A 72,089-nucleotide genomic window follows, 5' to 3' on the forward strand; every position below is an offset into this window, starting at 1 on the left:
ATAACAACTTAGGTTTTATTTTTGTAGTTTGTGCCATCATTTCTGTCGCCTTGGATAACATTCTACTCAATGAACTCATTTCTGAGATGTGGGAAGTTGGTGGCATTTACTACAACAGTAGTAGTCCCACGGTCTGATGCCCAAAGTGGGTAAAATTGTAAATGTGTAGTAATAATCTCTCATTGCACAAAACTGTGTGCATGCACAACTATGATGTGCTTGGTCAAAGTTGAAATTTCTCTTGCAAAATAAGTTTAGCTAACCTGTGAGTTTATTTAAAAGTCTGAAAATCGGATCAACCAAATTGGGTTTCTTGCACTGCCTGAGTTCTGCATTTCCAAACCTAGAGAACTCGGGGAGTACAAACTTAAACCAACCAAAAATAAGGACAATTGTTAATAAATGGCTGATTAGCCTCTGAAGCTGCCTGGCCATGAAAAAGCTGCCGTAAAGCCACACATTCCCAAAAATATGGGCATGCTTTATGAACTACTGTATTTCCAAAGAAAAAAGAAAATTGGTCAGGTGGACAGGTGTGCGGTAATTTTCTTTTTTCTTTGGAAATGGATCTTTGGGGGAAATAATTCCCTGCACCAAAAAAGAGTAAGTGGTGTGTTGCTTTCTGCTCATTTTGCATAATTTATGAACCACCTGGAAGCCAACTCTGTTCTGATGTAGACATTTAGCTCATGCATGACAGAATGATGAACTGGTGTTATTGGTGTTTCCTCTCTGTATATTTCTATATCTGTTTTGTTTCATTTTTCATCATTAAATATATTTAACCAAAACCAATATGTGTCTGGTGGCATAGAGCCAGGCTCATGTTGCAGGCCATACACCCTATCTCTCTTACACCCCTTTCTGCCTGTTACCTAGCCAATAAAGGAAAACTGCCAAGAAATAAAATTTAAAAGCTATGAAAAAACTTTCTTACCGTCCTTAAATCACATAATGCTTATGTTCTTCAGTATAATAATAATAAAATAATATAAACTGCAGCTTAATGTTACGAAAGTTAGTTGTGCTTAACAAAGCAGAGTTATCAGCCAATAAGAAATAATCTTAATATCACCTGCTTCATCAAAACCGTTATTATGTGTGAATGTTTGTGTCTGTTTGTGCGCATGTGTGTGTGTGTGTTTATATAAAATATTTTGTAGGCATGAAATCAGTGAATGTAAACAAATGGATGGAGGCCAGTGAAGCTCATTAGATGCAGGTTACCTCTGCTGCCATCAGCGTTCATACCTCCTGCATTCTCTGACTTCAATCCTCCTCACAGTCCCTCTCTGACACACACACACACACACACACACACACACACACACACACACACACACACACACACACACACACACACAGAGGGAGAGATATGCTTCATGATAAGGAATAACCCCAGTACCTCTCACTTCTACAGATAAGTCCACTCTGTGTGTCAGGCTGATATGAGGAGGGGCATTTGAAAACTTCCTGCTCTCCCACAACACAGATACACAGATGCACCATATTTACACTCCCTGGCTCTTTATTTTATTTTCTCTTGTCAAAGTCAGGCAGGATCCAACAATTTCTAAAAGATTTATACATACTTAATGTCCCCGGTTTGGTTCCAGTAAGACCTTTATTGCATCTTATACACATCTCTTTCTCTTCTCTCATTTCCAGTCTGTGTCTCTACTGTCACTTTCAAATATAAATATAAAATCATTGTTTCATTTTATTCCAGTTACAGTAATAGGCTAGACTTAAGCCTTAAGCTGAATGAGTCCACAATGGTGAGATTCTAAACAAGCTTGCTTTTCAAAAAAACTATAAATGTAGTTTAAAATTACATAAACACTTAACTGTAATTATGTTGTCCCCTCTTTTACCTATCCCATACATGTTCTCCTTTTCACGCTTTCTCCTTTTATTTGAATCTCTCAGTCTCTGAATTATTAAATCAGCCTTAGATGGAGGTTGTGGAGGCTTGAGGAGGTAATGTCACTGTGCCCTCTGCCCCCTTCCCTCCCTCCCTTTCTCCCCTCCCCTCCTCTCCTCTCCTCTCCTCTCCTCTCCCCTCCTATCCTCTCCTCTCCTCCCCTCCCCTCTGTCTCCCCCTCACTTCTCCTATCACTGTGTGTCCTCTGGCCTTCTATGTGCCCTCTCTCCCATCCTCATTTCTCTTCAAAGACCGGGAGAAGGAGGAGAAGTACAAGACTGGCCTTGAGTGCCCACTCCCAAGCCACAACATCTCTCTCTCATACACACACACACACACACACACACACACACACACACACACACACACACACACACACACACACACACACAATCTTTAAATTCTTTGACGAGCTGCATCAGACACCATTAAAGTCCCTCTTGTCAGCCCAGGTCTTCTTCAACAGCTCAAATTCATAGGGAACATTATTTCATTAGCTTGATACTTAACGGCTTAATAATTGCTATAATTTTGAACTGATGACATGACAAATTATTGTTTTGGAGACTCAAGCTGTAAAACATAGTTAAATGCAATGTATTTTCATTCCTGCACATTTTACAACAGCTTTCATCCAAAGCGATTTACAACTGCATGTCAGAGGTTGCATGCCTCTGGAGCAACTACGGGTTAAGGGTCTTGCTCAGGGACACATTGGCTGATGTATCACAGTGGGAACTGAGGCCAGATCTCCCACACCAAAGGAATGTGTTATATCCACTGCACCATCACCACACGTGTGGGACAACAGGAAGAGAAAACATTTAAATACATTTTTTATAATATTATATTATAATATTACTAAAACAATATTGCTAGACTTTTAATAAGATTGTTAAATGTCAGTTAAGATTACTTTTATTGGAGTTTTATAACAGTTTGATCATAACAGGTCTAACAGGGAGTTTGACTGTAATTTGAATAACTTTTTGGCATACAATATACATATATATATATATATATATATATATATATATATATATATATATATTTGTGTGTGTGTGTTCGAAATTCAAATATATATATACAAAATATGTATAATATTTTCTTAATTGGTGTAATAAGGCTTTATGGTAATTTCTGTATTTTGTCACCTCTATCAAATATGCAAACCCAGTGTGTGGGAATACTTTTCTACATAGGTAGAAGTACTTTTATATCAGGTCAGAAGAAAATACCAAAGCCTATACCATTACGATTTTTACACAAACATCAGTGGGGACTGTGAGCTATGAAGAAATAAGGCCAAGAATAAAAAACATAATACTGTAAGAATTATAAATTAAGAAACATTTTTAGCTTTAAAATGAACTGCCAACTGCACCTTCTTTGCAAACCAGTAACAAAGACACACATATTTATTTTTCCATCTTCATAAATCCCATATATCAGAAACGGAAACAATTTGCCAAAAGTTTAAAATGAAGTTTGTTCAATCATCCCCTATCAGAGTTCAACATGTTGTTTGACCATGCACACACGTACGCACACACACACACACACACACACACACACACACACACACACACACACACACACACACACACACACACACACCTTTCCGTTTCACCCTGCTCTGAACCCGTTTTCTGTCCACTGTGCAGAAAGCTTAATAAACATATGCAGAGAGTCATTCCCAGAGTGTGCCACTACCACCAACCCCTACCACTTATGCTCACCCGCCCGCCCATCTCCCTTCACACCCCCTGCATCCCCTTTCCATGATCTCCCTCCACCCCCACCCTCTCATATCCAGTCCCTCTTCTACACTCAGGTTTCACCTCTCAGCTTCCGGCAGCTCCCAGTCACGCTGAAACACACTCAATCTATTGACTGTCAAAGGAGCAGTCATGGAAGAAGTACTCTTATTCTTTAAGTAAAAGAAACAATACAATAAAAAAAAATATTATTTCAAAATACTCAATTACAAGTAAAATCCTGTATTCAAAATTATACTATAGCCCTTGTGTTGACTTCGGGTCATATTGACCTGTTTTAAATTTTTGTTTTATATCAGAAAATATCGGACATAGAAATAAGCGCTGAAAATGTGTAGAAGAAAAGTTTAACAATTTAAAACGTTGGAAAAAGCAAGAACAAACTGTGAAAAAAAGGCGTCAAAAACTTAAAATAAAGTGTTTTTTCAAGGTTGACGGGAAGAAAACACAAGGGTTAAGCTTACGTTACTGTATTAGTATTGGATGCAAAGTGTTGGCTGCAAAATAAACTTGAAAATCTTCACTATACAGAATTGTGTTTTTCAGAGGTTTTTTCTTATGACATATTATATTTTTGATTATTATTATCATTATTATTATTGATGCATGTAAGTTGCATTTTGATATCGAAGCTAGCTGAGCTGAACAAATTTTAATGACATCATAGTGATGGGCATTTTCATCTATAACTGCATCATATTTTATAAGATGATGATATGCTTTGTATAAAGAATTGTAGCAAAACTATAGTAACTATAGCTGTCAGATGAATGTAGTTTTTTTCTCATATTTGATTTACTTATTCAGCCCTGTTTTAAAGATGCTGAAAAACACGTAAAACTGCAATGTAAATTGGTATTATGTCTGCCACTTGCAGAATCTAGAAAAAAATATAATTTTTCTGTCTGAATATGACACTAAATAAATTGAGTATATAGTAAGACACATTTTTTTATGCAGTGTGTGTGAGCGTGTGTATGCAAAAGCGGCCATGTCCATGTGGAACCACTACATTCCTTCTATTTCAGGGTCAACTCAATCTCAGTTCAGTGGGTGAACGGAAATTCCAATTTAACAGCGAGCATTTCACATTTCATACCTGGGAGATGAAGCTAAGTGCCACTTTAGGATCACTTAGAGTTACACTGAAGGTTCATGCTCCCCCTCCTGCAAAACGTATAGATAGATAGATAGATAGATAGATAGATAGATAGATAGATAGATAGATAGATAGATAAATAGAGAGATAGATAGATAGATAGATTCACCTTTTCTTTTTGGAAACTACTTAGGGTTATTTAAACCTGCACAGGAGATATTCTAATCCTTTCTCTCTCTCTCTCTCTCTCTCTCTCTCTCTCTCTCTCTCTCTCTCTCTGGCAGTGGGCTTGGGTCGCAGGATTACTTTCTGTCAGCAGTGTGACAGCTGTGTACATCTGGTTGTGTAGGGGCCTCTTACAGCTCAATCCACACATCGTTTCGCCAATGTCTGGGCCTCCGGACTCGCTGCCACTGCTCACCTCATTACCGACCAAGCCACACCTCCATCTGTCCGCCTAATATCTAAATCCTACTGCAGATTAGTGGGGGAGTCAGGGCCTGGAGGAGGGAGTAGGCTTGGGGAGAGGGGAAACAAGATCCTAGAGGGAGGGTTTGTGCATGGCACATGAGGTTTTATTAATGATCTCTAGGGTTGTGTGGTGGCGGCTGCTTTTTGGGTTTGTGGATAGTGATGGCATGATGGGGGCTTGTGAATACTACTGTACTTTGTGTGTCAAGGGAGATAGAAAGAGTCAGACAGAACCAGAGAGTAATGTGACCTCAATCTACCTTTGAATACTTGTCTTCATGCACACTTTTTTTTGTCCTTAAAGGATAAGTCTGGTGGTATATATTTTCCTTATTGTCAACAAATCCAATGTAAGGACAAAAAACAACATTGAATTGATCCTACTAACAAGTATCGTCTGTGTAGCCAAAGCCTGATATATTGTATTCCTCTGTGCCATTGTTGTCCAAAAACTTTTAAAAACACATCAGTGAGCCACTCTGTTGCACTGGTGGACCTGTTCCTTCATTATCATCTACACACACACACACACACACACACACACAGTCTCTTCTCACATACACTGCCCTGCTGCGATAAAGACTCACTAGCCCAGCAAATACACTACTTAAAATAGTCAACAGCAAATGTACTCCTGTTACGGAAATGTTTGCTAAAAACTACAGTGCCCAGCACGGAAATAATTTTTTAAAGTATATAATACAGTAAAAATACATTTGATTTAATGGCATGTTTCAGGACACTCAAGGTCACCTTACATCAAGTACAGTAATAAAAACGATCAATAAAACGTTAGTTTAAATACATTGTAAACCACCTTATTTTTACATCCGCAGTGGGAACAAATGTTCTTGGGACAAAGTGCTACAGACAGTTCAGAGAAGTCTGTTGGTTTTAGTCTTTTCAAGGGACTTGTTGACAGTAATATATATTATATTGTATAATAATTGATAATACTCTATAAAAAAATATACAATATTGCCAGAAGTATCCTTTAACTGCTGATTACCATACAGAATATGCAAGGCCAGACAAAAATCCCTTTTACTTTCTAGTAGATTGTTGGTCTCTTCCACTGTGATCATATACAGTTGGTCAGATTAATTGAAGGATATTGTAGTAGTATTTATACTATTGTAAATTTCTGCATCAAAGGGTATTACAGAAGTATTGGTTTAAATTTGAATGAAAAAAATTACTCATTGAAATCATGCAATACCGGAGTGTGTTTAATGTGTTGTCATAAAAGTAATGTGATGATTTCTTTCTTTAATGTTTAAAGCCAGATTTTTTTAAATCAACAATGGTTTGAATTTACAGTTGTTGAAATGCAGTTGAGATGAAAGTGTGAACTCACTGGCGTCTTTAATGAACGCAGCTAAATCTAAGCTAAACACTTCCTGTTGGGGTTAGTCATTCTTAGCATTTCTTACTGTAATATCTTCACAACAGCTTTTGCTGATGGACATCACTTGGTTTTTAGTCAAGGTTGGATGTGCTAACACGTGTTTTATTTGTATGTGTCGATGACTGACTCATTACTGAAGCTTTGAGAGCACAAATGACCCCAAAGCAACACATCCTGGTGTGCAGTATTTCTACTGTTCAGGGACTTTTTGGTCTACCTAAAGCACTGCAGTAAGACAAAGAGATTTGTATCGGTTTTAATTAAATTGCAATATGACAAAATGTCAGACTTTGTGTCAGTTTTTATGTTGAACCAGAGCAAGCAAACACTTCAGAGATGTACAAATGTAGTCAACATAATAAGAATGTATCTTTTGTACATAGATACAAAAATATGTGTCTGTGTGTGTTATTATGCTTTAATATTTGAAAGCATAACTTTTTTATTTTATAATCAATGAAAAATCTATTAATGTGTTTTATCCGAATACAATATGCATTTATCTAGGCCTACAGGTCGCCACGGTCAAGGATTAATAGTAAATATTACGTCATCATTTCGGTGACACTTCACACACTAATAAATCAGTTTTATTTCAAATAAATGAGTGGGAAAATAGAACTGTTTTGATAGAGCGTGTACATTTCTGTGAGTGTTTCTCTTTATAAGTGGAGTGTTAAACTTCTTATCGTCCAGACATATTTTAAAGTTATCAGCCAAGTGAAGAACACACTGTAATGACAAGTTAGGAATGTGTGTAGGCTACACCAAGTTCAGCCACAAAGGAGATAGACAAAAGAGGCAGTGAGACATACAATACGTATAAATGAGCTTTATCTCTAACTGTTCTCATTGGGAGCAAGAGTAAGAGGCTTTACTGGTGATCTTGAGCAGGCATTGCAGGTTTTCAAGATATTTGGGACCATAGTGCCACCTGGTGATCAAAATAACAACCTATTCTTAATGGTTTAGGCTTACTATATTTAAGTCTTTGTATTGTTATACTATATTATTTCATTTTAAGTGAGTACCAAATACCAAGGAACTACAGAAGTTTCACCCAAAACTGAATTATATTCAAACAAATTCATATCTTAGCAGACCTACTTTTTAAAGTTCAAATATTATAATGACCTTTTATTGTTATTTTACAGTTACTATCTGGTGTTTTGTGGTGTTTTACATGTTTGTCTGAACATTTTTTGAATCGTGAAGGCTACTACATAAGAAAATGTTTGCTTGTTAAAGCACCTTTCCTTTGCTTATAGGGCCACAGATAAACAAATACACTGTGGCCCTGAAAACCCAAAGTCTGTTTCTTCTTGTTTTGGTCTGCTTGTTTTGTATATATTACACTGTTGATGAAATGGTCCATAATAGACCGTGGGAAAGAAAAATAAACAATTTAAATGTGTAGTCTATGAATACGTACACAAAAACACACCACCACACTACATATCCCATCGCTAGGCGGTTGAACTGTGAGGTGAAAGGTCAGGCTGCCTTGATGAGGTATAACAAACATGGCGGCGCTCGGTACAGCACGGTGCTTATTTCGGACCTACTCTCGGATGAAAAATGTTCAAAAGAGCAAGCAAATACTGGTCAGATGTAGCGTCAGGACTCTTTGTAGCGGAACACAAGATAACGGTATGTTTAAATGCAATGAATATCATTGCAGTTCTATTGTTTTCTTAACTATAACACTGACCTTGTAGCATGTTTCGTTAGCCTCGTTACTATCAGTGCGGGTGTCAAACTCGCTTAACAAATCGGCCAGTTTAAGATTGCCATTGCCATTTGCAAAGATATAGACCGTGTAAAAAAATGTTAAATATATTGGACAAACAAATAAAGTATTTCTATAAATTCGGCATTACTGTAGTTAATAAAATGGTAGCAGCTTTGTAGCTAGTTCAATATAATATTAATGGTTCATAGCGCTAGCAGACCACAGCGTTAGCATAACTTTCCCAATCACAACGTTAATTTTAACAGATGGCAGAAACTGCGGTCAGAATAATGATGGAAGTTGAGTTTTAATCACAAGAGTTGTAGCTTGCTGTACAAATTCCATGTCGTTTTGAAGAGGGGATACATTTCGAAAGGTCGAAAACCATTAATAGCTAAAACTTATCCTATATGGAAGTCACCTAACTTTACAGTCAAATACGGTAATTTGTTAACAGTCTGGTCTGTTTTCTTTTACTACAAGTTAGAAGAAAAAAACAAACCTGTATTAGATCTTTTGTAAAGCTAACTCGTTAACGTTATGCTTAGCTACATTCCAGTCGTGACCGTACACCTGTGGCTTTAACAGTAACGTTAAACAATGTCAACCAATTTGAAATTGGCTAGATGGGTAACATTTATGGCATATAGTTTGTGCAAGGGATCAACTTACTTAACTAACTTGTGTAACCTTTTCTCCAGCCCTCTTAGACAAAACAAAACCCCAGTTCACAGATCCAGCTGTGCAGGACATCCTCACCAGGATAACAGGCCTGGACCTGCAGAAAGTGTTCCGACCCATTAAACAGGAGCTGAAGCCGCCCACATATAAACTCATGACTGATGAGCAACTGGCGCAGGTGCCCTTTAAATAAACCATAATAGTCCCTGTGCACACATGTCAAATTAACACATGTTTAATCCAATCATTTGTGTGTCTTTCCAGGCAGTTGAGTTAGCCACAGAGCAGGCTAAGAAGTTGCTGCAGATGCCCCCCGTTCTCCCAGAGAGGAAACCCATTAACGATATGCTGTCTGAGGACAAGATCCTCGATGGCATGGACACAGCCAAATACGTCTTCACAGACATCACCTACAACATCCCACACAGGGTAGACCCATGGTGTTTTTTTTGTGTCCATGTGTGTAATAAAGCTGCCTAATGAGGTTGGATGGGTGATTTCTTGAAGCATGCCACAGTACAATTAATGAGTCAATGTAGGTTTTATAGCATGAACATAATAAACCCAGGTCAGGTTGAATGACTTACAAATGTTGCCTGAAGAAGAAAGACTTAGAAAGCTGTGTAGTTGCTCACATAACTGTATAATATATAAGCATGTTGAGTTTCGTAGTCCGTTGGGGGCTAATTTTAGGCTGCTATTACAAAAGAAAACTATTTTAAATTGGAAGATCACTCTAGGTGCAATTTTGGCATTGATGTCAAACGTGTATGTGCTCACAGGACATCAGTGTTTTTTTTTGTTTCATGCAAAATCGAATTGCTCTTTTCTACCTTTTGATATAATACAGATTTAAATTGTGATTGATGAAACTCAATTTTGTTCTTTGATAATGGACTCTGGCATTGATTAAATGTATTTCTATATAAACTTTACACGCTTTGTTTTACCCCAGGAGAGGTTCATTGTTGTACGGGAGCCCAACGGGACCCTTAGAAAGGCGAAATGGGAGGAGAGAGACCGGCTCATTCAGGTCTACTTCCCCAAGGACGGACGCAAACTCTCTGCACCTCTCATCTTCAAGGAGGAGAACCTCAAGGTAGGGAATGTCTAATGATCATCAAAGGCTGTTGTTCTCCCTGCCTGCTGCCTCCTCCAGTTATACTAGGAGGTACTAAGGGTAGATACTAGGATCTGAGATGACTGTCTTCCCTGTGGTGACATGAAGACTTGGATTACAACACATGACTATAAAGCTTTGCCAGTGAAGAAATAGAGCCCAGCAGTTGTGTGCAGTTCATACTGATTCCTATATTTGGGGATACAAAAACAATTTAAATACATCATTTTTAATGACTAAATTAATGTTAGCCTGTCTCCCCAAACAACACCCTCTTTCTTTCCTCTCCCCTTTTAGTTTCCACTTTTTCCTGCTGTTGCAGCCTATTTGACCTGCAAAGCCAATTGGCTTTAAATATGCTAAGACCGGTACACTGGTTTAGGTCTGTATACATGTACATTGTTTCCATTATCCACGTGTTGTATCTGAGGGTTTCAAGTTCTGAATAGCAAACTATTAGCTTTGAATGCTTCTTCTGCCTGTTATGTTGGGCACTTTCTTTTTCTGAATTCTCTACTGTAATTTGAAATATATATACATTATCCTTTTTGTATTTGCATATGAAGCCAGCATCGGCTCATAATCAGTCATCACAAGGCCCTGAACGCTCACAAAGGTGTTTTCTGTTATGCTGGCTGAACCTGTGCACAGGCTGAAGTTGGGTGGAGCCAGTGTTTCCCCTAGGATTTTTTCCAGGGGGGGTGGTGACTCCACCAAAAAGTCGTTGACCGAATAATAATGATATAAAAACTGAATAAATAAATAAAAGCAACATTGATTTACACATCACACAACTATTTACGAGGATGTCCAAGCACTTAAAGGTACAATATGTTACATTTTGTCTAAAAACCACTTTACCTATGTTATATATTTTGTTGTCTACTTACACTATCCCAAATGTTTCCCAACAATGTTCAAACTCAGAGAAATCTGTTATTTTATTTTAATGACACTGGACGTTTCATTTAGTCGCCTGTCAGTGGCGTCATAAAACCCTTGACCCCTCTGGTTCCTCTAACTTCTGTCAAAACACGGCAACCCAGATGACACTTTCGAGAGTTATTGTAAATCATACAATGTCACAGAAAGAATAATACTCAGTAACTGTAATACAACTTGCTTTCTGCCACACAGCATCATTGTGTAATTGATTACATGCCACTTACAACCCAGTAATACAGCAGAGACCTCATTTATCGATACATTTCAATACCGTTATTCTCAGCACTTTTGAGAAAAAAACGCAGCTTTTTACGATGATTTTGAGAGGTGCTGCTTATTACGCCATAAAATGCGGTGTTTTGCCCCACCTCCTTAAAATTGCTGAGAATAACGGTGGTTTTGACGAATTAAACCCCTGTTAATATCGGTGTTTTAATGTTAATCGTGATCAAATTTGTGTCACTTTTGTCTTTCCATAGCCAGTTTCATTTATCCTAGTGAAAGCGTAGTCCTGCATAAAGGGCCAATCAGGCAAATTAAGTGAAAACACCTGTGTGGGTGTCCAGTGAGTGTCGAGAGGCTTTCATTTTCACATTTGTTGACCCAGTTAAACGTCTCTCTCCATTAGATGGTGTTTTCCCAGGACCGTCATGAGGATGTGTTGGACCTGTGTCTGGTCCAATTTGAACCAGACTCCTCAGACTACATCAGGGTAAGATGACATTGCTTTTCCTGTTATTTTGACCTGATCACCAACTGCACTGGAAGCTGTGTAGACTGTATATATAGCCTGATAAACCATGACATTGCCACAGTCGGTACTATATTTTCTTTGGCTCACTTGACACGGCGTGTAAAATGGAAGAGTGGGGATGACAAGTATATGAATTTGATTTGAATGGCATTGGGCTGTCCAGTGAATTTAGGATCTTTTAGTTTCGTTTATTGGTTTACACATACTACAGATTAATATACACATAATCAATACATGTTGTGATGGAGAGATGCAAAAAAAAAACTCAGAGGGGTTTAATCTGGGCACTCTCCAGTGCATACTCCATTTAAAATGGAAAGAAACTAAAATACTGAAAGAGGGGGGGAAAAAAGAAGAAGCCAAAACTAAAATTACACACAATATCAAAACAGAATAAATACAAAAGGTAAAATAATATTAGGAGTTATCATGTTCATTCTATGTGCCTTGTGTCTAGGTACATGCAGCCACCTATGAGGACCTGGACAAGCACGGCAAATATGAGCTGCTGCGCTCTACCAGACATTTTGGAGGCATGGCCTGGTACCTGCTCAGCGCTCGAAGGGTGGACGGGCTTATAGTGGACATGCTGAAGAAAGAGCTGTGAGTTTGTGTGTTTAATGTGTGCATGGTTAATAAGGGTATGAGGGACTGTTCTTTTTACAATTGTACGGTCACTGTACCTGCGGGCAAAGAGCTGTGTGTGTGTGTGTGTGTGTGTGTGTGTGTGTGTGTGTGTGTGTGTGTGTGTGTGTGTGTGTGTGTGTGTGTGTGTGTGTGTGTGTGTGTGTGTGTGTGTGTGTGTGTGTGTGTGTGTGTGTGTGTGTGTGTGTGTGTGTGTGTGTGTGTGTGTCCAGGTTCCACGATGCGGTGAGCCTAGTGTCTCTGTTCCACATGGTCCACCCTCATAGCGAGTCAGCACAGGAAGCTGCCAGCCAGCAGGCCACTGGCGCCGACCTGCTAAAGGTGAGAACAACTCGACATTGACTGGAAATATCTGCTGACTCACAGCTCTATAATACACTTCTATTCACTTTTGCTATGTGTATATTATGTATTGCCATTTGATCCAGTAATTGGCCAGGTCATATAAATTGTGTCCCTTGGGTATTAGAGTAAAATCAGGAGTCAGTGTAGCTCTTGAGAGGTCAAGTGAAGGCTGTCTCATCTAAAGTTTCCTATATGAGATGGTTTGGGAATGTTTCCTGCGTGGGAACTGCGGGGCCAAGCCCAGGACACATCAGGTCTTATTAGTGCTCACAGCCCCATGGCCTTGAAGCAGTGGGGAGGGGCATTGAGAATGACAGCCATTTAATGTGAAAGGTTAGCAGCAGGAGACACGGGTGTGTGTCTGTCTGCTGCAGTCACTATCACACAAGGCCTCTCATTTAGTCATGCTTGATAGTGGAGCACTATCAAGCATAGCTGTGTTTTTATTAGTCTGCCACTAAAATAATTAATTCTGTGATAGTACTTTTTTTTTTTTTTTTTTTTTTTTTTTTTTTTTGCAAAGCCCCAACCTCAAAGTAATTTTGCTGACCTCCTTGTCCTTCTAGATCTATGCCCAAAAGGAGTCCCAGAGGGCGGGCTACATCGAGCTGGCCCTGCAGGCGTATCAACAGATGGCTGCTAAGAGCTCTGCTGCCTCACTGGCCCACTCTTAGATAGAAATATACAAACCTATTCACAATGAGGAATGGTTCCCAAAATCAGAGGAACTAGGACTGAAAACTTCCTCCCATATGTAATGTACTATTCTATTCTTTCACTGCGTGAACCAAAGAGCAATATGTGCTCTTTGACTGAAAGGAGAAGCTCCACACTTTACAGCCATCAATTTGAAGAATTAGCTTTTAAAGTTCATGTAAGATGCACAGTTAGTCATTTATCCATAGAGAAATTGTATAAAACACTCTCATATTGTCTGTGTATTACATTTGGACTTTTGAGTCAAACCTGATGTGTTAAGTCAAATGATGATGTACATAATAAAACAAAGATCTTTGTACTCGTGTGACATGTTGGAGTAAAATAACTTGAGGCCTGGATAACACCGAAGACTTTGACTGAAGCTTGTTTTATTTCACTTTAAGTCCGGTTAGACAGTACCATCTATCTTCTTTCTTTTTTTTTTTTAGAAGAAAAGTGGAGAACAATCTTTCAAAACAAAAACACACGTAAGGCACTTATAAGAGAAAAATTGTTTGTGTGTATGAGTTTAGTGTATCTGATTAAATACAAGCAGCTTAGAGAAGTAAACATGCACCAAACTCAACAAAGAGGTAATAAAGGCTGAATATAACTAAATGGGGATTTCTCCAAATCGTGGGATTGTTCAAAAATTTTTAATTCATACTTTTAAAAGAAAAAATAATCATGACACAGGCAGCCTCATCCCAGATTGAAATTCAAGAATACTGCTCTGATTAACTAAAAGGAATGTCAGAGGAAATTAAGTTACATTTCCTTTTAAGACTAAAAGCAATACTCAAACTGGAAGAATTCCTAAATGGCGTGGATAAGACCCTGACCAACAGTGTTTTATTGGATGAGGAAGAAGAACAGGTACCGAGTAATTCTTCATTACATGCTGGTGGATATACAGTCAGCTGGAAAAGTATACATCACAGAGAGATGGAAAAAAATTCTACCCCTAAAATATGGATTTTTATTGTGAATTGTAATTAGTGATGTGAAAGAGCTAACCCCAGCTGTCATGATGGTTGCAGTATTGTTGAAATAGCAAATGTGTAGTATAAAAAACATTACCAACAACAGTCTGGGCTGGGTATTTTAACTGGCTGTAATATATCCCATATTTCCAAACACACCTTTCTACTTCTAATCCTTATTTCCCCTTTAGTACAGAAGGCCACCACATTGGTTTGGTCTCAAATATCAGTTTAAATACAGCCTGGACATGTCAGAATGGTGAATCAAGGCTCATTGTGGCCTAATTTAAGTTTAAACCTTCTTGGAGTCCTACGGTACCACACATTTACAAAAAGCAGACAAGGTTCTTATTTTATCATGTCAGTCCACAACCAAGAAAGCAAATGCTTTTTTATGTAACCTGAAGGGTATTTTTGTGTTCTTTGGTCACTGGAAAAACAGGTTTGGCTCCCAAAACATTCCACATCCTATTTACTCAAAATCCTCATCCAGGTTGATATCTGTGGTGTCGATATCTTCTAGGTCAAAACTGTCCAGATCCAGATCATCCAGGGTCTACAGGTAGACAAAAAAATGTGTGTAGAAAACAAAAGCCATTGCATTAAAGGACACACAGAGTTCATGGCTACAATTGGATGGATTTAATGTAATAAGCATGCCAATATTAGTACATGTATGAGATAAAAACTGATATTTACCTCATCATTCATATCTGCCTCGAGGTCCTCTGCAATTTCCTCAGCTCCCTCAGGATCTGGCTCCTCCTCCTCCGCTACCTTCCTCTCTGCAGGAGCTGCCAGTGGGGATAACACCTCTGGCTCAGCCTGCAGAGGCACAGCAGGCTCCACGTTGTCCTCAGGCTTTACTGGGAGTGCTTTGGTTTGTTCCTCTTGTTCTGGTTCTTGTGCTGGGACTGGCTTCAATGCTGGCATTGTATCTTCGAGTGGGTCTAGCAGTGGATCAAGGGCCAAATCTGGAAAAGTTTGGACTCGAACAGGCAGACCCAGCACTGGACTGGCTGTGGTTTCAAAGGAGATGAGCTCCTCTACTGCGACGGGTAGTGCTGCTGTTACTGCAACAAGTTCCTCAGTGACAAGAGTCCCTTCTGCTGCTGTATCTAGGATGGTTGGTGCTGAGGAGATGATACCTTCTTCAGGTTCTTCATACACAGGCATTTCTTCATTTGCTATAGATTCTCTTACATCTGTATCACCTATCAGAACAGTGCTGACTTGGACATCCTCTGTTACTATGGGTTTTGTTGCCACAGTCTCACTTGATGTTTTTTCTGTCGCCATGATGGTTTCGGATTTCGTCTTGATTAGATATGTTTCAGAAACACAGGCAGCAGGCACAGCATCAGTTGCTGGAGAAACGTCCTGAACATCTGTCTCAGCTGATGATCTGACATCGTCCACGGGACTGGATTGAACCATCTCTGGCTCTTCGGGGCCAATCTCTGTGGTGGACTCCAAAATGGCTTCCTCTACAGAGACTGACGCCTCCTCTGATTTAGCGATGGGGTCCGCCTCCAAAGACCAAGATTTTGCTTGCTTTGCTTCAACATGCTCTTCTGTTACTGTGACAGGCAGAGAGGATACTGCTGCTGGGATGGATTCTTCTTCTGTTGCTGAAACAGCATTAATATCCTGTTTGACTGGGATGGGTTCCTCCACTACTGCGGTTTCTGCAGGTGCAGCCTCCATCACTGCTGCTACCGTGACGTTTTTATTTATGCTCTTCAGCACTTCCTGTATATAGATTAAGCAGAAATACAATTGTTATACTTATATATTACATTTTACATACTGATGCATCATTGTGTAAGCAGCATTTTGTTGTTGTAGCTGCCGGAAGTGGAGCTAGTTTTAACTACTTAATATAGAGTTATGTAGTTTAGTCCAGTGGTTTCCAACCTACGGGTTGGTCCCCTCCATAGTGTCACAAGATGAATCGGAGGGGTCGTGAGTTTATTATTGAGAGAACAAAGAAAAAAAAACAAAGCACCGCTACACATATTTGTTTTTATCTTTTGTACCGTGACCAATAATTGTTTCAATGTAGATAGGGGCCTTTCAGTATTATACCACTATATAAGAGACACTTGAAAAGATGTGAACCTATCCTTTAAGCGACCAGCCACTATCAAAGGCAGAAAAAAAATCTTCCAATAGCTGTTTGGCGTTGAGATATTCATTCAGTAACGGCATATATTTAAAATTGTGGTCAGAGGTTCAGTAAAAGCACAAACGATGTAGAGGTGCAGGTTCTGGTCCTCACCTCTGGCTTAGTGATCTCTCCTTTGGGCACAAAAGCTGCAGATTCCTTTAGCACATTGCGGTCCTCATTTGGCTGAAGAATAGAGAATCGGACTAAATGTAGTCTCAAACATGATGCTCGAAGCATGGGCAGTTGATTCAGATGATTCAATAATAACAAATTAGCAAAACAGCATTTGAAAGAACAAATCCAAATTCAACAACTGACTAAAAAACTGGAACATTTTACAAGTGGTGCAACAATGAACCTGTCAAAAAGTTCTGTACATCATTTAGGATAAAATCACTCCTCTGTCTAATAAAGTTTTCAAGTTGAGTTTCTCTGACTTCCACTGACCATGATGAGTGGGTATTCTGCAGCGGGCCTGACCCTGACGTGAGTCTCCTTCAGGTACTCCTCAGCCAGCAGGGCTTGCTGGAGGCCAGGGAACAGGTTGCTATACTGGGAGGGGTCAGCCAGAGCATCTGCTGCCTTCTGGTTAACCTTGGACAGACTCTCCTTCCACAGCTTCACCACCCTGGAGGGAGGGAAGCATATACAGCTCACCAATGATGCATAATGTAAATTATTCACACATATAGATATTCCCATTATCAAAAACTTTCAGGAATTGCATAACCTTTCAAAAGATTTTGATATGGAACAGATTGATGTATGCTCACAGACACAGCCAGTACACTGGAGTACAACATTCAGGCATATATGTTGTGCACTCAACAGAAACAGCTTTACCTTGACACATGGCTGGGCAGATATGTTCTTGCCAGAAACGCTGCCTCTGGCAACCGATCTGTTTCGATGAGAAGGTCCAGACATTTGTCCAATCTGGGCAAATACAGAAAGTGGTCATGTGCCTAAATTATTATAACAAACTAATAATGATACAAAAAAAGGTGATTAAAATCCTGATTTGAACACAGATCCCTTTCCCCTCCCCCCCCCTCCTCTTCTCCCTACTCACCTTCCCTGCAGGAAGTAGGTGAGAAAGGCCACGTTGGTCTTCCCATCCTTCTCTGCCCCATCGGCCAATTTTCCCACCATGTTGGCGTTGCCCGAGGCGGTGGCCAACAGCAGTAATCCGCCATAATCCTGAGCTTGGTGCAGACACTCCTGAGCCAAACTAAACTGGCACTTTGTAGTAGCGAGCTCTGCCAGCTGCTTCCATTTCTGCTCTGACTGGAGCCCCCCCCATGCCAAGGTGCCAAAGAGACAGGAGAGAGGATTATCACAGCAGGAAAAGCATAAACAATACACTGTGAAGCAGTTACTAAGTATGGGAGGCCGGGCCAGGGTTGTGACTCACCCTGTAAGACTCATATAGTAAAAATGACATATTACAATTCAATTTTAATTCAAGTTATTCAAGTTATCTCAGGATAGTTTACAGATAGAGTAGGTCTAGACCACACTATAATTTACAGAGAATTATTATGTAGTGAGGATGTGGGACAGCTTTCGTCTTGTTTTGTGTGTATTTGTGCCCTGACCTCTGCCTCTGAGGCCATTTGGTAGGCTATCTTGAGCTCTCCCAGCTGCAGGGCCAGTTCAAACTTGTGTTCTGGGTCAGTGGTCACAGCCAGGGCCTGCTGTCTGAAGCCCTACACAACGCAAGAAAACACAATAAACAGTTAAATTCATATTTTATTCCATATATTCTGCTCTGTCCAACAGTGGAAGATAAGATATGTGAAACTATGTGAATTTGAAAAAGTGTTTCAAAGAGACTACACGAGAAGCAAAACCATTCCCTTGATAAATATATTTTAAAAGAAAAACAAGAATTCTGCCCAGAGGTTCTACTCCATCTGGCTGCCTGATGTTCTGTAAATTATGCACTCCATAGCCACATCCTGAATTTAGCACCATGCTGCACAGAGACTGCAAGTCAAATGTACCTGTTTCTCCAAAAAGTTGGCCACCCTGGCCCTCTGCTCCTTGGGGATTGTGGGTAGAACCTTGTCGGCCGTGCTGAAGTCCCTCCTCATGACAGCTGTCTGGTACTCCAGCACTGACAGCAGCAGGGAGTAGCTGATGACATTCAGCTCCTTGTCTCCGAGGTAGAGACGATCGTCCTTGGGGATGTAGCCCAGCAGATACATGGTCCTACACATGAGAAAGACCCGTTTTAAAGGCACTTCTTTGAGATTTTGTTCAAGGTATCTCTAATTTACTGGATAGAAATGGATAGCAAGAGAAAGGTGGATGGCATGAGACATCAAGTGAGAGATTAAAAGCCGTACAGCAGATTTTCCCAGCATGCCAGGGGCATGGCTGTAACGAGGATGATGGCAGAGTGCAACTAGGGGTAGACCGATTACCAACCCTTGCCAATTATCGGGCCGTTTTTTTGGCATTTTGCAGATTATCTGTATCTGCGTTGTATATGCCTGTTAACCGATAAAAAAGTGCACTACTTTGGCTCGGCTACAGCTCTGCGTCTGTCCCTCTGCTTCGTTTTCACTCACCACTGAGTCTGGCTTAATGTCCCGCCCACAACACTATCTGACTGACTATCTTTTACTTGTGTTTCTAATTTATTAAATAATTGCATAAAGCATTTAAACAGTTTCGTGTGGGAGTTTGGAACAATCTTTTTGACTTAAAGGCTTTAATTAAGTGCAACAACAACAACTTTAACTTTATCATCCCGAAGAACATTTGATCTGCAGCAGGCATCAAATCATAACTGGGTCAACAAACATCTACAACAGCTACAAATACAGACAAATTCCACACCACAAATAAAAGCAAGGGACACCTGGCACACTGAAAACATTAGAAACAGCACAGAAAGAGTTAAATCAGCACAGTAAAAAGTTAAATCAAGTGCTGAGATGAATACACCCAAGATGGGTACATCTCTGTAAACATGCATTGTACCTGTCCAAGTGAGCAATGGTGATGATCTCTCCTCCAACATAGTAATTTAGTCTGTTGAGAGAGCTGGTGTAGATGAAACAGTCTCCCACCCAAACCCCTGTCTTCACTATCTCTGGAACTTCCCCCAGCACCTGGTCAGCAGGAAGAAACAAGAAAGACAAAAATAATCATTGGGAATAATTGTTAAACAATTCTTAAAACTTCAACAACAACAAAATAGACATAATTCCTCAGACTGTACAATGTTACTATAGATTGGATGTAGGATCAATTTAAAGCTATAGTGCGTAGTTTCTGTAGCCCCCATGAGGAATTCTAAGTAATGACAACAAAACTGTCGGCGCGTCCACATGATACAAGCCTTCTGTGATCGCTTAGTAGCCAAGGAGGATACGGAGGATTAAAAAAACATGGAGTCTTCAGAAGAGGTAATTATCTTCACTCGAGTTTCTTTGCGCGAAAGTCGCCGGATGACACAATCTTGTGAACATAGCCGTACTGAGAAATACAGAGAGAGTTGTGTGGAGCTGGTAGTCTTCATTTGCTTTGTAGCAACTTATTTGGCAATGGCTTGAATTAAATGGGCGTTCATTAATATCAAAAAAGTTACACACTAAAGCTTTAACAACAAAAATAAAAGACACCAAAGGCTGAATTCTTTTTTTTTTTATTAACATGCAGTAGCTAATACATTTTTTTGTATTTTCATCATGTGTTTCTGGAGATTATGTTCTGCAAATGACATCCCTGCACATTTGTTTAGGAAATACACTACTATGGGTGACTGACCTCAAAGGCGCCTTCTATCCCATCCTCTGTTATCTCTTCCTTGGACTCCTGGGCCGCTGCCACTTTCTCCGGTAGGTAGCGCAGCACAAAGAAAGACTCATCTGTACCGATACACACAAGCTCCCCAGAGTCGGACCAGAAGATCTAAAGACAGTAAGACAAGATATTATAGACAGACGGCTGGAGGTGTAAGGTGTATCGACCTACACTGGGTTTTTTTAAGATACTGATAACTGATTATTAGTAGTTAATGAAACAAATAACCAATATCTGGAACCAATATGCATTTACAGTGAAAATGTAAATCTCTAAATCAAAATTACAGTTAAAAAAGTTACAAACTCCAGCAAAAAACTTTGTTTAAAAGCTTTAAGCAATAATTTAATAATGTATAAACTTATCAACATAATACACAGTAAAATATAGTCAGATAGTGTTGTGGGCGGGACATTAAGTCAGACTCCGTGGTGAGTGAAAGCGAAGCAGAGGGACGGACACAGAGCTGAAGCGCAGCCAAAGTAGCACACTTTTTAATTAATTAACTTTATCGGTTAATAGGCAAACAAAACACAGATACAGATAATCTGCAAACTGCCAAAATACAGCCCGATAATCGGCCAGGGTTGATAATCGGTCTATCCCTAGTAAGAGCCGTAACAGTATATTACCCACATGTTTAGGTTGGATCTCGATACGGCGGATCAGTTCACCACTCTCCCAGTCGTAGAAAGCCAAGCCACTGTTTGACCTCACGCCCAGTAAGAATCCACCAAAGATACCTGTGGGACAGGATACCAAGCATTAGACTATACACACATATGCATACTGCATCTACAGTCAAATGACAAAATAGGAAATGAAACTCACCTTCAGTCCCAAAGTCAGGTTTAAAAGCCTTCTTCTCTTTGAAGTTCTTAAATATTCTGACCATACTGCTGCCTTCCCTTATGGCATACCTACGAAACGAATGTACACACTTAATTATAATGTGCCTGACCACATCGAAGAGGGAAGTTAATTACTTTTATTACATATATTTGACAGTCATAACTAGTTGAAGGAATAGATCAACATTTTGGGAAACATAATTAAATCAATACCACCCTCATGTCCACACGCCTAATATGAAGCTAAAGCCAAGAGACGTTAGCCTAGCTTAGCATACTATAAAGACAGGAAGCAGGGGCGAAACAGCTACCATGTATCTGTCCAAAATAAAACATAAAAAAAAAAAAAAAACATCTTTATGCAAAGCTAATCGCCTGCTCGCTCTGCCTTCATATTTGGCAAGCAAACATGAGACTGGTATCAATCTTCTCATCTAACTCTTGGCAAGAAAGCAAATAACTGTATTTCCCCAAATGTCGAACTATTCCTTTAAATACTCACTGTGAAGAATCATGGGCCCAGACAAACTCTTGAGCTGAGCCAAAGCTCTTGTTCCTCAGGGCCATGGCAGTGTAGATAATATACTCCCCATCTCCACACACCACTACAAATCTGCAAATACACAGAACATACATATCTGGATATAACATTATATTTTGAAACCCAGACTAAGGCTGATACACACAAGTCTCACCCCAAAAGTATCAGGCAAGCACCACTTTCTTTTAAAACCTGTACCCACCTGTGTCCTGGATAGTTACACTATGGTTAGACACAAGCATACAGTACAGTCCAGAAACTGTGTTGTTACTCCAAATCATATAAAAACTATATCTCAATAGCTAAAACCAGGAGATACATTTAAAAAAATCCAACCCTATGATATGCATTTTGTACAGCAACAACAATTTGCTCTAGAATGCTTGTCAAATAATGGCCTTCACACATGATGGATATGGATATTTCATGTGTAGAAGATGAATGTAACTTCGCCAGAAGAGATGTCATGAGAATCCCAAATATTTATGTGGCAGGAAAATCATTTCCAGACTGAGGGCTGGAAAATAATACTTTATGTAATTGAACTATATCATCCCAATCAAACATTGTTTTCGCGACCATTATTTAGCAACTTCTTAAAATTTCTGTCCCAAATTCACTCATATAATAATGGACAGGTTGATCATCTTCAACTTCCTTTAAAAAAAAAGAAAAAACCTTGCCAGTACTCCCACAGATATCGTGGTATACAGATATGGGACGCCAAAGTACATGTTATCAAGAGCTTGTTATCCTTTCCAATTTTTCTGGTAAGTGTGGGTGTAAATGAATATGAACAGTGTTATAGTGACTTGTACAGTCTCAGAAGTAAATCAACACAGACCAACAATCCGTGTCAGGGGACAAAGTGCACATTTTGGTAAAGGGAAAAGGAAATCTATAATTAAAATATATATTTATATAACACCACTGCTTCCACCCACAGCCCACTGATTTACCTCCCGTTAGGGCTGTGTTGGATGGTCTGAGGGAAGATCTCACAGCTGCCCATGTCTTTGACACCCAGCGGCAGCCTCTCTCCATCTCTGACCTCACCCATGGTCTCCCCCATGGACTTCAGGTTGGCCTGCTGCACTTCAGAGTGGTGCGCCCATATGATCTTCCCACTGGAGTCCATGGACATGGCTGGCTCCTCCCGACCCAGCTGAGAGAGAGAGGGAGAGGAAACAGGAGGATGAGGGGCAGGTTTGGTGGTGAAAAGGAAGGGCAGGTCAACAAATATTCTTTTGGCTTACACAATGCAATCTGCTAAATAATATATTCCAAACAAGGGCGTATTACATGACGCCAGACAGGCTGTGTCCTCTATTTCATGGGAATCATGGATTTTAATAACCTGACATGGTGTTTCCAGTTTAAAATTGAACGTTACATGTTCTGTTAACAGGAGGTTATTGATTTCGTCAGTCAGTGGTAGTGGCTGCTGTCCTCAAGGACCTATCGACAAAATAAGGGTTTCCAAGAGCCCATTGATTGGGCCTCGTTCAGAGGTTGAAAGCGGCAAAATAATAAAAGAAAATATGTTATATATGTTTTCTGAGATGGCTCATACCAGTCTGTTACCTTTGTATTTGTTATTTAAGTCATCTACGTGAGGAATTAGAGAAAACGGTAAAGTATTATAGTGCTTAAGATGAAATATATGAAAATGTAAATCTTTCTGGGAGATAGTGCTATGTATATTAAACAACAACAACACAGTATACCTTGATGATGATGCTGCCTTCATCATAGCCCAAAGCCACACTGTTGGAGCCAGGCTGGCCACATATACACCACACCCTCTCCATGCTATAGTTGAGCGTGTTTTCCAGTCGGTAGGTGTTGGAGTGCCACACTCGAACAGTGCCTACGGAAACAACAAAGAGGTCAAATTCAACCAAGATGCTGTGGTGATTTTGGCTCGATGGTGTTTTAAGCCCCCAACGTCGACTTCAAAGCACCTAACCATAACCCTAACCATTGCCTAACCCTAGGCAGTGCTGCCTGGAAGGCGACGTTGGGGGGCTTAAAACACCAAACACCGTGATTTTGGGCAGGTGTGTTTATGCAGCTTTAAAAATGTTTCATTGAAATACACAACCTACCATCCTCAGAGCCTGTAAGGATGATTGGCAGCTCAGGATGGAAACTGACACAGGTCACATTCTGGGCGTGACCCTCCAGGGTCTGAACACAGGTTTTGTTCTGGGAGATAAAGACACACAGCACATGCACTAGTCACATTATGTCACAGACAATACTGATCTATGCTTTTTATATCAACACTGCTCAGGTGTGGATGTTAATATATAACATTGAATATTCACGTTAAGAATAATATGCACTACAATCTGCTACACAGGAGTGTATGCCATTTAATGCATGCTTGACAAAATCATAACAATTTTAAGTTTTCAGAATACTACATGATGAACCCTTGGTAAATTTGTTTTATTGTTGAAAATTGAAACGTTGCATCGTAGAAATACAGTCCAGTTATTGCTTTCACTACAGACACAACTACACCTACTATTTCTGCTGTCCTTACATTTATATGCGATGAGAACCATGGGAGGCTTGCTGGAAGATATGTACAGTTCAGTTATGGAATAGAGCGGGCTGACAAGAAAGATATTTGTTTGGAATAAACACATTTTTGGCTCTCGGTCAAACAACATTGTTCTACAACTTTGGTGAGGAATTACAATGTAAAGTAAAAATAGATAAGAGTGTACATTTAGGATGATAACATAAGAATACAGTTCTGAAAATTATATTGTATATAATGACATAAAAAGTAAAGAGCTTTACGTGCCCAGTTGAGATCTAGTATTTTACCACTTGATGTTAAAACTGGATGGTTTTTCAGTCTGGAAGAAGAAAAGTGGATTTGCTAAATGTGTGGTCTGAATTAGAGATGTTCCGATACCGATACCGATAACGATACTGGTATCGGTATCGGCTCCGATACTGCCTAAAACGCTAGTATCGTTATCGGGAAGTACTGGAGTTTATGCACCGATCCGATACCATGTAATAAAGCCCTAAAGAAAATCTATATTAAAGCAGTTTATTTATGCTCTTTTTCCGTTATAACTGACTGTCAAACTGGATAATAAGAGAAAGTTCTGTGGCATTCATTGTTTGTGTTTGTTTATGTTTCACAAAAGAGTTTAACCTGAGCCAGACTGACAACAAAAGATAGAAATAACATCACATCCATACAGGGATAGTAGTATACAGTTGTTAAAACATAATAAAATATGTGACACACTGGTATCGGATCGGTTCTCGGTATCGGATGATACGCAAGTTCAGGTATTAGAATCGGTATCGGGAAGCAAAAAATGGTATCGGGCCATCTCTAGTCTGAATAATTAGTTCAATTTTGTTTTCTATTGTCCTTTACACAAGGAACTGTGCAATACTTGTTTAGTAATATAAATACATATTGATGATGCACAAAGATTGAATTGGCAGTTCACATACGAAACAAATAAATCAGACAGTTACTTGGAGCAAGCCTGGGAGATGAGAAAAAAAGCCCATTCTAAGGATTAACTTTAGGCTTGAAGTAATTCTTGTACAGTTCATTTGGTACCTGATAATCCCAGATCTTGACCAGGCGGTCATCGGCCCCTGAAATGAGGTAGGGCTTGTCTCCTCCGCTGTAGTAATCAATGCAGTTCACCCCCTTCTCATGGCCCTCCAGAGTGAAGTTGGGAGTCTTGGAGCCCAGCTGCCACACCTACAGCAGGCAGAGTAGAAACATGCAGTGAGCAACCAAGGAAAAGTTGATACATTTGATGAGTAATAGATATGATTAAATATGATTAAAGGATGCTTTGTGGAGCATTATAAGTATCAGTATATAAATGTTATTTTCTAAATAGTGTAAGCAAATGAGGCCTCAATAGAGATGACTGAAAGCCTCTATCTCACAGAAGTGGTGTTGTTAGTGCTAGTGTTACTTAAGAAATTGAGACAATATTTCCCATGAACCCTGTTACATCTGGCTGTGAAGGAAATGTCCCTGCCTGTTCCTCCTTTCTGTCTCTTTTACCTTCATTTAAACTGGAGGAACACCCACCACCTTCTTCTGTTTGTGCCCTCAAGCGAATTTCTATTGTATGTTCTTACAAGCATTTGCATGTGTGCATGTGTGCATGCGTGTACCTTAACAGTTCTGTCCAGAGAGGCGCTGGCAAACTGGTTGTTGTCTTTGGGGTTAATGACAATCTGCATGACATAGTGAGTGTGTCCCTCAAACACTTGACCACACAACCATTTTCTGTCCCAGTCCCACAGCTTGATCAACATGTCATCTGAAAACACACACACACACACACACACACACACACACACACACACACACACACACACACACACACACACACACACACACACACACACACACACACACACACACACACACACACACACACAGTTACAGTTACAGTTAGGAATGCTGAAGTTTGTATAAAATTAGGTTTAAAAAATAAGTAAGTAGTAGTAGTTTCTATAAGTAGATCTTTCCTACCACTGCTGGTGAGGATGTAGGGCTGTGTAGGGTGGACAACGATACAGCGGATGTAGTCAGAGTGAGCCTCAAACATGTGAACTCGCTCCAGAGTGTTGTAATTAAACACCCGGATCTGCATATCATCCTGGGGACAGACAGAGAGATTGACAAGTGCATTTGGCCCTACACAAAACACAAAACACTCATTTATCTGGCTAACGTCACTGCCTCCAAAGAGGAGTGGCGAGCAGATGCACTGTTACACTCATGGGTAGAAAACCAGTGGGTCACCAATCCAGCCCAAGACAATGGGTTATATTGACCCAGTGTTAGAAAACAACACGCTCAGGTTTGACCTTAAAACTGTCACACATGTATTATTAGTTGTACAAAACGATGTGCAAGACATTCGCAACGGCAAAGAATACACATACAGTATAATTAACAATGAGTAACATAACAATGACAAGTATGTTAAAAAAGAGCTAGAGCAGAAACCTTATGTCTGTATTTTGATTACAGTAACTTGTCTTGGGTTTGATTGATGGCTCAATAGTTTTCTACCTATTTCAGTGTAAACAATAAAGAAATGCAGCTATCTTTGTACATTCGAACATTTAAAAATATTTTACGCATAAAAATTACTCTTTATTCTAGGAGGAAAAACAAAGCTAAATTGAGCTGACTTGAGTTACTGAAAAGATTTTATTATTATTACTCAAGTACTGTAACTAAGTACAAATTTGAGGTACTCGTACTTTACTTTCAATTCAATTTTTCAATTCAATTTTATTTATAGTATCAAATCATAACAAAAGTTATCTCGAGACACTTTACAGATAGAGTAGGTCTAGACCACACTCTATAAATTCCAAAACCCCAACAATTACAGTAATTCCCTCAAGAGCAAGCATTAGCAGTGGCTATTGCGACAGTGGCAAGAAAAAACTCCCTTTTAGGAAGAAACCTCGGCAGACCCAGACTCTTGGTAGGCGGTGTACTTGAGTCTTTTCCTTTCATGCCACTTACTACTTCAACTCCGCTAGAGAGAATTTTCATACTTTTTACTCCACTACATTCATCTGATATCTTTAGTTACTAGAGACTTTACAAGCTATGATTTTTGCACACAAAACACATGTAGTTCATAAAATCTGATCTTTCTTAAAATTAAACTATCAAACAATACAACGGCCTACAAGTACAGCTGAAATGATTTGCCGATTAGACATTTAAAGAACAGTTTGGATTGGTTCCAGTTCCTAAAATGTGAGGATTTTTCTGCATTGAGAACTTTTACTTTTAATACTTTTTTTTTTGGAACATTTTACTGATGATACTTACTGTACATACTTTTACTTAAGTAACATTTTCAGTAAAGGACTTTTAATTAACAGAGTATTTTTTACAGTGTGGTGTTAGTACTTTTACTTAAGTAAATAATCTGAATACTTCTTCCACCACTGCTGAAAAGAAAGGTAACTGACCTGAAATGTAATGTGAATACATACATTAATGCTACAATTGAGTCACAATACTTACTGCACCAGCGATGACCCAGTGTTTCCTGGCTACAAACTTGGCTACTCGGACAGGCAGGTCACACAGTTCAAAGGTTTTCACCATCATCTACACACACAGGAGTCAGAACAGATTAACATTATACAGACTTCATTTCCATCGGATAATCAAAAGCTTGGATGAAGAAATATGAAGTGATTGTGTGTGTGAAGGAATAGCTCAATGAGCGAATGGGTGACTGATCAAAGAAGTGATTGAGTGATTCATTTGTAAGGGACCTGTGTCTCATGGTTCCAGACCACCACAGTGCCGCTGTAGAGGCTAGCCACCATCCAGGGCTCAGTGGGGTGCAGATCCACACTCTTCACCCGGTCAGACCGAGCAGTCAGCCTCCGCTTGATGTCCAACCGCAGAGGCTATGATATAAAATAAGAAAAAACAGAAAGAATGAGGATTAAACAAACAAAAAAAGTATTAATCAGCATCAATCTAATCAGGTAACTAATCAGCTCCTCTCAACAATGGCGGATGTTCTTTGCCAGAAGCTTGTAAAAACACTCAATAAGCAGCCTGTATTTTGAATATTATAGTATATGTATGGCATGTTTTGCATAGTAGGCCCTTTTAATTCAGACTTGACTTACATATTTTAAGGAGGAAACATTTTTAATAGAATGTTGCATGTTATTCTGTTTCAGATTTTGGAGTAATGGAGTGGGTGTGTCTGTTGTTACTTCCCATTGCACAATTTACATACATGATGCCTGCTCCAGAATGACAGGTCCTTTCAAGTCTAATCATGCCAATGAGCATTGGTAGACTTTTTTATTTGTTTTCTTGTAATGGGATAAATGCATGTTAAAAATCCGCCATAAACAAATATACAACTTTTTCATACAACGTAAAAATTTAAAATGTGTTTCTGTGCTGCTGTGCTGGTCTTTGTTGATCATAACATATGTGCAGTTTTTTTTTCGCTTATGTTGTTGCTGCGTGTAGCTACGTATACTGTGTTTTGAATGGAGTTTCCAAATGTAATGTGGTTTATGGATAGTGATAGTACGCACATGGGGCACTTCAACAGAAACCAATTAATAAACAAAGTTATGGTAAAGCATTTTGTTTCTTTTTTCCGCCTACCATGTTTCCACGTCAGCGAGTCTCTGCAGTGCTGTCCAGTAAATTGACCGGCTTCCCTGTTGCCCTCGTCGGGCTTTGAGTCGGGGAACTCGCTGGTGAAGAAAGTTTGGAACCAAGCGAAGAAGAATAAAAACAGAGCAACTTCCGGTATTGATTTTCACAATAAACCTCGAAGCAGTTACTGCTCTCTGAAAAATGAACCAAATTACACAAAACCACTACTAGCCTATATAAAAGAAGGACGGCAAGATTTAGCAAAACCTAAACTTTTAATCTAATGGTCCAAATATGACCTTGTAGTTCACCATTAATCAGCACAATTATGTGAAATTATAACAATAGGCTATTAATATTATTATTATTAGCTGGGAATTAATTGTCAGCATTGTAATAATCAGAATCAGAACCAGTTTTATTACCCAAGTATGCAAACAAGAAATTTGACTCCAGCTTTCACAAGCTCTTATTAATGTACAGAGTTACAAGAACAGTGTTAAGTAATAACTTTATAGTTTGTTTAGTTATATAAACAACAAATGGTCATGAACATGGATCACCTACATAAAGGCCAAACTGATAGTTTAAAGGGGTGCATATTGTGCAAGGGTGCATGGCTGGCTGTGTTATGTAAAAAGATACATATAAAGTAGGTGCTTATTACATTTGATGATATTTGATTAAATGGATGTTGCACAACGTGTATATCAAACTGTAATATACATCTATAAGTCTCTCAAATATGTCATTTTGTGGTGACCACTTGCTAATACGTTTTGACGCTGTTTAATTTAATATTTCAACATTTTAAAATATTTTTTTTATTTATTGTAAGGCCTTTATTTTGAAGACAATACGACCATTTCCGGTTAAAATCTCTCTGTCGCTGTCTGACTTGACAAGCTTCTTTTGGCGACGTGGATCCTCCAGCGCTTCCTGTGGGAGTAGCTCGAGATCCGGCGGCGGAGAAGCAGAACATGTTGTACCCGGTTGTACCTGTAAGATCGTGCTACACTGCAAAAAAAACACATGCTTCCCCGAAACAACCCACCAAGTTTACTTTTGAGTCTTAAACCCTACTATTCAAAGATATAGCCTACCTATGTTTTGTGTTTGTGTAACGTTGCATTATCCCAAATGTTTCCAACAACGTTCAAACCCAGATAAATCGTCATAACAATATAAACTTAATGGTTGCTGTTTTTTACAGCAGGATTTCAACCTGTTATTGATAGCCCTAAAGCGCTTTACGTAAAAATCTATTAAATAACGTTCTATTGAACGTTTCTTACCAGAACTATGATGTATTTCTAAAATACAGCACTTAACTGCTAATCACCGTCCCTATATCGAAAGAAACATTATGATGCAGTTTGCATTGGTAATCAACTTCACCTGAACTGAAGCTGGATCCGTTCTTTTTTTCATCCTTCCCTATCTAAATGGTTATTGAGTGACTTAGCACTGGTATACGTGCAGTTTAGTGTCCCAAATTCTCCATACAATGTCCTGCCTTTGCCTCTTAAGTTTTTATGTATCTCTTCTTGTAGGTAGAGACGGTTCCTTGCAGTGACCATAACCACCACATACATTGAATTCAGATCCATGTTTTGTCATCCGAGAATTGTTGTTTATATAACAAAAATTATCATTTTTATAAAAAATTAATTGTATAAACCAGGTTAATAATGCATATCATTATGCAACCACAGCATATTCAGAACAGTTTGGATATTGGTAAAAACAACTCTGAATAAGAATGTCATGAAATGCAACTTTTGGTTAGTGCCTGTTTTTATGCACATAATATCACTAATATCATATAGGCTAGAACATAAGCGCAAATCCAACCAGGTGGTAGTTATAACGGTGTGTCAGCAAAAACAGCAACATTTTCATAGTTTGCAACAACAGCAGCAGTGCTAGATAGCCTGGATGTTCAAAGTTCAAATGGACTGAGATTTCTGCAGAGTGGTCAGTATAATGTTCATGTCAAGTCAACTTTAGTGTCAATTCTGCAATATATGCCAGACATACAGAGCAATTAAAAATACGTTTCTCTCCGACCCACGGTGCAATAAGGACACCTTAATTATGAACATGCTAACCATCTGTTTAGCTAGTCAGAGTTGATTGTCTAAGCAACACATGCTTATTTTAATTTCTAAGGATGTGTACACTGTATTTTACCAGTGAATTCATGAAGCATAATGATCGTCTTGAAAATGCAAACTTTTTAGTCTGTTTTATTTGTGTTCTGTTTCTGAAAATGCACATAGCCTACAACTTTTTCTGTTTGGATGTTCTGGGCTGGGATGATTTGGCTAACATTTGGCTATCTGTGGGGTTAGCTCAGGGTGTGGGATAATCACACACAAACAGATATTTTGAGACGAGTACCATCCATCCATCCATCCATCCATCTTCGTCCGCTTATCCGGTGTCGGGTCGCGGGGGGAGCAGTTCCAGCAGGGGACCCCAAACTTCCCTTTCCCGAGCAACATTAACCAGCTCCGACTGGGGGATCCCGAGCGTTCCCAGGCCAGGTTGGAGATATAACCTCCACCTAGTCCTGGGTCTTCCCGAGGCCTCCTCCCAGCTGGGCGTGCCTGGAACACCTCCCTAGGGAGGCGCCCAGGGGCATCCTTACCAGATGCCCGAACCACCTCAACTGGCTCCTTTCGGCGCAAAGGAGCAGCGGCTCTCTCCCGAGCTCCTCACGGATGACTGAGCTTCTCACCCTATCTCTAAGGGAGACGCCAGCCACCCTCCTGAGGAAACCCATTTCAGCCGCTTGTACCCTGGATCTCGTTCTTTCGGTCATGACCCAGCCTTCATGACCATAGGTGAGGGTAGGAACAAAAACTGACCCGGTAGATCGAGAGCTTTGCCTTCTGGCTAAGCTCTCTTTTCGTCCTAACAGTGCGATAGATTGAATGCAATACCGCACCCGCTGCGCCCGATTCTCCGACCAATCTCCGCTCCATTGTCCCTCACTCGCGAACACAACCCCAAGGTACTTGAACTCCTTCACTTGGGGTAAGGACTCATTCCCTACCTGGAGAAGGCATTCCATCGGTTTCCTGCTGAGAACCATGGCCTCAGATTTAGAGGTGCTGATCCTCATCCCAACCGCTTCACACTCGGTTGCGAACCGATCCAGTGAGTGCTGAAGGTCGCAGGCCGATGATGCCATCAGGACCACATCATCTGCAAAGAGCAGCGATGAGATCCCCAGCCCACCAAACTGCAACCCCTCCCCACCCCGACTACGCCTCGATATCCTGTCCATAAATACTACAAACAGGATTGGTGACAAAGCGCAGCCCTGGCGGAGGCCAACCCTCACCTGAAACGAGTCCGACTTACTACCGAGAACCCGGACACAGCTCTCGCTTTGGTTGTACAGAGATTGGATGGCCCTGAGAAGAGACCCCTCACCCCATACTCCCGCAGCACCTCCCACAGTATCTCCCGGGGACCCGGTCATACGCCTTCTCCAAATCCACAAAACACATGTAGACCCGGTTGGGCATACTCCCAGGCTCCCTCCAGGATCCTTGCGAGAGTGAAGAGCTGGTCCGTTGTTCCACGACCAGGACGGAATCCGCATTGTTCCTCCTCAACCCGAGGTTCGACTATCGGCCGAACCCTCCTTTCCAACACCTTGGAGTAGACTTTACCAGGGAGGCTGAGAAGTGTGATACCCCTATAATTGGCACACACCCTCTGGTCCCCCTTTTTAAAAGGGGAACCACCACCCCAGTCTGCCACTCCTTTGGCACCGTCCCAGACTTCCACGCAATGTTGAAAAGGCGTGTCAACCAGGACAGCCCCTCCACACCCAGAGCCTTGAGCATTTCTGGACGGATCTCATCAATCCCGGGGCTTTGCCACTGTGTAGTTGTTTGACTACATCAGTGACTTCCGCCTGGGAAATCGGCGACAATCCCCCATTATCCTCCAGCTCTGCCTCTAACATAGAGGGCGTATTAGTCGGATTCAGGAGTTCCTCAAAGTGCTCCTTCCACCGCCCTATTACCTCCTCAGTTGAGGTCAACAGTGTCCCATCCTTACTGTACACAGCTTGGATGGTTCCCCTTCCCCCCCTCCTGAGGTGGCGAACAGTTTTCCAGAAGCACTTTGGTGCCGACCGAAAGTCCTTCTCCATGTCTTCTCAAACTTCTCCCACACCCGCTGCTTTGCCTCTTTCACGGCAGAGGCTGCAGCCCTTCGGCCCCTTCGGTACCCTGCAACTGCCTCCGAGTCCTCCGGGATAACATATCCCGGAAAGACTCCTTCTTCAGTCGGACGGCTTCCCTGACCACCGGTGTCCACCACGGTGTTCGTGGGTTACCGCCCCTTGAGGCACCTAAGACCCTAAGACCACAGCTCCTCGCCGCAGCTTCAGCAATGGAAACTTTGAACATTGTCCACTCGGGTTCAATGCCCCCAGCCTCCACAGGGATGCACGAAAAGCTCCGCCCGGAGGTGTGAGTTGAAAGTCTGTTGGACAGGGGCCTCCTCCAGACGTTCCCAATTTACCCGCACTACACGTTTGGGCTTACCAGGTCTGTCCAGAGTCTTCCCCACCCTCTGACCCAACTCATCACCAGATGGTGATCGGTTGACAGCTCTGCCCCTCTCTTCACCCGAGTGTCCAAAACATACGGCCTCAGATCAGATGAAACGATTATGAAATCGATCATTGACCTTGGCCTAGGGTGCTCTGGTACCAGGTACACTTATGAGCATCCCTATGTTCGAACATGGTGTTCGTTATAGACAATCCATGACTAGCACAGAAGTCCAACAACAAACACCCACTCTGGTTTAGATCAGGGAGGCCGTTCCTCCCAATCACGCCTCTCAGGTGTCTCCATCATTGCCCACGTGTGCGTTGAAGTCCCCCAGCAGAACAATGGAGTCCCCCACTGGAGCCCCATGCAGGACTCCAGTCAAGGTCTCCAAGAAGGCTGAATACTCCGAACTCCTGTTTGGTGCATATGCACAAACAACAGTCAGAGTTTTCCCCCACAACCCGCAGGCGTGGGGAGGCGACCCTCTCGTCCACCGGGTAAACTCCAACACAGCGGCGCTCAGCCGGGGCTTGTGAGTATCCCCACACCCGCCCGGCGCCTCACACCCTGGGCAACTCCGGAGAAGAAAAGAGTCCACCCCTATCCAGGAGTATGGTTCCAGAACCAAGACTGTGCGTGAGGTAAGCCCCACCAGATCTAACCGGTGGCGCTCCACCTCCCGCACCAGTTCCGGCTCCTTCCCCAGAGAGGTGACGTTCCACGTCCCCAGAGCCAGCGTCTGCCGCCCGGGTCTGGTCCGCCGAGGCCCCTGACCTTCACTGCCACCCATGTGGCATCGCACCCGACCCCAACGGTTCCTCCCACAGGTGGTGGGCCCATGGGATGGAGAGGGAGTTGCCACGTAGCTTGTTCGGGCTGTGCCCGGCCGGGCTCCGTGGCAAACCCGCCACCAGGCGCTTCGCCGGCGAGCCCGCCGTCTGGGCCTGGCTCCAGACGGGGGCCCCGGGCTTCCTCCGGGCAGGGTCACTCCATCTCTGCTTAGCTTTTGCATTCGGGTTTTTGAACCATTCTTTGTCTGGCCCCTCACCTGAGACCACTTTGCCTTGGGAGACCCTACCAGGAGCACAAAGCTCCAGACAACACAGCCCTCAGGTTCACAGAGACACACAAACCTCTCCACCACGATAAGGTGATGGTTCACGGAGAGTAAACCAGTAAAATCTATTATAGCCTTTTTCCTAACAAAAATACGTGTAATTGTATGTTGTTTGACTATTTCTATGTATTATCGGCTAAGTCAGTATTCATTTAGGTTAAAAATAGGTTTATTATGTAAATAATACAAACTAAAGAAATCAATCAATTGCAGGATACTGTAAAAGAAAAAGAAAAAAACAGCTATATAATGTATTTTTGTCTGTAGAATACTGTGAAAGTAAAGACAAACCAGTTCATACTGTATTTTGCATTAACAGTACAAAACTGTTCATTTTAGTGACAGTCAATGTTAATTTTACAGTAACATAATGGCAACCCTGCTGCCAGTTTTCAAATCCAAAGTCTGTGTTTACATCAATAGTATTGACTGAGAGTCCCCTTTGCGGAAGACAATTACATACTGTATTGTACGTTTAAGTGAATGGAAAATATGCGCATGGATTTAAATGGCCTTTTGGTCCTTCTTCTCGTGCAAATCTTTCAGAGGATTTTAGGTTGAACATGAAACTTAAACTAGTTATATTTTGACATTGTTTGCAGTGCATCATCAGTGCCTTACTTATTACATAACTTTGTACAAATATCCAAGACATAGTTTTCGTATAAGAGAAAACTTTCCTTGCAAAGGTCAGATTTAAAATCTGAATGCCTAACCATGAAAAATTAAGATTTGATGTGACTGAATGAAGGAAAAGGTTTTTTTGTGCCCCTACATAAATCCATACCTACATAAGTACATATTGTACATACATAGGCTACATAAAAACACAATAAAAAAAACAACAGTGGCATTAAGTCAATTTATTACAGATCTTCACAATTACATTATAAATAGGCAGAAACATGCAAGACATGACAGACAGTTTTTGCAGATAAGATTTGACTTTTTAGGCCTTCTTAAATACTTGGTGGCAGACTTTGTCCAGCACAGTAATTTCCTGAAAGAGAACACAGACCTTTAGACTGCAGTCCAACATGATGCAACAAATTTCTCTCTTAGTTACATAATCAGGCAGAGCTTACATCTATATATGTATATATTTAGATAGCGATTCATTATCTCGTTTATTGTTATTGCGATAGTCTGGTCTAATCAAGGGTTGGAAAATATTTCATCAAGCGTAAAGGGGTAAAGGGTTTTTTCTGTTCTTCATGTGGCCGACTTGAGACAATTTTGACCACACTTCTTCTGATTTCCTGGCAAAAATGGCACAACATTTACAGCTCTACCATGATTTAGCCAATGTGTCGCACTTTCTCTCACCAGGTGTAGCAGGTCTCCCTCGATCCAGTGTTTCCAGCCACGATTTGCTTTCTCCCCCTTCTGAACACACACCAGCTTGTCCCCATCCCAGGTAACCAGTGTCTGATATCACCACAGAAACACACAGGCAAAATGGTATTGGTTATTATTATTCAAAAAATGTGTTTTGTAATGATGGTCCATAAATCTATGGTTGCTTTTAACAATAATTATATATTATTATAAAAGTCATCAATAGCACTTTCCTCGTGCAGTTCGGTGTAAAGTACTAGAAAACGCCTCACCTTGAGTTTTCGGTTGTCCAGGCCCTTTGTGAACTCTTCAAACTCCTCTCCCACGGTGAAATTGACCTCATAGTTTCTGAAGGTGCTCAGGGTCTTTGTTTCAAACTTGTCTCCATTCTGGACGATCACCTTTGTCTGATGCAGGTGGGCAGCTATCTTTCTGGTAGCAAAGTCAATGTCTGCAAGAATGAACAAATGAGATTAAAGTGAGTCAGTGGTAGCAGTATAAATCCGTCATTTTGGTGTGTAGTTGGACCTCTTTACAGACTAAATCCTTATGTTCACAGACACTTCAAAGCACAATCCACAGACACACATGACACCCCAGGCCACTTATTATGATTCCTCTCCTGCTGGTCCTTTTGACAGTCTCATTTACCTTTTAAAAATGACCTTGCTTCGAGTCAAATGAGTTCCTCCGCCCTGTTCAGCATTGGGTCCTGAGAGCCACCCACCCCCGACCGTTTAGATATTCATATCCCATTTGCCTTAACGTAAAAATTCAATTTCTTCCCATCGCTCTTACAGATGAGGTCCCTATATTTACCCATCTAAATAATATTTTTAACTCATTTCCATAAGGATGTCATTTTCCTATCCACTCGATGGAAATGAGGTGGAGGCATTCAGGATTTCCCGGATTTTGTGTCAGCAGAGTGTATCGAGGTTGTTTTATGAATTGCAGATAGAGTCGTGAATAATGAAAGTGTTTCTGGGCCTGATCAATGACGCGCTGTAAGGGGGAGAGACGAGCCATGGGCTCTCTCTCTCTTTCTCTCTCTCTCTTTATTTTAATGATGAGCTGGCCCGCTGCCTGATCCAGGGTCGGGATCTGTCTTCCTTTTCTGCAGATCAGGAGGATGAAAATGCAGAAAGGAAGTGAATCAATATTTATTTGGCGTGGTAACAGACGGCAACCGCTCACAGAGTCGGGGTTAACTTGGCCTGACAGCAGCTCAATGAGGAAATGAAGCAGTGCCACAGCGTTCCTCTTTTTTCCTATCTCTCTCTCTCTCTCTCACTCTCTATCTCCCTCACACTGCTGCTCTCTCACTCTTTCTGTCACACTCCTTCCAAATGTTCTGCTCAGGCCTCCCTCCCTATTGGCTGCATCTTTAAAAAGCAGCCTTCTAATTGACTGCTGATTTTAATGAAGGTAACACGCTACAGTCTCCTGTTCAATGCCATTATGCAGGCTGTAAGAGTCGGCAACTTACCGATGGCCTTCATGGTGTCCTCAAAGTTCTCATTGCTCACCATCTCCCAACGTCCATTGTAGTCAGCAGGCATTTTTGAATTTGTTTGTGAGTGGAGGTAGCAGTTTTGCCCCTTATGCTTGTCACACTGAGAGAGGCAGTTTAAGCCCAGCCCTTTATATACTGTGTGTGTGTGTGTGTGTGTGTGTGTGTGTGTGTGTGTGTGTGTGTGTGTGTGTGTGTGTGTGTCCAAAGGACAGGGTCCGCCTGATAATTCCCTCAGGACAGTGTGTGTATTTGTGTATAAGTTTTTGCCAATTGCATACACACTTGTTGCAGAATGTTGCTCATTGTGTCGAAACTTTTCACACAAGCCAAAGAAGACACAACACTTGATGAGATAAATATCTCACTTCTATGTCAAGGTGAAACTCTGCAATCAAAACATATCAATCCTTTTTCAAAATGGCATTTTTGCAACAAAATGATACACACATGCACCACTTGAATGACTCTTTCAAAGCAGCAACAACACACTGATGTACTTTATACAAAACACTGCTCTATCTACCTTGTATACCTATTTTCTCTTACAGGCTCTTGTGAAAGATTGTTTTAGTACAGAACATCTGCAAAAAATAGAAAGGCTTCAGAAAGAAAGAAATAAAGTTTGTTGTTTCCCATTGCTGGTTTTTACAAAAAAAAAAACTCAAAGAAAAGTAGAATTACACTACAGTAGTCCATACAATATGTTGCTGTAAACAAACAATAACAAAAATAATGTCAGTAAAATTACAGTGACGTTCCACTTCCGGGATTGCTGCGGTGCCGAAGGAAATTCCGCCAGATGCATGTAGTTTCGCCGATGTCCGTTTCCTTCCGCTTTCTTTGTGTTGGAATTTTAAACTCCGGTGGATTTATGAGGACTATGGTTGACTGCTCCTCAGATCTCTGCAGGGTAAATCCAGACAGCTAGCTAGATTATCTGTCCAATCGAGTTTTCTCTTGCACGACTATTTTACAGTGGCTCCATGCGGAGTTTAGCGCCGCCCATTGTAATTGGTTTAAAGAAATACCAAAAAACCAGAGCAAGTTTTTCTCTCATCCCAGAATGCTATGTGGACTAGCCAGACTGTCCTCTGCTCCGCAGCGTGTGGATGGTGCATAGCGAGACTAAGGATGGGATGGATGGTAGTATCAAGCAGTATCATCCCTGGCCAGGCAACGGGGGAATATCGCCTTGCATGCTGTATCCAACCCTGGCCTGACCCCTCCTCAATGTCTCCGGATGACTCTTCTATTACTTGCAGAAAGGGCGTGCGGGCATGTAGTTGGCGGTTGGCCAAGCCGAAAAGAATTCCTCAATCAGATTGAGAAATGGGGAGTCAGGGGTCAAGTAGGGACCTAGAGTGGCATGGTGATGGAGAACTCCTTGCAGACTACGTAATGGCGGCACACAAGGGGATATTTCCCCAATTTCAGATAGTGTTTTGCATTTTGAACAGAAGTGTTTTCCCAATGATTGCAAGAGTTTTCAATCTTGAACAGTGTCTAATGTGAGAAACAGTGTGTAGTGTTTTGCAAGACGTGTGTTGCAGAATTGCAAACAAAGTGCAGAGCAGAACACGTGTTTGTACCTTTGGTTCCTTTTGTTTAAGGAATTGTTACAAAAGTTATGGTTTTGATGCTTTTGTCTAAGCATTCACTTTCAGTGTGTAAGCTATTGGCAAAAACTGTATGTTCTGGTTTATATTGTGCATTGTCAACACACTCCTTCACTGTACGTATATTTTAGGGGTGGCAGTATCTCAGTCCGTAGGGAGTTGGGTTGGGAACCAAAGGGTTGCTGCTTTGAGTCCCCGTACGGAGCCAAGGTGCTCTTGGGCAAGGCACCGTACCCCCCCCAACCGCTCAGGTCACTGGTCTAGCACTGGCAGCCCACTCACTTTGACATCTCTCCATTTGTGCATAAATAGGTCCTGTGTGTATTGATTTCTAATAAAACTTAGAGGGGATCAATAAAACTTAGTCTTTTGCACTTTACTTCAATCCCTATTTCCGACCAGCAAAGCCGGCTTCAGCAATTACTTATTCTAATGTGCCGGGAATGGAGGTAAGATAGTACGGAGCTGAGTGCTGGTTACGTAAGCTGCCTGATCAAGTTCATTCCTTTTCCTGTCTTTTTCTGGGCCTGCAGTTGAAAAATTCCTCTCTGGTTTCATATCAAAGAACAAAGTTCAAGGGAAGACATTCTGTTGACTCAAATGCAACTCCACAGCAGTATTTACCAGCCTTTTTTTTGCAGAAGTGTCTGTCAAGATTCTTGACTTTTAGCTCTCTTTAAGAATTAATTCAAGATAAAACACTTATGTATGCTTGGATCAGCTGAAGCTGCTTTATCAGCAAGAGATTGTGAGCATATGTGCACAGATTGATACTAATGTGTTTGTGTGTGAAACATCTGAGCTGCTTAGTGTTGGTCTATGCAAAGTCACTGGTTGGCTTGTTCATGTCTAGGGCATGTGAAATTGATCTTGAATTGCCCTCCTATACCTTCTATGTTTCTTATCTCAGACTTCGACAAAGGCGGTCACTTAACAGCAGCAATAATCAAGACAGTTTGCTCACAATAAGCATATAGTAAAAAGTGCTGCGTCCATGATATGGTTTTGCAAGTGCAACTACAGTACAGTGATGATGATGATGTTGTATGTGGAGGGTCAAAGGTGTATGTCATATATGTTTATCAGCGCTGATAAGATGCATTGATTTATAGACACATTTTAATCTTACCTGCAAGCATGCTGCTTAATCATTAAATCACTAATATTTAATGTTAGATAAATAGATTGATAAACAGATAGATGACACAAAATCTTGAGACTGTAAAGTCATTTTCATTGTTGGGATTTGTAACATACGATACAATGCTGTATCTCACTTACCACTTCAGAAAACATTAGGCTCTCTAAGTACCACCATTATGGCCCACGTTAAAATAGAGTAGCATAGGCCCATCTTATTTAGCTATGGACAGTTACCGCAGGAGGCAGGTTTATTCCAAAAAACAATAGTTATTGTTGACAGCCACAGCCACGCTGTATCGTCATTTCCTCCGTCCCGCTCTAACTGAATCATAACTCGGGTCATATCTCCTCACCGTTTTGCACCGTTTGCTATGCTAGCAGGTGCTGTAGAGACTTCTCCGCCGCTGCTTAAGTAGCGACTGGCACTTGTGCTCGTCCACTTTAGTTTCAACTAGGGGTGGGATGATACTTATGTCACAATACGATATTAATGCGGTTTTAAACATATTGCAGTATTCTGAGATAAATTGAAATTCATTACCTTTTTTCCAACTTCAAATTATGTCCCCAAACTAAAACTTTGTCAACATCAGTTTCGTCTATAAAAAAAAAAATGTCTCTGTTTTATTCATCTCACATCAATTTTCCATCTAGCGGAAAACACAATTGATCTTATTATTCTAGTACCAAAAGGCGAAATTGTCATGTGTAATTTATATAATAAAATATCGATATTGGCGTCCGGGTATTGATACAATATTGCCACGGAAAATATCGCAATACCATGCTGCATTGATCCCCATCGAAAAAATGACACTTAAACAAACACTTACTTTAAATTACTCTTAACTGATCATAGTTTAAGTGTGATGATTGAAAATGTAGTATTTTATATAGTATTGTTTTTAAATTAATATATATATATGTATATATATATATATATATATATATATATATATATATATATATATATATATATATAAAAGAGATTCCATCCACATACCCCTAGAGGGTGCTTGCATACCACCGGTGGTACTTGTACCGTAGTTTGAGAACCAATGCTGTATCTGGAAACCAAAAATGCACTCGACCCCAGCTATAGTTTGCTCCGTTGGTAGGGCAAGCGCACATACATAGAGGTTTCTTCCGGTAATTCCCAAATAAATAATCTTAAAAAAAGAAGAAAAAAAAAAGAATTATTCTTTAATTAAACCACCAAACACACATTTTGACATGGGGATTGCTTTTCTTCAGGGTTGGATGACTATTTTGTTCCTTTCACCACACAGGGGCAATGTTGCTACATAAGTCAAAGCTCCTCGTAAAAAAAGAGAAAGCAATCACAAGGTTGTGCTTTTTTTCTTTTTCTCTGTGCAAAACAGTACCACATGTTATACTGGGATCAAAGTTAAGATGACACAGAGCCATCTGGTAACCGAGGGACGACTTGGTGGAGAAATGTTGTTGCTTTCGTCAGGTGAATTGGAGGGAATTTGTAAGCTGTAAGAACAGGTTGAAGAGAGGCAAAAACCGCTTTACAGTACACATCAAGACAAAGACAAGAGAATTTGAAACTACACTTAAATTATTTAGAAAATGACACGTAATCCTAGATGGACTGCAGCCACTTGCACATGCACACACATGCTTGCATGCTGGCACACGTACACAGCATCTCATAGACTTATGCAAATGCAATTAGGGTAGCTTTAATAATGCATGACAGCGAATTCATTTTTAATTCTGCCTAATTCACACCTAATGGCACTTCCTGCGCCCCATAACCTTGGAGGCACACACAAACACGCACCCGCACATACACACTCTGCGTTGTTGTTTTGTCTGTGAGTTGATCACACAAATTTCTGCGCGTTAGTGTTGAATACCTTCCAGCGTATCTACCCTGTGTATTACAAGAGCAGATGTGTATGTTGATACCCACGGCATCTTATTTGAAACACGCATCATATACAGTGGGCGGCAAGTAATCCTGTGTGTTCATTTCCCACAACTCTTCATTTCTCCCCCCCCCCCCCTCTCTCTCTCTGAGAGTTGACTTTTTTTTTATCCCTCTGTCTCAGCCTAATCTTTTAACAGTAAGCTGGTGTGCATTGTGCTTGCATGCTGTGTCAGTCTCCGCAATACGGTTTCAATATCCTGTGTGATTCAATTCAATTTGCTTCATTAGCGTGGCATTCGAAGCAGTGCATTATTAAGTCTTTACATCCCCATGCAGCGCCCCCCCGTCATGTCTCCCATCTTTTCCTCCTCCCCGTTGTTTCAAAACATCAAAGGTTAGATTAATCACAATCCTCAGAGGCGACAGTTGATTGAGAGAAGTCTGCTCTTTCTTATGAAACCCTAGTCATGGATTTCAGCAGAAAATAGATATATTTGTAATGTATTTTCATCCCACCCATGGACTCTAATAGTGCAGTGTCTTGCTGTGTGCTTTGATGTCCCAGTGAGAATTGAAAGGGCTCCAGTGTTCCCACACAATTGAATGAATTTTGCTTTTATCCTCCTTATTGAAGCCTTTTAGAAAAAAAAAGAAAGAAAAAGCACAGCAGTGGTGTTACATGCGTCAGTACCAGATGAAAAGTAGCCATGTTAGGTGGGGATTGCACATACAGAAGGAATGCATGCCCACACACACACACACACACACACACACACACACACATACAAATAACCAGAAATTTGCACTTTCATGGTCAATGACATTTACAATTTCAGACAGAGGACACAAGTTAGGTCGGTGCCAGTCCCTTTTTGGCTTCTACACATTCACAAATAGTGTGCAGTCCTTCAGAGAGCAGAAAATAATAAGTCTGCAGGTTGGACAGCCTTGATGTCAATAGACGGGGCCCATTCAAGTGCCACAGACACATTCTCAGAGCAAGGTACCTCTGGGGACGTGTTTTTGTGTCAAGGTCGCCATTTGGTAGATGTGTGCTTTCAGATAAAAAGAAAAGCTCTGAGTGCTGTGCATTTTTATTCTGTCATGAATGTATGCATGTACTGTATGCGCTTGCCTGTGGTTGTTCGTTCATTTATGCATGCTAAATGCCTTGCCGTGCCTGACCATCATCTCTCTCCAGGACGCCTGCATCCGAGCCCATTCTCCCCACCACTTCCATGGAGCATAAATCAAATCCCATGTTCCACCTCTGCGTGTGTCATCCCGTCCCCTGAGGGGAAATCTTGCGATCCTGACCACCACCAATCCACCATGTGGTGCTTCCTGACCCATCCACCCCCGGCAAGGAACATTCAAGGAAAACACATACTGTAAGCTCTCACTATTTATTGTAAAGTTTTTTTTTTTTTCCTCTGGAAAGTTTGAGCTGGAAAATAAAGAGGGGAAGAAGGGGATGACAATGCTAAATATTTCATATTTTCCTCTTGGTAATTGCGTACAGTCGGAATGAGACCTCGTTTTCCACAGAAACATGAGCAACTGTGGGACTGATTGAGGGAGCCCGGGAAGCTCTGTGTTCCTCTCTATTTTTTGCTTCTCTGCTCCAAAATAGGCCTGGATGGTGATGCATAATGCATGGGGCTTCCTATGTGGAGCTGGAAAGGGCTGTGGGTCCTGAGGGATCAGCCAGGGAAAGGGTGTCCAGATTCTGCATTCTGCAGTGTAGGGCCGGGCACATAAAATGGAAAGGAGATGGAGAAAAAGATTACTTTGCCCTGCACGCACACCGTATTTTTGTGTTAGTGGTACAGATTACTGCGATACTCCTGTAAATTGTGATTATTCAGGTTTTCTTATAATCAGAGACATTTACTGAGTCTATCTTTACATCTTCCAATTTAGAAGAATATTTAAAGAGACATATTTTTGGATATATGGCATCTGCGTTTGTGTCATGTGTTAATTTGAGGAAGTCTCCTCATTGCTCCACACAGATCTGATGTTTTCGTCTGTTGCCATTTTTCGTCTCTTCAGTGGACCGGAAGCTTCATGTACAGTATGTTGTGATTTTTTTGCCACGTCGATGTCCTGTGTTCTTTATCGTATTCTGCTTTTCTTGAGACACCAACTGTTCCACCTCAGAAAGGGAAAACACAAGAAAGAAGGAATAACAGGAGGCACAGACATAGCTGTGACAGATGAAATCACATTTATATGCTGTCATTTTTTAGTGGGTGGTTTCAGAGCTAAAGTGTAGTAGTGGCTCACATGACCTTTACAAGCATGCTTTTTTACTTTGTGGCTCCCTTCCACACAATTTCTCAGTTCATGTGAGAAAAATAATATCAGCTCAAAGGTCCACTTACCTTTTGGAGCTTTCAACTACATGTCAAGGTCAGTGTTGGGGATTATCAACACTACATTAAGATCAATGAAAGTTTTGTCTCTGCCCAGTAGTCCCACATTTAGGAAATTCATGGGATGGAATATGTCACTCAAAAAGCAGACATCGGCCATAAAGTGGCCATTCAGCAGTCAAGTCAGGTGTGTTTCTGCTTTTCTGTGCTTGCTGCTGTGGAGGAAACGATTCAGTGCTTTGCCTTTGCTCAGACCTTAAGTCACTGTACAAAAGCAGATTGTGATGCTCAGCCGACATGTCTGAAAGTAGCTGTCGGAATAAGCAATGTTGGAGGCTTGATATGGAGCAATTTCTCTCTGAAGCATTTGCTGTCAAAAAATCAAACATATATGCACAATTGTGCAACATCAGACTCATCAACTGATATAGACATGACATCAGCTTTTTTTTTTTTTACATTATTCTAATGTTTCAAAAGATCTGTAGCTAGAATTTCAACCCTGCAAATAGTTGAAGTGTCAGGGGTACATATTTTAATAGCGGATGTCGCACTTTTTAATTTAGTCATTTATCACCTCATCCACAATGACCAGCATGCATTTTCTGTGAATTGCCTTTTCTTCCTTTCTTCTTTTCCAAAATCCAGAATACATAAAGGGAAGCTGCTGTAGCTCTCTCTTTAGCCTGATGCATCGTTTTGGATACAGCTCGGATTCTTGCACAAAATTCAGTAATGTTTCAGTCATTGAATTGGCAAAAGTAGACATTACTGTTGTGTTTGGCTGTAGAATTGAATTACAACTGCGGGCCATATCTTGCACCCGGCACAGCGCAGCACAAAGCCAGACGCAAGTGTCTTTGCCAGTTTAGGACCGACTCAGTTGTCAATTTCCCGTCCATTGCCCACGTCGTTTAAATAACAAATGCACCTGCGCCCTTCTGTTCGCCCATGGGCGTGCTGGTCTTACAGGGAGGTGTGTTCAGGTGCATTCTTGGCGTATTGCTATCTTGAGGCAGCGGAAAGTGATTGCGCCATTGACCAACAAAAACCTGGTCTAAAGTCAATAATGCAGCATTTCATTGTTATTTTAACAGCGCATTAGTAAAATGCGCCTAGGTTCGTGCACAGTGCGCGCACACTATGCTTGTTACACACACAGGGATGCAGCAGCACACAAACATGCAATAGATTCAAAACAAAAAATACTACAGTGTAAAATAGTATTATGATATGATCTGCTCGCATGCTTTCACTTCATGCACGGGCAGATCAGTTTCTTCTCCTGAAAATCTCTCCTTCCTGTTTAGCAAATCCACCATCATAATAGCAATGCGCCTGGCTTTTAAAGGGAATGGGAGATGACACTCTGATTGGTTTATTGCATGTTACGCCCAAAACACACCTACAAGACACTAAGTACAACCCTTTTGAACCATGGGCCTGGCGCACGGACCCTTTTTTCCGCCGTTAATCTAGCAAAAGTGGATCTATTGCACCCTAATTGCACCTGCGCCAGGCGCTTCACGCCGTGAGGTTAGATAGTTCAAATAGGGCCCTGTAGGTTTGCATGCCCATGTTGGTACATTCATTGAGAACTACTTCTCCCACACTATCCTTTATAAGCTTGTGCTGCATGTCTGGGCCGATTACGTGTTGCATGAGTGCAGAGCATGTTTATCCTGTGCGGTTCAATGTCCTTCTGTGCCATTTCAGCAACAACTCTTCCAGGTGATCCACGATCAAAATGCTGGGGCTTTATTATGTGTCCTTGGAGTGGATCTTGAGTGGGTCTTGTGATATAATATAATCACATGAACTTTCTTTGCCTGTGCATGTTTTGTAGGCTACACATCATTATTACATACAGTATGGATTTAACAGGGATATCTCAGCTTGGAAACAACTAGTAATGTCATGTTATGTATTTCCTAAGAATTCCCAACAAATACGTAATAATACATTGCCGTTATTCTCTTGGTTCCTGCTTTCAAAGCCTTTAGCACACTGGTTGTGAATGTTTAGGCGAGGAGAGGGGAGAAGAGGAGCTGTGGGAATGAAAGTCTGTTCTGTTTAGACAGTTGGCTGCCAGTCCATCTGGGTAGAGATGGAAAGTGCTCCAGTTGTCACAAACATTCTACATTTCTGTCTGCACCTTCTATAACAAACACTGATGGGGAGAAAAGAAGTGATGTAAGGCAGAGTAAGAAAGAGAGAAGGAAGGCAGAAATGAAGGAAACAAATAAGGAGGAAATAAAGGAAAAGGTAGATTGTTACTTCACATTTATTCCTCACTGTAAGGCTTGTGATGTGAGGTGGGTGGAATGAGAAAACTTTGGCCCAGGTTCACGTCTAATTTCTCTTAGTTATTTGGCCTTTCCGCTTGTGAAGCTTTCAATCTTGGAGGCCTTCAGGGGGTCCAGATTATCTCTTTCATTTCGAGAAAATGAGCTGAGCTGGAAGCTACATTACTTCCCCTGCTCATTTTTCCCACACCACCATTAGCTCGCTAAAGCCATTTGGAGATGCACAGTGGAGTGTTTCCATGTTCATCAGTAAGTGCCTGGCATTTCTTCAGTCAATTATCAACAGAACTGTCTCTGTGTGATAATTCACGCCGCAGGCTTGTGTCTCTGAGCCAAGATGGGTATACAAGGGACATTTTGATGGAGGTTTTGAGTACAGATTTCAAACTAGTATTCAGTCATTACTGCTCCTCACACGAGAGCACAGCCAAAACAATTGTGAGCCAAAAAGATTAATCCAACCCGTATCGTGGAATTACATTTATATACTTCTAATTTGTAACAGCAATAGCCTTTTGTGGAAATGCTCTGGCAATACAATATCCGGATGTAGCAACTGAAGAATGATTAATGTTTTTTGGTGTTATGTTTAGACACTCACAGCACTCGGTTAAAAAAGACCTGGTCTTGGTTAAATATTCAAAAACACTGCAGTGACTTGAAGCATGAGGTAATTTGGGAAAACAAATTAGTGGTATATAAACATAATTTATAGGAGACAGGGTTTGATTTATCACATCAAATTGTTTTAATGAAGAACACTGAAGAAAACAACAATGTCATCCGACTCAGTAATGCTGAAGTCATAATTGAATTGTGAAATCTGCGCTTGCACAGACTTTAGTTGATCGCGTTATGTAATATATCGCATACAAATACACTGAGTAGATATGACTGATGAAAATGATGATGAAAATTAGTTATGTTACGCCATTCGCGAATGTTAGTTGACGCTAGCTTATCTGTGTTGCCAGATCTCACAAGAGTTTGTTCCTGAGACAGAATCAGGTCTCAAAAAAAGTAAATTTTCTCCTGATTTGTCTGTCATTTTAGTGTCAGAATGTTTGGGAGATATGTGGCTTGTGAAAAATGTGTCAAATATTTAATTTGGGGCGAAGGAATTCAGGAGGTCATAATCTATGTTCACGTTCACTTCTCCCATTGAAATCAATACACTCAGGACCTGCCACTAGTCTCCTAAAGAGGCATGTCAGTGGTGAAACCTACGTGGCGCAGATACAGCAAATGACTCTGAGTTGGGGTGTCTTGGTTCTAAAACGTTTTTGCTTAAGGGGAAATCACAAGACTTCACCCGGGAAACATGTTTTTGTCCCAGAAGTACTACCTAAGGGAACTGGTGTTTTACCCAAACCACAAAATCTTTTCTAATCTTAAAGGTGAAATATTATGCTTTTCCGTGTTTTCTGTCATCTACAATGTTATAATGTTGGTTCAAATAATGAGGTAAATGTATTTTAGACATATCCCTGTGAGCTAAAACGTTCAGATTTCCAACTATTGTGAACGCTCCGGTTTCAACAGTTTTTTCTACTCTCTGCTAAATCTTACGCAACTCTAAGCTGGCCTTCTATGATTGGTCATCTGCTCCAAGTAGGCAGGACTGGTGTGTTTTTTTTTTTTTTTTTTTAACCACTGCGGTGTTAACATTGTTGCATGTAACTACATGCTAACGGAAGTAAAATACTGTATGTCATCTTGGCTGCCAGTGTCATTAAATTCTCCCCAATGCCAGGTAACATTACTCCTGAAACATTTTCTGTTTATGGAGTATTTGGTTTAAAAGCCTTATTTGCGTTTTGACTGTAGAAATTGCTGCTATATTCTATTAGTGCCCATTGCTAACTATAGTAGCTACAACGGCAGTAAACATTGTCATGTGGGCGGCCAATGTTGTTAAATTCTCCCCAATTCTGGGTCGCATAAGCATTACTGCTGAAACATGTCCGATTGGGTAGTGTTTGGTTCAGAAGCCTTTATCTGCGATTTTTGACGGTAGAAAGTGCTGCTTCGTTCCACTACAATCTAATGTTAGCATACTGCTAACTATTAAGCAGCTACATGCTAACGTGACATAGCTGTAATCTTGGCCAATGCTGGTCATTTCTCCCGAAATTCCAGTCGCTTTACTGCTGGGACATGTCTGGTTGTGTAATATTTAGAAGACTTTATTGGTGATTTTTCACAGTACAAAGTCCTGCTATTACTCCGTTGCAGTAACTCCAGCTTCAACTAGTGAAACACGGAGCAGAGGCTCCTGAGTTTCCAGGAAGCATGCTGCCTAGCGGTGGGCGGATCGATACAAATATCGATAATATCAATACCAACGTTGGTATTGATATTGATCAATACCAGTGTAATGAGATCGATACTTTAGTTTCTCTGCAGTGTGCACTGCTGCGGTTTCATTAAAGAGGCTTGTCTTGGTAAGTGCCGCTGCTTTCAAGTGCTGCTCCTGTCACAGCGCAGAGCAGGCACACTTCACTCCCCCCTCTTGTGATTTGATGTTGTACTGTCACATGACTCATTGGTGCCAGACAAACAAGTAAGCAAGCAGCCAGGCCCGGCATCGGCCAGCAGCACACACACACACAAGCAGGACAGAGACGGAGCAGAAGAATGGCAGAGAGGAAGAGGAGCGCTGTGTGGCTATATTTTCAGGCCAAAAATTAAACAACGGCAAGCTGTATAATTTTTAAAAAGGCTGTAAGATAGATACACAAATTCATACAAGCATATGAAAATTCTGTCCTGGGTTTTAACTTGTTAATAATCCAAAGGAAAAATCACAAAAACACTTAAAGGTCATGAATATTCATTCAGATTTAGCAATTTGATGATGAATCCACCTTAGTTATTAAACGTATCGGTGATATTGGCCCTGTATTTACTTGGTATCGGATCGATACCAAATTTTACAGTATCGCACACCACAATTACGGGTCAATCAGACGGGGCTTTTTCGGGAGGAGGGCTTAAAGAGAAAGGCACTCCTACAGAGCATCTCATACAGGGGTGGGTGAATACAGGTGTAGCAACCATGGGCAGTATGAAAAAAATAAAGTGTTTTCTTTTTAACATTAAAGCATGTAACCATGTTCTAGTACAAACACAAAATGCAAGTATAATCCTGAAAATGCTATAATAGTGGCCCTTTTACTCGTTGTTTTGGTGCCTAAATGTAGCTGTCAAGACTGCTATCATGTCTGTCACCTAATGGTGACTGGTAGCCATTTCAAAGTCACCTTTTGTTGGCTAAACTTAACTGTCAGGTGGCCTAAAGGTGAACAATCTCCGTAAGTTTGTAAGATATCTTACAAATTGTTGGCATACGTTTTCCTAAGATACTATAGTAACCCGTTGATGAGAATGTGTTGGAGATGCTGGTCAACCACTGCCTCTATCAGTTAATTTGTTTGTTAGTTTTGTTGGTTTTAAACTAATATAAAAAATGTTTAGCTTACTAAAATACGTTTAACTTCTGCCCCCGTACGGCAGTACATTGCTTATCTTTCGTTCCAGGACTCCTGCCTGCTTCTCCAATCTGGGGAAGGGCCGACCTCCATCTACTGTACGTAATACACTGTCTATGGAAGTATCTCATACAACCCCCCTTCAAAAAGTCTGAACCATCCCTTTAAGGATTAGATTTGAGTTTGATTTATATATCTGCCACTAAATAGACAGGCTTTAGGATCTCCCTCACACATGTGAACACCTGTTATCACACAACCAAAGTTCCAAAAGTCACATGATCACAGCTGAAGCTCAGAAAAAGCAGTGAATGTTCAGTTGAGACAAGTCATGTACGTCATGTAGCTCTCTGTACCGAGTGTAAGAAAACATTAATACATTGTGTCATTAGCTGATACCTGATTGGCTGTTGATTCCACTATATTGCCAATGAAGAGAAATACCAGGTCAGCTGTATTGTGTTGAGGTTACAAATAATTATGATAGTTGGTATGGTATCCATAGGAACATGTGTCCTTGGTCCTTCGGTTTCTGTAAAAGTCCACAGCTTATGACACTCATTTATGTCAACTGTTGGAGGACAAATGAGTGATTTTGGTGTCTTTTGGTCTCTTCTTTTACATACTTTTTCAAACTTGACATGTCACACCTATTCCGTCTATGTTTTTAAGTGTAAATGAAGCTGCAATAAAAATGCAAGAAAGCACAAAAGACTGTACATTAACCTGGCATAATGCACTACTCCTGAGCCAAATGATGAGTTTCGAGGCATATGTGTGGTACTATTAGCCTTCAGCAGTATTATCTATGCTGAGCTGAATCTATGTTGTTGTGGCTATTTTGAATTCAAGGCTGAATTGTGTTTTCACAGATTATTATGCAGTTGAAGGGGCATCAAACAAGCAAAAGGCCTTTTAAATGTCACTTCTAGTTTTAAACTATAATTGGTTATTCAGTTGTTTTGTCCAGAATTTTAAACCTGGCCCTCTATAACTGCTTCTAACCCCACTTTTCTGTCTCTCTGGCCCAGGCTGCACTGTCTCAGCTAACATTTATTGCCAGTTATAGACCCTATGAATAATTGATCCCGATTCTATTTAAGATCCTGACGAGGACAAATGGTACGGGGCTACACTGGCCAATATTTCTCCCTCCACTGCCCTAATAGGAGCTCTCTTTACCCGCACTACTGCAGACATTGTTCCTCCCTTTCATATTCTCTCTTGTCTTCCGCTTCGTTTCCTTTTCTCTTAGTGCGCCGTACCTTCATCCAAGTCCCTGACACTATTTTAGGAACTGGAATCATTCCAGAAGGTATAAAGGGTGTTATAGAGGCGTAGCTCTAGCACCATGACGGATGATGCCAGTGTTGGCCAATAGTGGATAGCGGAGTAAGGATTTATCTCTGTGGTTTTGTATAGGACTGGCCCTTTAGTGTCATAAACAGGGAGATCATTTGGAAACAACAACACTGGACCATAGTACATCTATTAGTGATATGAGCTGAACACCACGATCAATGCTTATCACATTGGGCCATTTTGTCTGTAGAGGTAGTCCAATTTATTAAGTGTGTGTGTGTGTGTGTGTGTGTGTGTACATGTGTATTGTGTGGCTGGAGGGGCAAAGTACAGTAGATCATCCATATGAGCGTGTCACCATGCGCGGGCCAGTGAATGGGCTGGATCCAGCTTCAGAGTGGCAGATCGTTAGACTATGTACATGCTGCAGGGAAGACAGAGGATGTGTATCCAATAAACTGTGGACCCCCCCGCCCACACACACACACACACACACACACAATTATCTTGCTCCTTCTACTGTGAAATCACTGGATGAGTTCAGTAAAACACAAAACACACGCGGTTGAACATCTCTCACTATCGAGTGTCCCTGCAGAAGTTAGTTCAGTAAAATATCTGTTTTAGTGCACTATACAGTATGGCTCTTCTGACTGCACTGGCATTTGCTCAACAGTCAGATGCGAGATGTAAGAGCGATGTGAAAAGAAGTTGGCACCCTGACAGAGTTAGGAGCTTGGTTTTTTTTGTAAAGCAAACCTATCACTCACTGACAGCTGGAATCCTGCACTCACACTATGTTGTAAATAGAGAAAGATGGCTACACTGATGAGTTACATACAGAGACCTGCTCTTTTTGTCATTCTCTTGTCTATCTTCCCTGTCTAGCTTGCTCTCCCCCCCTTCCCCCCCCCCAATCACCTGCATCATCCACTTTTTTTCCTAACTCCCACTCTGGCTCAATAAATCTCTAGATCAGGAGAAATGAATAAAGGGCAGGCTGTTTGATTTGATATATGGAGATCTATTTAAAGCCTAGTCCACATGTGCACGGGTATTTTTTTAAACATAGCTTTTTCTACGCTTTTGGCCTTTCTTCCACACACAAAAAGTGTTTTAGCTAACTGAATACAGAGCTTTGGGAAAACTGTGGCCAGGTTGAAGATTTTTAGAAATGCCATTTAAGTGTTGTTGTGCATACAGGGAAAACTGTGTTTTTGGCTTGTAACGTCCGAGTGTGCAGCGTTATCTCCTTTGTGAGGCATCACAAATGAAGCAACATTTCTTGCAATGGTGGGCAGGGCCTACATAGTGGTGGCAACATGCTTTGCTGCTAACAAAGACATCCTGCAAGATAAGACTGCTCAGCCATAACCACAGCAGTTAGCAGACAAAGAAATCGAAAAAAAAAATACTGTATTTTATACTGTAGTACTATTTCATCTATTGTTTTAATGTTTTGTTTCCAAAATAAAGATATCTTCAATGGGATCTACTCCACTCTTCCTTATCATGATAATATTCAACATCCTTTAACGGTAGTAGTATAGCAGTTTCTTCAAGGGGAACTCTACTCAGGAGACTACTACTCAGCCTGTAAAAACACTTCCTCATATTTGTATAATGTCTTATTTGGCTCTGGAGGAGCTTTCTAAAGTCTGAGACACTAACAATGATGAAGTCTTGCTTGAAAATTAACCAGCCTCATATTGCTAGGGATTGCAAAAGTCAGGTTATTCAGAACTAAGATTATTGTCTCCATGGTAACAATTAGTCACACCTGCTGATAAGTGGCAAAAAGAGGAAAACATGGCTCATAATTTGTGGAGTGAGTAATAAGTAGGGAAAGAGTTTTTAGAGGAATGCAGTAACCTGTTGGAAATATACAGCAGTGAGAAAAGGTTCCTAAGCCTGACTGACCAGTTTGCAGATGTACTGAGCCCTGCCACATTAAGAAGTCACAGCATCCCGACCTCTGCTCTGCATTGAGATGTAATACCATTTAAATATTTGCTGTAGTTTCCCGGTAATATGATTCTGTAACTGTTGAATTTTTTCAGAAGGCAAACATTTTCTTAATTTGAGTGAATGGAGCTGAGGGGTTTGATGCAGTTGCTTAGTCAGCCATGTTTTTAGTTTGGAAAAAACTCTAAGTGAACCCAGAATTCATGGCAAATTAGTCCTACTTAGGATCAAGAACTAGAAAGTTCTTTGCAATGCAGGAATTTAGACATCTGACTTTCTATTTGTTACATCTAGTGAAGCCTATCTTTGTGAAACCGGCCCATTATTGGACAATTCCATACCTCACAATTCATATGTTCAGTGCCAATGAAGGTTGTAGAGTGTCCTTTAGGCAAATAGATGACCATGTAGCACGTCTGACTAACATGGAGGAGATCTAGAGTTTGCATCTCATCACAGACTTGATTTGTCTTTTTGTCAACCATAACTATGATCTTTCCCTAGTTGCCATGCACTAATATTGTAGAAAGTGAGGATTCTGAAAACATTGGCATTTTGCAGGATAATCCAATTCATCCATCCATCCATCTTCGTCCGCTTATCCGGTGTCGGGTCGCGGGGGGAGCAGCTCCAGCAGGGGACCCCAAACTTCCCTTTCCCGAGCAACATTAACCAGCTCCGACTGGGGGATCCCGAGGCGTTCCCAGGCCAGGTTGGAGATATAATCCCTCCACCTAGTCCTGGGTCTTCCCCGAGGCCTCCTCCCAGCTGGACGTGCCTGGAACACCTCCCTAGGGAGGCGCCCAGGGGGCATCCTTACCAGATGCCCGTACCACCTCAACTGGCTCCTTTCGACGCAAAGGAGCAGCGGCTCTACTCCGAGCTCCTCACGGATGACTGAGCTTCTCACCCTATCTCTAAGGGAGACGCCAGCCACCCTCCTGAGGAAACCCATTTCAGCCGCTTGTACCCTGGATCTCGTTCTTTCGGTCATGACCCAGCCTTCATGACCATAGGTGAGGGTAGGAACGAAAACTGACCGGTAGATCGAGAGCTTTGCCTTCTGGCTAAGCTCTCTTTTCGTCCCACAACGGTGCGATAGATTGAATGCAATACCGCACCCGCTGCGCCCGATTCTCCGACCAATCTCCCGCCCCATTGTCCCCTCACTCGCGAACACAACCCCAAGGTACTTGAACTCCTTCACTTGGGGTAAGGACTCATTCCCTACCTGGAGAAGGCATTCCATCGGTTTCCTGCTGAGAACCATGGCCTCAGATTTAGAGGTGCTGATCCTCATCCCAACCGCTTCACACTCGGTTGCGAACCCATCCAGTGAGTGCTGAAGGTCGCAGGCCGATGATGCCATCAGGACCACATCATCTGCAAAGAGCAGCGATGAGATCCCCAGCCCACCAAACTGCAACCCCTCCCCACCCCGACTACGCCTCGATATCCTGTCCATAAATACTACAAACAGGATTGGTGACAAAGCGCAGCCCTGGCGGAGGCCAACCCTCACCTGAAAAGAGTCCGACTTACTACCGAGAACCCGGACACAGCTCTCGCTTTGGTTGTACAGAGATTGGATGGCCCTGAGAAGAGACCCCTCACCCCATACTCCCGCAGCACCTCCCACAGTATCTCCCGGGGACCCGGTCATACGCCTTCTCCAAATCCACAAAACACATGTAGACCGGTTGGGCATACTCCCAGGCTCCCTCCAGGATCCTTGCGAGTGAAGAGCTGGTCCGTTGTTCCCCGACCAGGACGGAATCCGCATTGTTCCTCCTCAACCCGAGGTTCGACTATCGGCCGAACCCTCCTTTCCAGCACCTTGGAGTAGACTTTACCAGGGAGGCTGAGAAGTGTGATACCCCTATAATTGGCACACACCCTCTGGTCCCCCTTTTTTAAAGGGGAACCACCACCCCAGTCTGCCACTCCTTTGGCACCGTCCCCAGACTTCCACGCAATGTTGAAAAGGCGTGTCAACCAGGACAGCCCCTCCACACCCAGAGCCTTGAGCATTTCTGGACGGATCTCATCAATCCCGGGGCTTTGCCACTGTGTAGTTGTTTGACTACATCAGTGACTTCCGCCTGGGAAATCGACGACAATCCCCCATTATCCTCCAGCTCTGCCTCTAACATAGAGGGCGTATTAGTCGGATTCAGGAGTTCCTCAAAGTGCTCCTTCCACCGCCCTATTACCTCCTCAGTTGAGGTCAACAGTGTCCCATCCTTACTGTACACAGCTTGGATGGTTCCCCGCCCCCCCTCCTGAGGTGGCGAACAGTTTTCCAGAAGCACTTTGGTGCCGACCGAAAGTCCTTCTCCATGTCTTCTCCAAACTTCTCCCACACCCGCTGCTTTGCCTCTTTCACGGCAGAGGCTGCAGCCCTTCGGGCCCTTCGGTACCCTGCAACTGCCTCCGAGTCCTCCGGGATAACATATCCCGGAAAGACCCTTCTTCAGTCGGACGGCTTCCCTGACCACCGTTGTCCACCACGGTGTTCGTGGGTTACCGCCCCTTGAGGCACCTAAGACCCTAAGACCACAGCTCCTCGCTGCAGCTTCAGCAATGGAAACTTTGAACATTGTCCACTGGGTTCAATGCCCCCAGCCTCCACAGGGATGCACGAAAAGCTCCGCCCGGAGGTGTGAGTTGAAAGTCTGTTGGACAGGGGCCTCCTCCAGACGTTCCCAATTTACCCGCACTACACGTTTGGGCTTACCAGGTCTGTCCAGAGTCTTCCCCACCCTCTGACCCAACTCACCACCAGATGGTGATCGGTTGACAGCTCTGCCCCTCTCTTCACCCGAGTGTCCAAAACATACGGCCTCAGATCAGATGAAACGATTATGAAATCGATCATTGACCTTCGGCCTAGGGTGCTCTGGTACCAGGTACACTTATGAGCATCCCTATGTTCGAACATGGTGTTCGTTATAGACAATCCATGACTAGCACAGAAGTCCAACAACAAACAACCACTCTGGTTTAGATCAGGGAGGCCGTTCCTCCCAATCACGCCTCCAGGTGTCTCCATCATTGCCCACGTGTGCGTTGAAGTCCCCCAGCAGAACAATGGAGTCCCCACTGGAGCCCCATGCAGGACTCCAGTCAAGGTCTCCAAGAAGGCCGAATACTCCGAACTCCTGTTTGGTGCATATGCACAAACAACAGTCAGAGTTTTCCCCCACAACCCGCAGGCGTGGGAGGCGACCCTCTCGTCCACCGGGTAAACTCCAACACAGCGGCGCCAGCCGGGGCTTGTGAGTATCCCCACACCCGCCCGGCGCCTCACACCCTGGGCAACTCCGGAGAAGAAAAGAGTCCAACCCCTATCCAGGAGTATGGTTTCAGAACCAAGACTGTGCGTGAGGTAAGCCCCACCAGATCTAACCGGTAGCGCTCCACCTCCCGCACCAGTTCCGGCTCCTTCCCCACAGAGAGGTGACGTTCCACGTCCCCCAGAGCCAGCGTCTGCTGCCCGGGTCTGGTCCGTCGAGGCCCCTGACCTTCACTGCCACCCATGTGGCATCGCACCCGACCCCAACGGTTCCTCCCACAGGTGGTGGGCCCATGGGATGGAGAGGGAGTTGCCACGTAGCTTGTTCGGGCTGTGCCCGCAGGGCTCCGTGGCAAACCCGCCACCAGGCGCTTCGCCCGACGAGCCCACCGCCTGGGCCTGGCTCCAGACGGGGCCCCGGGCTTCCTCCGGGCAGGGTCACTCCATCTCTGCTTAGCTTTTTCATTGGGGTTTTTGAACCATTCTTTGTCTGGCCCCTCACCTGAGACCACTTTGCCTTGGGAGACCCTACCAGGAGCACAAAGCTCCAGACAACACAGCCCTCAGGTTCACAGAGACACACAAACCTCTCCACCACGATAAGGTGATGGTTCACGGAGAGGAATCCAATTCAAGATTTAACAATAATCTTTGTGATAAACTCACAGTTTTCCTTGGATTAGTGTGGCACCTAAATCATGGTTGCAGCTGCCGCGGTGGTCCTGCTCAACACTCTGCTACGCCCTGCTACACCCTGCTACGCCCTGCAGTGCCCTGCTACACCATTACCTACTACAACTACTATTTCTAATCATAGTTCCATTATCTTATTGTGAGTATAATTGCCACTGTTGCTACTGAGGTTTCTCTCTAAAAGGAAGTCACGGAGGATTAAAAAAACATGGACTCTTTGGAAGAGGTAATTATCTTCACTCGAGTTTCACTGTGCGAAAGTCGCCGGACGCCACGATCTTCTGAACATAGCCATACTGAGAAATACAGAAAAAATTGTGTGGAGCTGATAGTCTTAATTAGCTTTGTAGCAACTCATTTGGCAATGGCTTGAATGGAACGGATGTTCATTAATATCGTTTATCGTATAGTTACGCACTAAAGCTTTAAGACCCAAATGTTTTCCCCTCTGACCAGCAACTAAATGGTCCACTCAGAAAAATCCAAATTTACAGTTCATTGATGTCATGTTACAAAATCTCTGGCTACTGACGTCTTTTGAACTTTGGCATCTACATACAAGTGTAAAAACATGAATTTGTATAAACTTCACATTACATAAATCTACAGTGTACTACTGTGTCCTAGTGTGCAGAAGATGGATTTCACAGCAAGTTAACCCTTACCCTGTAAAGCAGAAAGATCTACACAACCCAGATAATAATTAAACTACAGAAAATGCTGGATCCTTGGATGTCTGTGGCATTTGAAATTGAAGGTGTTCTGTTTATTGGCCTCTGTGCAAAAAAACAAAAACATACTGGAGAGTAAATCTTGGAGAAAAACATCTTGTGTATGTTCTCATATTCTCATGAGCACATTTATATATTTCTTATAGAAATGCACGTTTATTTTCCATGTCACTTCTCAACAATAGATCTGGCTACTCTTGAATCAGTGTAATTATCACAATCAGTGTAGCACACTGTTATGAAACATGTTGAAGTGACTTCTCAGTGCTCAGTGTTAATCACTAGACCTTTCTGATATCTCATCCAAGAGACAAAGAGGAATGTTGTGAAGCAGCTTAATTTGTATGCTGAGTGCTTTTGAAAAAAAAAAGATAAAGTAGAGATAACTGCACAATTCTTCAATTTATTAGAGTTGGATGGATATAGGAATTCTGTATTTTGCTTGTTTGTAGACACACTCTGACTGCTCGGAGTTTTAATTTCACAAAACTGTCCATCTTTCTATGTACATTCTTATCTGTAATCGGATTTACACTGAAAGTGGGCAAGCAGCAAACACAGAAAGTTGTTGGAAATGCATCATCAACATTCTATCATTTTATATGTTGTAGTTTTGTAATGCTATTCATACCCTCAATAAATTTAGTAGTTTAGCTGCTCACAAAATATACTAAGCAACACAATATGTGAGCAATATACCTAAATTAATCAAACAAAAAAGCATGATCTATTTTCCTCCATAAAAAGAAAAAAAGGAAGTATAAATGTGTAAGTCTTAAAGGTGGGGGTGGAATAAATAATGGGAATACAACATCAGGTTGGTAAATAAAGTTGCACATTAGGCCATTTTGTGATATTTCTCTAAAAACCTGTAGGGGGTGTATATAATGGAAGAGTTGATCTGTGTGTTTGTGATAAAGAAATGATTATGCTAATGACAGAAAACATGCCATATTTACTCATTAGGCTGTGTTACATCATCACAAAATATATAAACAAATAAAATTGGTTGTGCGTGCAATATGTCCAGGCAAACATTATATTTATGTGTTCATGACAAATACATATATCTCCAACCTGGCCTGGGAACGCCTTCCCGTTGCTCGGGAAAGGGAAGTTTGGGGTCCCCTGCTGGAGCTGTTCCCCCCGCGACCCGACACCGGAGAAGCGGACGAAGATGGATGGATGGATGGATGACAAATACATAAATAAAAACAACTATTGACAAAAACAGTACATACAACATGAGGTAAAACATAAACACCTGTGCAACATAATTCAAACTTCATCCTGCACTGCTCAACAACTCTGCTGTTCTGAAAAGTTCAACCAGCTCTTAATATCAGTTAGATTTTTTTTTGCCCATTGCCTGTGTACCAGCCACGTTTTACTTTTCACTTTCCAACAGTTGTCCTCCGATCCTTCCACTATCCCAAGCTCCATCTTCCTACACACCTGTTCCCCATTCCCCTTAATCAGCTCCCTCAGTACATACAGGCCATTTCCCCTCTGCCCCCTGTCAGTTTACTATTGTGCTTTTGTCTTTTGTGTCCAGCCAACCAGTTTTTTCTGCTGGCCTGTTTGTTTAAAACTCTCCACACCGCTCTGTGTTTCTAAGCCTGTTTCCTCTATTCCCTTGACCTTTTTGCAAATCTGCACCATGGAAAGTCTGCTGCTAGCAGTTCCTGATTGCGCTGCACAGAAAACAATCACCTTTAGAAAAACTGATGATTACATGAACCATATCTGAAGTTACAAGGGGCACCCTTTTTGTCTGATTGAGTTCTAAATGGATTTACGCATGTTTGTCCTTGATGGACATCGCAGATCTTCTCATTGCATTGATTCTAGCAGTATAGATATATGCCTTTGTATTTCTGTGGTTATATTCCTTATTCAAAAATTATATGACCTCCTGCATCTCTGGTAGTATCTTTACAGTATGTCCTGTAGGCTATTTCTTAGCTATGATGGCCTATGAAGTAAAAGTATTAATTTACGTCATAAGTTTATTTAATTGTTGCACCTACAATATGAGACTGGTTTCAGTCTATCTACAACATATTCACTTTTTTATTCAGTGCATGCTTATTTTTAACTAGCAAGCATTCCCAAACCTTAACTAAAATATTAAAACTAGCTTAGTTGCACCCTTGGCAGCCTTTTATAGGAACACACGTGTTTTTGCATGAGGACCACAATGGAAATAAGTCCTGGACTTTATTGTGTGTTTATCCTCGATTGTCTCGAAGTCTTGTTTTTTCATGTGTAAGGCATTCTTGAAAATTAAATAAATCAAATCAAAATGCATACCTGACAGTTTAATGTAGTGAAAATGCATTCATCCTTTTTCACCGAACTAATGAGAAGCTTGCCAAATTGGGACCTGTGGGATCTTTTAACAATATCTGTATTGTTGTTTATTTATTGTATGCATTATTTTGGTCATTACCACACAGATAAACCAAACCAAAGCACTCTAGATTTTGAAAAGAAAGTCTTTGAAGAAATCCTACTGAAGCTGCCTTTTTATTAGAAGCAAAGCCATGCTCTTTGCACTAGATTCATCTTTCTCCGTGGGTTCCTGTGAGGTTGTTTATTTTTAGAGGCATCTGCATGTAGACATATATGATTCCATCTCCTGCAACACAACTCTCTACTCCCTCACTGCTGCAACCATGCTGGATTCTAACCTGTCAGAATATTTTGGGTTTGGTTGTGACAACTGTCTCTCCTCCGGCAACCATGTGGGATGGTGTATGTTTGAGTGTGCATGTGGCAATGCGATAAAAGACAGATGTCAGACCTAGACAGCAATAGCATGGAGAGGCGGAGAGCGTGGCAGCCTTGGCCAAGTCGCTTGGAGTGGGTATAGAAAGAGAGATAGCAGCACAGTGGCACATGTATAATTGACAACCTATGCTTCCTCCCCATAGAGTTTATGACATTTTCTTTCTGTAATCTACTTTTCCTGGCCGGCACTAAAGATGGTAGTGGGCTGGGCTATGAGTCGGCGGCTTGGATGGAAATGGCAGAGCATAAGCTTGGCAAGGAGAATGTGAAGGGGAGAAAAAGCCAAGGCATCCTTGACATTTTTTTCTTCGTTCAGTGTTGCACTTTTACCAAGGAGCAGGTCTGTCACTGATAAAAGTAGCCAGGATGGGAGGCATTGAGTTTAGGAGACACTGTGCTAAAGCCAATGGGGGTATTTTGTTTCAGTATTGTGGGTGGCATCTAAATAGGTGTTGATGTGAATGATGGGAAGGAAGAGTGAAAGTGAGGAACTGAGGTGAAGTGCCCAAGGTTGGGTGTTACTGATTCAGTGCTGAAAATATTTTCTCTTCACTGGAGATTGTGTGTGTTGCTTCTGTTAAAAGTATAACATGTAACATTTTAACATTTAAAAAACGTCGAAAAATGATTACACCTACGGTATGTTATATATTTAGTTGAGCTGTGTAATTACATTATCCCAAATGTTTCTAATAATGTTCAATCCAGAGAAATTTGTAATGTTATTCAAGATAACGGTGCTTTTCATTTGTTCTCCTGTCTATGGCGTCATAACCTTTGACCCCTATAGTTAATTTAGCTTCCAGGGAAACACCAGATGATATGTCAGAAAGTAATTGAAAATCATAAAATGTCACAGAATTAGAATGTCGTTTGCTTAGCTAGTTATTATTGCCGTTAACATTGTGGCTAATACTATTGTTAATTAGTTTATGACAAATTGTTTCGGCTGTGCTTTCTAACATGATGTCATTGTGCTAACCGAGCCTTAACAACAGAGCCTCTTCAATACACTTGTTAGATAATGTTATATTACACTTTCTCTGTTGATTTTGGTTTGTTGCTGTGTGTTCGTGGTGGAAAATGTGAACAGAGCGGTGTGCCAAAATGCAATGTGCCTGACTTGGAGCCACTTCAAGGCCAGGCTAATGTTGGAAGGTCTTCTAGTGGACAGAATGTGTAACAACAACCACATGCTGATAATGGCATTGACAATGCATAAGCCTGAGTAGTGTAGTACATATTAATAACATGCTGCATATGAGCATAAATATTCAAATATTATTAAAAAAAATAACAAATGAAATTCAAATGGTATTATAGAGGAAGATTGACAGCTCTGACAGACAGACTCACACACACACACACACACACACAGACCATAAAAGTGTAGAGAGACAAAGAGTCAAGTAGATTTACTAGATTCTTTCTCCATCTCACTTGTCTTCTCCACCTCACTCTACCTTTCCATACTTCCATTTCTCGCAGCTATCGTGACTCACTTTCTCTCACCTTGTTCTTTGTTATTCCATGCATCCCAATTTCTCTCGCTTCTCTTTCTAACCCCCCCCTTCTACTTCGCAGCTACCTCTCTGTTTGCACATATTCTCCATCACCTGTTTCTTTTTTCACACCTCAGCTCCCAATTTTCCCTGCCTCCCTCCCTCCCTGCCTCCCTTCTTTCCCTCTTTTTGAATCTAACGAATCGCCTAACCATCCAGCTAGGTGTCATTGTTTTTGCACCATGCTATTCCACATCATGGCGTACAGCGCATGTTCAACTCCCCCGTCTCTCTCGAAGCATTTTATCACCTGGTACAGTGCTTATCTGTCGTCTCTGGGAATTCCATGATGCAAATTGAGCAGGTGGAGATATCGGGTTGTGGAATGAGGAGACTTGAAAGATGACAGATGTCTTCAGATTAGATGCAGCTTTATTTGAACACACTGTACCGGGAGATGCATACAGTTCAGCATTCAAAATCATCTCAAAATCCATAGTGACTTTCTACTGTATTTATTGTTCTCTTTCTGCTTACGTACATTATTTTGGTTACACCTTTTTAAATAGCCTCCTCCTAACGTTTAGGTTATGAGCAATAGGTTGTAAATTGCCACTCTGGCGTCTTTTTCAGTTATCTTACTGTAGGCAGAGGTCAAAGGTGAACAGACGACCTTAGACATAGTCTTGGAGCCTCTCGTCTGATACTGCAGAAGTGGCGTCTGTCTACCCGTGTCCACTTGTCGCCCTGTCTCACTACAGTCTAAAGTTACATGTCCGTAAACTAGGGCTGCAACTATCGATTATTTTAGTAATTAGAGTATTCTACCCATTATTTCATTGATTAATCGGATAATAAATACTTTTGCTTTATAGTGAACAGCAATAGCAACTATACAAAAGAGAGGTTTCCTTTTTTAGAAAAAGCAACATTTTTATTGCCTAAATTGCATACAATAACAGGGATAGATGCTAATATGTTTAAGCACTGGCCACATGGGCCACCCAGCCCCTTATTCTTTTGGCAAAAGTATATTTTTGGTGGCCCAAATGCAAATCTTTTTCGCCGTTACCCTTCTTGCCTCTGGCTCTTTACACTGGACATGCAAAAGAGGTGTTCAATAAGCCCGGGTAAATGCGACTGTACAATACTTACAGCAGAGCTATTCAACTACACTGTTCAGTGACACACATTTTTAAGAAGGCTAATACTGAGTGAGGAGAAAGAATAATAGGTTTGTCTCCGGCAGCAGCCAAGTTTACAAGAATTTGTCCAAATTTCAAAATTGGTAGCAAACTAATAAACAGTTAGACTTCAAACCGACAGCTTTTGTTTTAGCTTGTCTGTAAAACATGGCTATATGCAGAGTAGCATGCTGTAGGCTAGTCGTGTAAAACAGCGCGGTGGACGAGAGCAGCAGACGTTAGTTACCTTGTGTCAACCGGATGTTTTCAACTGAGATGATGTTGCATTGACGCCCTGCTATTGTGGTAAGCTAGTTTGATTTTACAATAAACTCACTGTGCAGTTTTTTTTTTTTGTAGCTTAAAATTATCGCAAAATTTCAGTTTTTTCTTGCCTTACTTCATTTTGTAATCTGCGCCAGTATGCGTCAGTCCACTCTCTTAATACATCCATGCGTCAGTCTCAAGGGGGTAAGCTTCGCTTCAGAACTTGAGCCATCATGGCACCATTTTGTTGCTACCTGGCCATCACCTCCTGTTAGCATTCCGCTGACCGCCATTTTTTTTTTACGTCACTTGACTGCGAATAACCTTACATCTGAAGTGTTAAAAGACTCTATTTGTCCGTTGTTTATTTCTAAAAAAACACGACAATGTATAAAAGGGTCCATTACCTTGTACCTCACGTTATGATTCCGTAGCAGATGTTTTTGTAAAAATAGGCTAAGGATTGTGTCATAACCACGCGACTTACTGATGCATAGTCGAAAAATGACCGTATTGCCAGGAGAAACCATAGACGGCCAAGCTCGCAGGCAATCGGGGGGCGTGGAGCTATTGTCTATGGCGTGAAGCTTATATACTGTCTATGGCGTGGAGGCATGCAGTCAAGTGAGAAGGTGAGAAGCCCATAGAGAGTTTATGAAAAGCATCGGAAGAAAATATTTCAGCTTTATTATATATAATATTTCAGTTTTCAGCAACGTTTTGATGGATTGGAATTACTCATACTTCGAAATGTGGCAAGTGAATTCATATGAAGTAACATTTATCCACGAACAAGTATGATAGCTTAAGAAATGTATATGTTGTTAAATAATGAAGTAGGGTTAACAAGGTATACACGGGGGATGGGGAAATTATACAGCCAGTGGAGAAAAAAAAAAAATTCTCAATGCCAATTGCGGTTAACGTTATTCCTTTATTTATTTACACATCTACGCGTGAAGATGAGGGATCCCTTTCATCATGGTCGAAGCCATCTACAAGATGCTCGACACCTCCTTGCCTGTGCCTGATCATAGTGCCTGATGAGCTGAACTACATCCATAGGGCCACTTTGATAGGGGCAACAAGGAGGTAGCCATCAACGTTGAGCCCCCCACCTCCCCTCACACACCACCCATACAATGTTACTGTTATTACACTGCACATATCTATACATACTGTACATATATTGTTCATACTGCATATCCATGTGTTCTGCTCTTATAATGCTACTGTTAATACACTCCACATAGCCTTACTGTAAACCATACCACTTGGTTAATGTGTACACTGCACTATGCCATATACTGTTTATACTACACTACCTGTCTATACTGTACTTTTTTTGCACTTGTGGTTAGACAATAACTGCATTGAATTGTCTCTGTACTTGTACTCTGCACAATGACATTGAAGAGAAATATAATCAAATCTAATCTAAAGGTGTCTTGACACCTCCCTTATCAATATTCACTGTGTAGGCCACTGACTTTGAATATATAATTATAAAGTTCTACCACATAAGTAATAAAACCACATGACATTTCTGTCAAAGCATGTCTACTTGAAGTGTCTACTGTGTGTTTCAATAATAAATATTGAATCATTTGGTTAATAATATTGCTTTATTAAAAGTTGAAATAGTAAAACACAAATAAAAACATTATATAAAAAAGTAATAATAATAAATAAAAAATCCCTATCCCTGTTAAGGCTGTATATACAACCCAGAACACAGAGATACCACTCAGGACAGAGATAAACAGTTCAAGTATTTATTAGGCATAAATACTCAGAGGAGATGAACAATCAAGGCTGAGCTTGTAGTCTTCTTGGAATGGACTGCAGCTTGAGGGAACCAGGCAGTGGCAGATCCGAAGAAGTTCCGAGTAGAATCCAGGAGAAGCAGGTGGTTGTGTCTGAGTGGCATGAGGCAGGCAGCACGGCAGAGCACGGCAGGTAGGAAGCAGTTAACAGCGGGATCTGCACAGAGGAACTGAAGTTAGACAGAGAAAATACTAAATTACGAGAGTTTCTAGAAATACGTGCAGGGATACTGCGCCAAGTTACCACGTAGGAGTATGTAACTGCAGTATAAATACTGCAGGTGTGAATCGTGGAATGTGCATCAGCTGTGCCAGTGACAGAGCAGGGATGAATGGCCATGCCTCTTGACCTAGTTTCTCTAGACACACCCCCTGCCACTTCCAGGTGGAGACAAACAGTACAGACCGACACAGAGGGGAAAAGGGAGACACAAACACACAGGAAGGGGGAACAAGGCAGCTGACCCACACTCTCCTCTCAAGCTAGCTACATTCGTCGTGGGAAAGAAAAGAGAGAGTTTCATCGAAGTCCACCCCAGCCAAACCAGTGAACCTTGGCCGCTAGGCCAAGATTGGCCCCCATGGTCTTTCTGGCTCTCTCTTCCCCACGACGAATGTAGCTGCTGCCCATTATCCAAATCATTGGACCTGTTAATAGCATGGTACTGGCGTTGTATTTTAAAATAAATAAATACTATGCAAAACGACCATGGGCCCACCACCTGTGGGAGGAACCGTTGGGGTCGGGTGCGATGCCACATGGGTGGCAGTGAAGGTCAGGGGCCTCGACGGACCAGACCCGGGCAGCAGACGCTGGCTCTGGGGACGTGGAACGTCACCTCTCTGTGGGGGAAGGAGCCGGAACTGGTGCGGGAGGTGGAGCGCTACCGGTTAGATCTGGTGGGGCTTACCTCTACGCACAGTCTCGGTTCTGGAACCATACTCCTGGATAGGGGTTGGACTCTTTTCTTCTCCGGAGTTGCCCAGGGTGTGAGGCGCCCGGGCGGGTGTGGGGATACTCACAAGCCCCGGCTGGCGCCCGCCACGTTGGAGTTTACCCCGTGGACGAGAGGGTCGCCTCCCCACGCCTGCGGGTTGTGGGGGGAAACTCTGACTGTTGTTTGTGCATATGCACCAAACAGGAGTTCGGAGTATTCGGCCTTCTTGGAGACCTTGACTGGAGTCCTGCATGGGGCTCCAGTGGGGAAATCCATTGTTCTGCTGGGGGACTTCAACGCACACGTGGGCAATGATGGAGACACCTGGAGAGGCGTGATTGGGAGGAACGGCCTCCCTGATCTAAACCAGAGTGGTTGTTTGTTGTTGGACTTCTGTGCTAGTCATGGATTGTCTATAACGAACACCATGTTCGAACATAGGGATGCTCATAAGTGTACCTGGTACCAGAGCACCCTAGGCCGAAGGTCAATGATCGATTTCATAATCGTTTCATCTGATCTGAGGCCGTATGTTTTGGACGCTCGGGTGAAGAGAGGGGTAGAGCTGTCAACCGATCACCATCTGGTGGTGAGTTGGGTCAGGGGGTGGGGGAAGACTCTGGACAGACCTGGTAAGCCCAAACGTGTAGTGCAGGTAAATTGGGAACGTCTGGAGGAGGCCCCTGTCCGACAGACTTTCAACTCACACCTCCGGGCGGAGCTTTTCGTGCATCCCTGTGGAGGCTGGGGCATTGAACCCGAGTGGACAATGTTCAAAGTTTCCATTGCTGAAGCTGCGGCGAGGAGCTGTGGTCTTAGGATCTTAGGTGCCTCAAGGGGCGGTAACCCACGAACACCGTGGTGGACACCAGTGGTCAGGAAGCCGTCCGATTGAAGAAGGAGTCCTTCCGGGATATGTTATCTCGGAGGACTCCGGAGGCAGTTGCAGGCTACCGAAGGGCCCGAAGGGCTGCAGCCTCTGCCGTGAAAGAGGCAAAGCAGCGGGTGTGGGAGAAGTTTGGAGAAGACATGGAGAAGGACTTTCGGTCGGCACCAAAGTGCTTCTGGAAAACTGTTCGCCACCTCAGGAGGGGGAAGGGAACCATCCAAGCTGTGTACAGTAAGGATGGGACACTGTTGACCTCCACTGAGGAGGTAATAGGGCGGTGGAAGGAGCACTTTGAGGAACTCCTGAATCCGACTAATACGCCCTCTGTTAGAGGCAGAGCTGGAGGATAACGGGGGATTGTCGTCGATTTCCCAGGCGGAAGTCACTGATGTAGTCAAACAACTACACAGTGGCAAAGCCCCGGGATTGATGAGATCCGTCCAGAAATGCTCAAGGCTCTGGGTGTGGAGGGGCTGTCCTGGTTGACACGCCTCTTCAACATTGCGTGGAAGTCTGGGACGGTGCCAAAGGAGTGGCAGACTGGGGTGGTGGTTCCCCTTTTTAAAAAAGGGGACCAGAGGGTGTGTGCCAATTATAGGGGTATCACACTTCTCAGCCTCCCTGGTAAAGTCTACTCCAAGGTGCTGGAAAGGAGGGTTCGGCCGATAGTCGAACCTCGGGTTGAGGAGGAACAATGCGGATTCCGTCCTGGTCGTGGAACAACGGACCAGCTCTTCACTCTCACAAGGATCCTGGAGGGAGCCTGGGAGTATGCCCAACCGGTCTACATGTGTTTTGTGGATTTGGAGAAGGCGTATGACCGGGTCCCCCAGGAGATACTGTGGGAGGTGCTGCGGGAGTATGGGGTGAGGGGTTCTACCAGGGCCATCCAATCTCTGTATGACCAAAGTGAGAGCTGTGTCCGGGTTCTCGGTAGTAAGTCGGACTCGTTTCAGGTGAGGGTTGGCCTCCGCCAGGGCTGCGCTTTGTCACCAATCCTGTTTGTAATATTTATGGACAGGATATCGAGGCGTAGTCGGGGTGGGGAGGGGTTGCAGTTTGGTGGGCTGGGGATCTCATCGCTGCTCTTTGCAGATGATGTGGTCCTGATGGCATCATCGGCCTGCGACCTTCAGCACTCACTGGATCGGTTCGCAACCGAGTGTGAAGCGGTTGGGATGAGGATCAGCACCTCTAAATCGGAGGCCATGGTTCTCAGCAGGAAACCGATGGAATGCCTTCTCCAGGTAGGGAATGAGTCCTTACCCCAAGTGAAGGAGTTTAAGTACCTTGGGGTTTTGTTCGCGAGTGAGGGGGACAATGGAGCGGGAGATTGGTCGGAGAATCGGGCGCAGCGGGTGCGGTATTGCATTCAATCTATCGCACCGCCAGACGAAAAGAGAGCTGAGCCAGAAGGCAAAGCTCTCGATCTACCGGGTCAGTTTTCGCTCCTACCCTCACCTATGGTCATGAAGGCTGGGTCATGACCGAAAGAACGAGATCCAGGGTACAAGCGGCGAAATGGGTTTCCTCAGGAGGGTGGCTGGCGTCTCCCTTAGAGATAGGGTGAGAAGCTCAGTCATCCGTGAGGAGCTCGGAGTAGAGCCGCTGCTCCTTTGCGTCGAAAGGAGCCAGTTGAGGTGGTTCGGGCATCTGGTAAGGATGCCCCCTGGGCGCCTCCCTAGGGAGGTGTTCCAGGCACGTCCAGCTGGGAGGAGGCCTCGGGGAAGACCCAGGACTAGGTGGAGGGATTATATCTCCAACCTGGCCTGGGAACGCCTCGGGATCCCCCAGTCGGAGCTGGTTAATGTTGCTCGGGAAAGGGAAGTTTGGGGTCCCCTGCTGGAGCTGCTGATTCGTAATGACTGAGATTTCTCTTGGCACAGCTACTAGAAGACTTACATCTTTCAGACACGTTGCTCACGTCACATTTACGTTGTCTTTGTCAGTTGGAGGCTGCGCAGTAATATATATATTATATATATGTCAATGAGTAAAGCTGGCCATCACCGGAAAAGTGCTTCTAATAGCCTTCACTGGTCTCCGTCCAGAGCAACGGGGTCTATTGGTCCATTATACATATGTCAATGGACTGACCATTGACATATATAAAATGGACCAATAGACCCCGCTGCTCTGGACGGAGACCAGTGAAGGCTATTAGAAGCACTTTTCCGTGATCTCTTGCTTTACTGCGCAGCCTCCAACTGACAGAGACAACGTAAATGTGACGTGAGCAACGTGTCTGAAAGTTGGAAGTCTTCTGGTAGCTGTGCCAAGAGAAATCTCAATCATTCCCAATCTTACAGAGACGGAGAGCGTAGGTATATGTAAGGAGATAACATAGGCACAGGCTAATTATTGCTAACTAACATGCTAGTTAACATTAGTAATTAAACCTAAACAGCTAATGTAAGTCAAAACTGCCTGCAAGCTTCTCCTGTACTATACGGTAATTCCTCTACTGTGCGACAGTAAGTCACTTGGTTATGACACAATCGTTAGCCTATTTTTACAAAAGCGTCTGCTACGGAGCCATAATGGGAGGTACAAGATAATGAAGCCTTTTATGCATTGTTGTGTTTCTTTAGAAATAAACAATGGACAAATAGTCTTTAAACGCTTCAGATTCAGCAGTCAAGTGACGTAAAAAAAAAATGGCGGTCAGTGGAATGCCAACAAGAGGTGATACCTTTGTAGCAACAAAATGGCGCCATCGGAGGTTCGAGTTCTGAAGCGAAGGTTAACCCCTTGGGTGAGTCTTGTGTCCAGCATCAGCCCGTTGTGCGCTTGTAATAATCATCCGTGCAGAAACACAGTGGGCAAACGTTGGTTACATTGATTAAAAAAGTTTTGAGGCAAAGAATTTTGCATCGAGGATTTTTAGTAATCCAATTCTTCGAGTTACTCGAGGAATCGTTTCAGCCCTACAGCGAACACAGTACATTTACAGTTTTTTTTGATTGCTAAACACTGCACAGCAGCAGTTCATGTGGACCAAACTCTAGTTCGTTTTCATGCTTGAACACAGTTTTCAAAACTCTACACACTTATCCCGTGACTTTAACCACAACGTGCACAACACTGTAGATTTACAGCACTTTGTTCAAATGCTAACACACTGCTGTCAAAACTGTAAACCACACATTCAAAACAGAATAGATGTTTTTACCCTCAGTGTGTTCTGAGTGACAGTGTGTGTTATCTCAGTGAGGCTTGTGCATAGTGTTTGGCTGCACTGAGCCTGTTTTGAGACGTGTGTTTAGAGTTGTGTTGCTGTGAATGAGTTTTGCAGGTGATGTGAACTGTTTAGCTCAGGTGACTGTTGGTAGTGCAGACTGTAGTTTGAGTTTTACACATGTGACTCCAGTTGTGCCCAGTGTCGTTTAGCAATCGGAAAAAAACTGTAACCAATAAAATTATTATTAGATTCAACTTTATTGTCATTGTGCACAGTACAAGTACAAGGATAACCAAATGCAGTTTGCGTCTAACCAAAAGTGCAGAAAAGTGCAATGTGATATACAAAATATAGACAGGTGGTTATGATAATAAACACACAATTTATACTTGTCATTGCAGATAAGCAAACATGAATTTCAATCCCAAAATAGGTAGCGATTGTTTTGCTTATTCTCATTTAAAAGTAATGCAGTGTGCCTAACTAAAGCAATTAAAGCTTCACTGTTAGCACAACCCACAGGAAGTGTGTGAGTGTGTGAGTGTGTGTGTGTGTGCCTTCATGAATGCATAAATGCCTTAAAGACATAGATATAAGCTACATATGATTTTTAACACTTCCCTTGAAGGCGTGAATGTACTGTGCAAATACACTAATATAAGCCTCCCACTGACAGCACATCTACTGAGGCAGTGTTCTCACACACACAGACAAACTTGAAAGAAATGAAATTCCTGATGAAAGCAAACATGTTAATCCAATAAGTTCCATTTTTTTTTTCAGACCAAAGTAAAAACATTTGCCCCCTGGCAGACTGAAAAATGTTATTTGATTTTTGAATATGAAGTGATTTTTGTCCCCCGTGTTCTCACAACATGTCTGGGATTGGCTCAGCTTGACTGAAGGACAGTAAATCATTTCATTGTGTTAATAGAGAGTGGGCAGCCCACCTCCTCAAGCCTTTTATTTTAAACAAAATAAAAGGCTGATAAA

The 72,089-nt window shown here is 42.1% G+C and overlaps 3 protein-coding genes across 3 annotated transcripts; 1 reads left to right on the forward strand and 2 right to left on the reverse strand.

Annotated features, from left to right (window-relative positions):
- The first annotated feature begins 8,150 nt into the window (after positions 1-8,150).
- mrps22 (mitochondrial ribosomal protein S22) lies at positions 8,151-13,970 on the forward strand. The gene is made up of 8 exons (XM_028573351.1): positions 8,151-8,330; positions 9,114-9,271; positions 9,358-9,522; positions 10,049-10,192; positions 11,787-11,870; positions 12,370-12,515; positions 12,770-12,878; positions 13,469-13,970. The coding sequence occupies exons 1-8, from the start codon at positions 8,204-8,206 to the stop codon at positions 13,574-13,576; spliced, it is 1,041 nt and encodes a 346-aa protein (XP_028429152.1). The 5' UTR covers positions 8,151-8,203; the 3' UTR covers positions 13,577-13,970.
- LOC114552500 (COPI coat complex subunit beta 2) lies at positions 13,969-29,259 on the reverse strand. The gene is made up of 22 exons (XM_028573350.1): positions 29,149-29,259; positions 28,287-28,424; positions 28,030-28,116; positions 26,506-26,632; positions 26,142-26,290; positions 25,567-25,713; positions 24,071-24,170; positions 23,690-23,832; positions 22,922-23,127; positions 21,924-22,034; positions 21,402-21,490; positions 21,207-21,313; positions 20,535-20,678; positions 19,746-19,876; positions 18,761-18,968; positions 18,353-18,463; positions 17,827-18,041; positions 17,598-17,690; positions 17,202-17,382; positions 16,866-16,937; positions 15,284-16,336; positions 13,969-15,140 (listed from the first exon to the last, which is right to left on the reverse strand). Exons 1-22 carry the CDS (start codon positions 29,149-29,151, stop codon positions 15,057-15,059), a joined length of 3,699 nt encoding a protein of 1,232 aa, XP_028429151.1. The 5' UTR covers positions 29,152-29,259; the 3' UTR covers positions 13,969-15,056.
- Positions 29,260-35,791: 6,532 nt separating this feature from the next.
- LOC114552811 (retinol-binding protein 2) lies at positions 35,792-37,766 on the reverse strand. Its single transcript, XM_028573890.1, has 4 exons — positions 37,670-37,766; positions 36,453-36,631; positions 36,169-36,270; positions 35,792-35,842 (listed from the first exon to the last, which is right to left on the reverse strand). Exons 1-4 carry the CDS (start codon positions 37,740-37,742, stop codon positions 35,792-35,794), a joined length of 405 nt encoding a protein of 134 aa, XP_028429691.1. The 5' UTR covers positions 37,743-37,766.
- Between the last annotated feature and the right edge of the window lie 34,323 nt (positions 37,767-72,089).

This window comes from Perca flavescens, chromosome 3 (assembly GCF_004354835.1).
Source record: "Perca flavescens isolate YP-PL-M2 chromosome 3, PFLA_1.0, whole genome shotgun sequence".
Lineage (NCBI taxonomy): Eukaryota > Metazoa > Chordata > Actinopteri > Perciformes > Percidae > Perca > Perca flavescens.

Excerpts from the sequence above, each read along its gene's own strand:
- mrps22 (XM_028573351.1), top strand. The coding sequence starts at position 8,204 with ATGGCGGCGCTCGGTACAGCACGGTGCTTATTTCGGACCTACTCTCGG. Across the intron at positions 11,871-12,369 it reads ACTCCTCAGACTACATCAGG|GTACATGCAGCCACCTATGA; the intron begins GTAAGATGACAT and ends CCTTGTGTCTAG. Across the intron at positions 12,516-12,769 it reads GACATGCTGAAGAAAGAGCT|GTTCCACGATGCGGTGAGCC; the intron begins GTGAGTTTGTGT and ends GTGTGTGTCCAG.
- LOC114552500 (XM_028573350.1), bottom strand. Across the intron at positions 26,633-28,029 it reads ACTGGGTCATCGCTGGTGCA|GATGATATGCAGATCCGGGT; the intron begins GTAAGTATTGTG and ends GTCTGTCCCCAG. Across the intron at positions 19,877-20,534 it reads GGATAGAAGGCGCCTTTGAG|GTGCTGGGGGAAGTTCCAGA; the intron begins GTCAGTCACCCA and ends CCTGCTGACCAG.
- LOC114552811 (XM_028573890.1), bottom strand. The coding sequence starts at position 37,742 with ATGCCTGCTGACTACAATGGACGTTGGGAGATGGTGAGCAATGAGAAC. Across the intron at positions 36,271-36,452 it reads TGGACAACCGAAAACTCAAG|ACACTGGTTACCTGGGATGG; the intron begins GTGAGGCGTTTT and ends TGGTGATATCAG. Across the intron at positions 35,843-36,168 it reads AGGGAGACCTGCTACACCTG|GAAATTACTGTGCTGGACAA; the intron begins GTGAGAGAAAGT and ends GTTCTCTTTCAG.